At 33.6% G+C, this 72,089-nt stretch overlaps 1 protein-coding gene across 1 annotated transcript; it reads right to left on the reverse strand.

Annotated features, from left to right (window-relative positions):
* Nucleotides 1-19,481: 19,481 nt before the first annotated feature.
* Nucleotides 19,482-39,139, reverse strand: LOC143258007 (uncharacterized). Its single transcript, XM_076517050.1, has 3 exons — nucleotides 38,837-39,139; nucleotides 21,938-22,069; nucleotides 19,482-20,568 (listed from the first exon to the last, which is right to left on the reverse strand). The coding sequence occupies exons 1-3, from the start codon at nucleotides 38,886-38,888 to the stop codon at nucleotides 20,333-20,335; spliced, it is 420 nt and encodes a 139-aa protein (XP_076373165.1). The 5' UTR covers nucleotides 38,889-39,139; the 3' UTR covers nucleotides 19,482-20,332.
* Between the last annotated feature and the right edge of the window lie 32,950 nt (nucleotides 39,140-72,089).

A 72,089-nucleotide genomic window follows, 5' to 3' on the forward strand; every position in this document is an offset into this window, starting at 1 on the left:
TAAGGGGTTACTGCTACATTTATGAGTAGGAAGATAAGGCTTCGTCAGACATTATGTTGAAATTCCTTCTTAACAAACTGTTTGTGATCTTAAGCTTCTCCATTTAACTGCAAAGCCTAGTTATGCTTCTATTAATATTTTCATAAGTAAATAAATACATGAGCAGTGAGTTAGTATTATACAAAATAATTCCTTACAAATTATTATTGACAGGTGTTAAAAACAATATGCGTCCATATGTCAGGCTATTGAAATATAATAAAAATTATTGTATGATCACAGATAAGTTCATTTATTGTACAGAAACGAAGATGTTCCAGAATTATTCTAAATATAATTAAAATATTTTAGGTTTTACTTTTCTAGATTTTAATATACTTCAATTTGAAAATAGTGCAGCCAATAAAAATCAAATGATATATATATATATATATAGAGAGAGAGTTTGTTTGGTATTAAGCACAAAATTACACTTGACTATCTATGCACACCATTGGTATTGAAATTATGTCACTAGGAGGCTGTATAGGTTTGGTTTGAATTTTGCGTAAAGTTACACGAGGGATATCTGTGCTAGCCTTTTCTAATTTAGCAGAGTAAGACTAGAGTGAAGGCAGCTACTCATCACCACCCACCGCCAACTCTTGGGCTACTCTTTTACTAACGCCCCCACACCTGAAAGGGCGAACATGTTTGGTGTGACAGGGATTCGAACCCGCAATCCTCGAATTACGAATAGAGTGCCTTAAACACCTGGCCATGCCGGCCAGGACTATAGAGCCAGAGAGAAGTGGAGTCGGATAATTGTAGCAGTTATTTTATATTACATTACAACAATTAAACACGTTACTTATCCATCATTCACGTATATTCTACATATTCTAATTGATTTCGTAGTAGATTCTTACTAACAGAACTTCTCAATATAATAAAAAATCACTTAAGATAAAAATAAAAAAACCTAATAATTTTTTTAAGCACAATAATTAGTGTAGTATTTTATAAATACATTTTCAAGATGTCTCTGTTGTCAACAGACAAAATGTGGTTATAAACTCTTCACAACATCAGTGTAACAAGACTGATTAAACACGTCAAACCATAAGATTACATTAAGAAGACTGGGTTTGATCAAAAGTAATCTTGAAAAAATGGGTAGAATTACGCTGTCAAAACCTTCCTAGTTTGCAAAGACTTTCTTCGAGTTGAAATTCATTTTTAAAGATACAGTTGGCTTCAGTTGTTGTATCAGTAGATGTTATTTGATCGTTTATCACTGTTCTTCATCTGTAGTGCTGTCACTCTCGAATCGATAAGCTTTTAATTGAATGGTTTTGTCTCAGATAGCCTAAAGGACGTGGGATTTTATCTTTTCTGGAATATTTTTTACTTTGTTGAAACAAGTCAGAATCGTTTTTACATTTATCTTGTTCAACGTAGTCTCGATTGGCAAGCAGAAAACGAAGATAAAAGGAACAAAATCTTAATTTCACACACAAAAAAAAAACAATTGAAACTTAACTTAAAAATTTATTTATCAAACTTGAGGACACACGCCATTCAAAACATAATTTAATTTTTGTAATCTGTTTGTTTGAAAGTCCAACTGAAGTATAACAACAGTAGAAGGTCAGCGAAACATATAAAAGTAATTAAAGGTTGACTGTAGTACTCTAATTAAGGGTGATGATTAAAACTAATTTATATGACTTAAAAAAAAGGGTCTTCCGTCGTTTGTAAAACCTGCTATATGCGTGTTATAACATTAACAGTATTTGTCTTCTGGATAGTACCCTATATATCATTACTAAAGGGCTATTTCTTACCCTTAGGCCCTCTTTGCTGTAATTAAAAATGTATTATTATTGTAAGTATATATTATCCTGTGCCCTCTGCTTATAAAAGCGTGTTAATCTCGATTACTCTGTGGTTTAATATTTTTATTAGTAGAGGAATAGTTATTCCTTTAAAAGTTGACATCTGCGTATTATGGTTATAATGATTTTTTTTATGATAATTATTTCTATTTATGTATGATGAATACAGTGAGTGGTGTTCATAATTTGGATATTTTTGGATTGCCACTTTATAACTGAAATAATTTTCACATCCTCACAATATTTATTCGCTGGTCATCGTATACCTGTTTGATATAGTTTCACACAATTAATTCGCTAGACATTATCTACCTTGTATTATAGTCTCACACTATATATCATCTACATTGTGCTATAGTGCCAGGTAATGATTTACTGGACATAATCTACCTTGTGTTATAATCTCACACTATTATTTCACTGGACATAATCTACCTTGTGTTATAGTCCTACACTATTTATTCACTGGATGTATTCTACTTATGTGTTATAGTTCCACAATATTTATTCTATGGACATCATCTACCCGTGTGTTACAGTCTCACACTATTCATTCACTGAACGTCATCTATCTGGTGTTATCGTCAAATAATATTCATTCGCTGAACGTCATCTATCTGGTGTTATCGTCAAATAATATTCATTCGCTGAACGTCATCTATCTGGTGTTATCGTCAAATAATATTCATTCGCTGAACATCATTTATAGTTACAAACTATTAATTCGCTGGATATAATCTATCTTGTATTATAGTCCCACACTATACAATCAGTGGATGTAATATATCCGTGTGCTATAATTCCACATTATTTATACGCTGAGCATAATCTATCTGTGTGTTATACTCCCGCTCTATTCATTCATCGGACATTATCCATCTGGTGTTATAATCCCACACAGTTGATTTGCTGATTACGGTCTACTTGTGTGCTATAGTTCCAAGGTATTCATTCAGTGGATGTAATCTACATGTGTGTTATAGTTCCACACTATTTATTCTTTGGGTATCATCACCAGTGTGTTATAGTTCAATACTATTCATTTTCTGCAATCATCTGCCAGTGTGCTATGCTTAGTCACTATTAATTTACTGGACATCATCTGTTTTGTGTTGCAGCCATGCCGGCCCAGTCTTAATGTATCCACAACGTTTACCTTACATATGGATTGTCTTGCCTTCGTTAATGAGATTTTACGTCATTTAAGATTTTTTTCTAAATATATTATATTTGATACATCCACCTTAATGCAAGACCCAATTATTCTTCGTTCTCTTTAATTAAATATTTGATATGATCTTATATTTATCAAATTATTTCATATTCGTCCGTGCTGGGATAGGGGTAAGCTTATGGATTTACAATGCTGTCATTTTGGGTTTAAGAATCAAGTGCAGGTACCAATAAACCTGAAGTAGGCTAAATACAGTTAAATATAAGATGAAGTAAAATGGAACATTTTGAAATAGGTTAACCATCAGGTGTAATGCAACGAAAGAGATTTTAAATATTTAGCGTCCGCTGTAACATAAAGTAGGGTTTCTTAAAATTCCTCAGCATAATGCTATCTCAGGATATTCTACAACCTGACTGAGGCCCCAATGAATCTATAGACACGTAGTACCTTAACAGTACTGTGTAATTACTACATCTACCTGACACTTTATCGTGGCCCTCTCTTTTGCAGCTCCTGACCCAATAAAATATTACTTATTGTAAAATATAAAAATAAACTCACAAATGTAATTTCCTTATTTACTGCGCATCACGCATCTGTCTTGAACGTATCTAGAATGAAACAAAAACTAATTTATTTTGAGAAATTACATTATATGATATTACTTCAGGACATCGTCTAGAGTCAAGCTTCAACTCAGAAACCACATTACATGATATTACTTCAGGACATTGTCTACAATCAAACTTCATCTCGGAAACCACATTACATGATATTATTTCAGGACATTGTCTAGAGTCAAGCTTCAACTCAGAAACCACATTACATGATATTACTTCAGGACATTGTCTACAATCAAACTTCATCTCGGAAACTACATTACATCCAACAGATCATTTGTAATTTTTAAACTTTTGAGATATTCAGCTGATACAGTTTTATTTCCTTTGTCAGTTGATGTTATCTGAATGTTATTTATATAATTTTATAAAGCCATTTTTCTATGCTTCTTATGTTTAAGTTTGTTTCGTAAGGTCTATTTTTGCTTGTCGTTAGAACTATTAGAACTAATAGCTTTAAATGTAGCTAGTCAACAGTATCAAACGCTATCCCTTAAGCTAATTTTATATGATTATATAATTATCATTATAAAACACCTGCGGCTCACATGTGCGGATTGCAATTATACTTCTGCGACAACGAAATATGGCCCATGGACTATCGGATTCACAATCCAGCACGCCCGGCCCTTGATGAAATAGAAAATCATCACAGACCTTTGAGTATCTCGATGGCATAACTTGATGTATGGCTTAACATACCTGGCTGTGTCATTAACTTTCCCATTCAGAAAAACAACAACAATAAAAAAAACCTTTCTCTCTGATGATGAAACAACAACAGATGGTAACTAAAGGGCATGCTACATCCTGAGAGCATGATCTACGATTTTTACTTTTGTTGTTAGCAAACGTTAACTTTCGCAATGAGATCAAGATGTAATTGAAGCACATGATGAAAGAGAAACGCTGTTTTTTGATACCTTTTAATTACCATTAAATTTAATTACCATTAAATTTAATTACCATGACTATATATATATAAAATTACGGAAACGGTTTACCTTACAGACATAATCTTTCATTTTGCCTTATAGATCCAGGCAAATATATTATTATTATTTATCTAAAACACTTCTAAGCTCTCCAGGTGGTGTTAGTGATTGTCATCAGTAAGTGAAAATTACTATTTAATTAGTTAATGGTCGATTTCTCACTCAAAGCAGTATTTGGTTTATGTAATTGCTTCACAGTTTAGATTTCCGGGAACATAAACGTAAATCCCAAATTACAACTGAATTACTCAGAAAACGTATTGCACTAACTGGTCATAGATGGCAGCAGCTGCTTAAAATGATGGTCTTTTTTTATTTTCATTTTTTGTCCAATATTAGCATTTATGATTTTGTGAGCTTATTAAACAACTGTAACATTTTACTCTCCTTCATTATAGTGAGATTACTAGAAAATGTACAATCTGAATGGTTCTGTTTTATTTTTTCCATTTCACTCCTTTTTATCCTTATCATATTTTGCGTATTTCACAAAATATAACAACTGTAAGTGGTGCGAAAAACAGCATTATTATATGCATTTACTGATTAATTTGTATCTCTTATAGCAACTGCTAACGCTTTTGATGAATTTTGTGTGGCAAAATATATTTTTCTTATTGTATTAACATCACTTGTGGCCTGGCATGACCACGTGATTAATGCGGTCGAATCGTAATCTTAAGGTCGTGGGTTAGAATCCCGTTACCACCAAACATGCTCGCCTTTGTATGTTAATACTCATACCAGCCATTCTGAAATATATTTTTATTTCAAGTGAGTTTCTCGTCATCAAGAAGATTTGTAAACTGATGTTACTTCTATCTTATTTTCCTTTGAAGCTTTCAGTTTTATTTCCGCTCAAACTTGAGGTCATAGTACCAAGAATAGTAATTGTACAGTATTCCCTCGCTATTCGCGGGGGTTACGTTCTTTACCCCCCGCGAATAGCGAAAAACCGCGAATATTGGATGCAGTTTTAAAACTTCTATGTATGAGATTATATACGGTACTAAATGCTTCCCAGACACTTTCTAAAGACACTCTTACTCATTAATACAGTGATAATGTAGTAATATTGCATGCAGTCATGTATTTCACTAATGTAGTAATGATAATGTAAACACATTTTAATTTTGTACTGCAACAATATTTTAATCAAAAAGAAACGTACATAGTATAGTTACCCATACTGTATCACTGTACCGTAAAGTCATTTTCTATGCGTACAACACATGTATTAGAATTGACAGAAAGTGGAACAAATTTAAAGGCAAACTTAGACTGATAAATACAGTACGCACAGTTCAGGTAATAATAATACAGTACAGTACAATTCAGTAATAATTGTTCGATAAAGACGTCAATCGATAAAACTGCTTGAGAGAGTAAATACAGACATACCCTCGAAAAGCGCTTTTAGTCTCTATGACCTACAAAAACCCGGTTTACCGAGCATTCGTTTTTATGACGTTATGACGCTAGCCCGTATACCGGCATACGATGCGATAGGGTTAAGAGCCTAACCCGCGAATATGCGGGGCCGCGAATGGGGAGCTGCGAATATGTGAGGGTATACTGTATACTAATAATTCGCTGCACAACAACGTTTTTGCTTCTTGAACACTGTTGGGTGTTCCTTATAGATTTTTGGCTGCTGATCACGAAAATCACATCCGAATTTGCCCATCACGTACCGTTTTATCGAAATCTTCAGTTTCACCAGGACATTGCTACAGTGGAAAAACGATATCAAGGCAACTGGAATCCGTCAATGCTTGCTGACTACTGTTGGACACTGCAACGTGATGCATCTGACTTTGAATACAAATGAAAATCAGGAGCAAAACACTTTTAATTATGTTGAACTTAATAGCGTATTAGAAACATAAACGCAATTAAATACGTTATTGCCGGTAAACAGTTAACTGTCTATTTCTCAGAGTTCCTACGTGATGAAGCAAAATCAAAACCATATTTGTGTATACCCACCAGGTACCTGTCACAATGAGTAAAAACTTTTCAGGAAGCAAAACTTTACAAAACAATTGTTGAGCGGTGTAATACAAAACATTGAACTCGTTATTCTCGCAAATTTGTAAGTTTTAAGATCGATACTGTATCTGTGGAGATGGAAACTTACAGAAATATTTCAAATCGTTGATATTTAAATGTTTTAACAGTCTCTTGTTTATTTGTTGCTCCTTACTTTCTTTTTGTATATTTTTGAAGTTAAGTATAAATCTACAGAATGGGCTGTATGCTATCTGTCCGGTTTCAAGTTTTGTAAGCCTAAAATCATACTGCTGTTACTGACGGGGTAGGGGGTTATTGCGTAATATTTATAAGAAAACAAAACGGACTCTTATCCCACTTAAATACAGTTTTACTAAGAACCTCTTCGCGCAAATACAGCACGTGCGAATAATCATTCAAATTAAAATTAGGTAGAAGTCCAAAGGTCCTGTTAGTCACATAAGCTATTTTATTATCTCTCTGTCGCTGGTAGAACCCTTGACGTTGTCTTCTTATGAGTACATACCATTAATGGCTTAATTTCAATGTTCACATGCTTGACAAGTCTTTCTGGCAACCTTATAACATTTAGATCAATATTTATTCAAGTCCACTAAATATGTGTAAAGCCTGGAATGGCCAAAATAGTTGAGTGCGCTCGAATCGCATCTCACTAAACATACTTACACACTTAATCATAAGGTATAATAATGTTAGGAACATTTCCCACTAGTACCTTACTGATAAATTAGGGACGGCTAGCGCAGATACCCCTTGTATAGTTTTGTATGAAATTTGTACTAAATGCATGAAATAAACGTAAACAACTAACCAAAATAAGGGAAACTTTTATAAAATCGAAACAAAAAAATTTGTGGTTTTATTATCTCCGTAATGCTTCTGCCCTCTAGTGTCAACTTTTAAAACATGATTTTATACACTTAGCTTATGTTTGTTTGTTTGTTTTTGAATTTTGTGCAAAGCTACGCGAGGACTATCTGCGCTAGTCGTCCCTAATTTAGCAGTGTAAGACTACAGAGAAAGCAGCTAGTCACCATCACCTACGGCCAACTCTTAGGCTACTCTTTTACCAACGAATAGTGGGATTAACCGTAAAATTATAACGACCTCATGGCTGAAAGGACGAACATGTTTGGTGTGACAGGGATTCGAAACCATTGCATTATGAGTCGAATACTTAACCACTGGCCATGCCGGTCCAGTTCGTTTATGCACAAAATTTTAGTATAGATTCTGTAATTGATAACTAATTTATTACATGATTCACAGTAGCAATGCTCTTCTGTAGATATAAATGTGCACTGAGATAATGGCATGGTCATACAGACCTACATTTGTTATCTACTTCCGTCTGAGATGTATTCAAACATAAATGTAAATTTGTATAAATAACTACTGGATTAAAGAGATCTAAAGTAAAAATTGCAAGAATAGTTGATTTCACTTAACTACTTTTATTTTAATAACTTGTATTAGAAAACATTGTATATACCTCAAAATACACTTGAGCCAGGATATGTATTATCTAAGTAAAACAAAATTTATCCATTTATTTTTCCTGTCAGCCTTTTAAAATTTAAAAAAGTGGCGGCATCTACAGGCAAACTTAAGAAGTGATAATAATAATATAGTTGATCGTAATAAAACTAGTAGATGAAAATATATTATTTGTAATTAGGCGAATTCCTTTTCCTAAGTTAACATCGAAAATGTGAAATTATACCTGATATAAGTATACAGATATATGTGTGTGTGCCTCGAAATTAATTTGGTTTGATATTTTAAACACTCGATTTAGGTGTTAATCTGCAATTAGAATTATAATAATCAGGTTTTGTTTTTGAATCCTATTTTGGAGACTTAGTCATTAGTAATTTTATTTTTATTATTTCTATTTGCTGGTGTAGTTTAATTTGATAAAATAAAAAATATTTCTTATAATTGTATAAAACGTAAATAAAGTTGAATTCTCAGTACTCTCATTGTTTCTAATAAATACGTGGCAGTATTTTATTAAATAATTCGAAATAATTCGTCTAACGATATAAACTATTACAGCAGTATATTCACTCTTGAATTAAAAGCACTTAAAGCAAATTACTTGAGGCTTGACAAAAATAGTTCACGTTTAAAAAAGCAGAATTTAAACATTTTATCCTGTGTATAAGTTTAAATACGATCATTCAAAACCTTGCTCGTCGTCAAGAGATTATTTACGATTTACAAATGGAAATTATGCAGTGATGTATCATATCTTGATTCTGTTGAAAACCATGTTATAAACTTTTTAACGCTAATTATTTTACAAAAAGCGCCACCTGTTTCAAATCTTGAGAAAATGTATTTCAAAACTAAAAGTTTTTAATTATTATTATTTATGTCATAACTGTAAAATTGAAATAAAAGCTTTTTACTTAAAGAAACAAAAGACATTATTCGAGAAACGTAAATTTAAACATTTTATATATATTTATGTATCACGACTTATTTTAAAGGTAAAAATTAAATGTTGCCTTTCCATTAGTGTTGATCCGGTCAGGTGGTTAAGCCAGTCGACTCGTCATGGGAGGGGTGCGGGTTCGCATCCTCGTCGCTTGCCCTTTCAGTTTTGGCGGCGTTATAATATTTCACTCAATCCCACTATTCATTGGTTAAGGCAGGTAGTCTTCGTATAGATTTGCGCGAAATTAAAAAAAACACAATAAATTCCCTCGTGTTAAAGCTTTCATCCACTGTGTTTAACTTTCTAAATCCTTTCACACTTAGGATTAATATTGTTAAAAAACAAACACTTATTCTAGTGTTCTTTATGCTTTTTATGTTGCCGTACATAAAACTATCATATTATATTTGCTGTTTTAAATTGTAAACCATAAATGGTTTATTCATAATTTTGATTATTCTAGAATAAAACATTGTAGCTCTAGATATACTAAGTAAATAGTAACATATGATTTATTTGATGTCTTTTATTCCTCTACAAAATCAACGCATTTTATTGTTATAGTTACTTGTCCTTCCTGTTTCCAACAGTTTTCTTTCTTTTGTATTGTGATTACTTTCCTATATCGGCATATGCTTATTTTCTTACAATAGAAGTTTTTCATTCAATAGCAACTATGCGAATAAATGTATGTTCAGTGGAAAGCGCTCCAGTGGAATCTAATATTGTCATTCTACGTATAGTATTAACCTTTAAAACGACAGAACCGTCCCACAGTTCTTTACGTACTTACTGATAAAGGATAGTTTAAAATGTAGCAGTTGTTATTCCTGGTTGAAAGATACAAGGGAATACGAGGCAGAGAAAATGTTATATATTTTTCCAGGTCTTCATATGATACGTTGACTGATAAGGCGGTCAATGCTTGCTTATTATGTCTCTTAAAATCGATTTCTGTAAAGAATGGCACATCTCGGGGGTTTTCAAATATAGCCTTTCGTGTTCAGTCTTTCAATAACGTTATTGTTAGTATTTGAAGAATGAGTGGAATTATAGATAGGTGTGCAAGTGAAGAACAGTTCAATAGTATTTATTCAGAGAAGTTCTCTTCTTGCTGAAAAAGAAAATCCAGAACCATCACCGAGAACAAGTTGGACGTTTGCTCGTAAAAAATAACTATAGTAAAGGAATATTTTTGTTCACAGAATTTTTTTCTGGATTTTGTGAATATAAAATGAAAAAAAAACAACGTTTTCATGAAAGATATGTAGTAAATTGTGTAAATATCAGGGTTAAAGTACTATTATTCAGTTGATAAAAGTACATGAATTTATTGTTGTCGCAAAACGTTGTTGCGCAAATGAGTGTTCAGGAATTTCCCGTAACATCCAACTTTGGATAAACATAATTTTGACCTTTTTCAATAATGAACATGTGTAAAATTTCGAAAAAGGAAAAAAGATGAGAGCTTCAGTAACTTTTCAAAGAAAACATTGTGCAATAGTGAAGTAAATAAAACACAAAATTATCATACTGAAATCCAAATACATATAGTAAGAAAAAAATATATATACAACATGAAGGTTATATTAACTATTTATTCTACAAACAGGCACAAAACTGTATTAAAGGTACAATATTATAATAACTATTTATTCCACAAACAGGTACAAAATCGCATTAACTATTTATTCTACAAACAGGCACAAAATCGTATTAAAAATGTACAAAATTGTATTAACTATTTATCCCACAAACAGATACAAAATCGTATTAACTATTTATCTTACAAAAAGGCACAAAATGATATTAATTATTTATTCTACAAACGAGTACAAAATTGTATTGTTTGTTAGCAAGTATCAAGTGTAATAGTTTCGTTTTAATTAGAATACTAAATAAAATGCTGTTGTTGTTTTGAACTAAACACAAAGCTACGTAATGGGCTATCTGTGCTCTGCCCACCACGGGTATCAAAACCCGGTTTTGAGCGTTGTAAATCCACAGACATACCGCTGAGCCACTGGGTGATCGATAAAATGCCAATGCAGCTCTTCCCAAAGGTATGTAAAAAATCTTATTACTGTGAATGGCCATAAATACGGATGGACCTAAAAGAAAAAACTGAGAAAATATCTTTTATTTTCATTATATAATGAGAGTTTTAGTACCTCTGACCCTGTTTTTTATTAAAAATTATTTCGTTGTTCATAATTCTTTAAAATAATGTTAGTTTCATTAAAGTTTGCCGTAGGAAATGATACAGAGAATAACAGTTTGCATATTGACCCACATGGTTGTATTTAGCTCAGTTTATGATAAACGTAACAAAAATAAAAAATCGATTATTAAAGGTAATTATTTGTAATTAGTAATCTGTTATCAATACACTACAATATTTCAAATACATTAGCTGCGCTTTAGTCTGTCACCTGCATACTCGATCGACACCCCAGTGGCACAGCAGTATGTCTGCGAACTTATAACGTTAGCATTCTAGTTTTGATACACTTGGTGGGCAGAGCACCGATAGTCTATTGTGTAGCTTTGTGCTTCATTACAATAAAACAAACAATCCGTACTGGATCTAACCATTTTCCTTTATGACTTATATATCCTCTGCTTTCACTCTTTTCAATGTGTGAAATTATACAAACATTGATTCATGTTTTCTCACGTCTATACTATTCGTATTTAAGAAAACACTCAAATACAAAAAGGCAAACAAACATAATAAACTAAGTGTAATTAAATCAGACTGAAGTTTAACTCAGAATTTTAGCTGAATCATTAATATAGATTATATTACTGACTTACATATTCTGTATGAATTATTACAAATCACATAGTTCTCACATACATTTTGTTACTACGTGGTTCTTTGAGCTTTATAATAAATAAATCTTAAGATTTTTATCGTGTACATTTTCAGATGAAGTTATATTAAGATCTTTTGGACTTATTTTCTGAATAAACATTTTTACTTCAGAGAGACACATGAATCTGTTTTCTTTATTTTAATCCTTTAAAGGTGCCATGGTAACTCACAAACATCAGCTCTTTCTTGATCTTTGGCAAACGTTTGGTAAAACGTCCGAAATATGAGAACACCTTAGAAAAATACAGAGTCGCGTATAAATACATTATAAACTATCAGTTTCCTATCTGCAGATATTTAATCTTCTAAGCATTCAAATATTTATATATCAACATTACTTTGTGTGATCAGGAATTTGTGAATCTTTTCGTTCGCATATTACTAGAAATTGGGCTTCGATACACTTGGTGGGTAGAGAACAGATAACTTATTATATAGAGACAAAGGAACATCGAGATTGAGAAAATCAATAAGAGAGCTCCACGAAGAAAGTGACACATGATGATTCATAGTTTACTGTAAATGTGGATGTAGACATCCTTACTCAACTTGGAACTGATAAGTATATAAGGCTACTTTAAGACACGTTGGGTAAACATTTACTCTAATTTTAGTATTTTACTGTACAAACACAATAACAAAATTCTTAGAACTAGTGTAACTATGGAAAAGTTGTATACTGTACAGCACTGAAAGTTGAACTTCAGATTCTTGTATGAATGTACTTTATCAATGTACACTTGGAAATGTATATCATTGATGGGTGTGTAAGAAAATAAACTAAAATTATTGTTAAAGTAATATGGTCTTAAAACTACGTTCATATCCTATCTCAGGCTCTTTATCTATATCATGATTCCAATCTTCATTGTTATAGCTGTCTAAGTCTTTAACTCCATGGCTTATAAAAAAATAACTGATACGTAGTTTTCATAGAAAGCATGAAAAACACCACTATTTATTGAAATTATGCTTGTCTTTAAAAGGCCAAAATGAAAACAACAAAAATTATGAAAAAAAATGGTAGTCGATATACTTAATAAAACAGGAGGTTCCTGTGCCATTCATGTCCTGTATGATAGAAAATGTATGAACATGATATAAACTTTAGATAAGAACAAAGATAAAATTAACACTTGTGGATAAAGTGTAATAAAGTGTGAGTTTTACTACATTAGTTATGATGCTGTAAGATGAAAAGGAAGCAGTGATTTCCCGTCCTCAGCGCAGTTCTCTATTTTCGAAAATTCTTCAATCAACCAGAAACTAATGTAACATGGCATTTTATGATAAACAAAACAAACTATGCCAATACAAAGTGATTCGTAGTTAATATTAACGTCAAAATGTGGGATATAAAACAAACCTGTATGTCGATTTGAGTTGAGTAAATTCGTAACAAGTTTTCCTAATTAAGCCTAATGTTCTTCTTCAGCCGTCTAGATTCTATAAGGATCGAAAAGAATAAATTGTGTTGTATAGGTTACGCACTAATCACAGTTTTTAACTTTTCTTTTTATGTGGGCTGATCTGTCAATGCGTGATCTTTGTGACGCTCAAGTCACATTTGCTCATGTCCTGCTTCGTGCCGTATTTACAAATGGGAACGATGGCACCATTTTCCTTATGTTATTTTCTGAGAGTTTACCCCTAATGTTGGACAGCGTCACTGTCGATGGTGATACCGTCTAGATTAATCGTGTTTATAGCTGTTTACGAGTCAATGACTGTTTTAATTCTATTTAAATTTTTACTTGAATTTGGGACGTTGTTTTCTTTTTATACGTCATTATATTTAACTTCTAGAATAAAAATTCAACATGGCGCACAACGGTATGTTTGATAATTCACACCACTAAAAACCGGTTTTCGATACACAGATAACCCATTGTGTAGATTTGTCCTTAATTCCAAATAAAACACAAACTTAATAAATATTGTATAATAGAATTGTATGTTTTCTGACGTCTGTTCAAATGTTGTATTGTTATAGATATACATTCTATGTGTAACATGACTTTACAACATAAAGTAATAAGACTACCATAATTTAGCGAAAACCTACATTATTTAAAATATATCCTGCATGCTTACATTACAGTGTACGATTTTAAAATGTCTTGCTGAATATCTATTTGGCGATTCAAGTTTGTTTGGTAGTTAGAGCACTGAACTCACATGCAATATGAGGGTCGTGGACTCAACTCTCATTCTTGAATAGAGCTCGTCTATTTCCGCCGTGAGGACGTTATAATGTGACTGTCAATCCAACTATTTATTTGTAAAGAGTTGCCTAGAAATTACGGACAGATAGCCCTCTAGCATATTTGTGCAAAATTTAAAAAAGCAAACTTAACGATTCTAAGAACGTTAAGATTTTTCAACCAGTTGTTATTTTTTAGTTGATGTGGACCTTTAGCTGAAGTTAGACACATCTATCAACTAAACTGATGCCCACAGCCAAGGAAACAAATAAGCGCAGTTGTGACCTGTATGTTATAATGCTTTTCCAAACACATTTTTAATATTTCACGAACAAAATCGGAATAGTTATCCCACAAAGATATTGTCGAAAGTAATGTAGTATTGGATTATTTTTCATCAGTAAACTATTCACGCTATACTGACAAGTCCTTAAGATATGACTATCAAGTTATCGAACAAACACAGAACAGGTAATTCGTCATTGTTAATCTAAATAGTTTACACTGAACTTCGTAAATAATTAAAATAAATTTCGCAAATTGGTCCATATCGTCAAAGTCATTAATCCTTACAGCACAGATTGCACCAAACTGGAAAATGTGTTAACTGTTCCTAAAAATATATATTTTATTTTCGTTCCTGACAATTAAATGGGTGTAATGCAATTATTTTACAAATTCTTTGTTTATGACTGGCTAAACTCTATTTCAAGTGGTCTTTAAAAGTGACTGAATACAAAAACAAATAGTCAGTTGGTGATTTGGCTACGGTAGCACATTGTATCACAAAAACAAGGCCCCTAACGATGAAAAATCCTCCAATAAACATCGCGAAATGTTTAACACTTGTTAGTGTATTGAATTTGTAATAAAGTTTCTTCATTACTCATTCATGGCTCCGCACGACCAGGTGGTTAAGGCACTCGACTCGCAATCTGAGGGTCGAGGGTTCAAATCCCCGTCACATCAAACATGCTCTCCCTTTCGGCGGAAGGAACGTTATAATGTGATGATCAATCCCATTACGCGATGGTAACCCAAGAGTTGGCGGTGGGTGCTGACGACTAGCTACCTTCCCTCTCGTCTTACACTGTTAAATTATGGACGGCTAATGCCGATTAGCCTTTCGTGTAGCTTTGCGCGAAATTCAAAACAAACAAACAAAAAATACTTCATTCCGGCTCCACATTTCACATGATACAAAGTTCGTTAGTTATGACTTCACAATTGTAATATAATTAATTAAAATTAGTAATCAGATTGTGAATATAGTCGTTGACCGATTGATGGCTGGACCAGCTATAATTAATTAATAATACAAGTTCTGTATATATATTCATGTACATTCACGCAATGTTCTTCTAAGTTTCCATGCAGTTTGCATGTAGTGAGGGCAATACTGGCCAGATATCTACAAGTCGTCAACGAACACCAATCCTTGTGTAAAGGTAAAGGCCACACACTGCAACCTTTGTTCTGAAACCTTACGCTGGCATGCAAGCGTTTAGGTGCCGAATTCTCAAAAAGTAGCTTGTTCGAACAATTAGTATATAAACCGGTTCATTTGGTTAGCTTAAGTTTGCATTTAGATCATTAGGTGAAGTATGTAACCCGTGAACGTGTGGGACATACTCTTGGCATAGGATCGACAAATCCCCTGCCTTCCTCAAAATCCTTAAGTCTCATATCGGCGGTTGATTTTGTGATACCAGTCGTAGTTCTTTGCTTCAACTTAAAATTAACATTATTGTTGTTGTCAATTTCATTTCATTTTTGTTATTTTTATTATTTTTTTCTATATTAATTTTTGTACTCTTCATGTTACTTCTTAAAAATAAATTCACCAGGACATTCAAATCGCGAGTGGGATGAAAAGAAAAGTTTGAGCGTCCCCAGTTATATCTACCCCTAAGTTTCGACTTAGGGTCAAATAAATTCGAACGTAAATACCTGCAACGAGCGCTGCTCTGCTCTCTGATAGACATCTGATTAAATATACTGTTTAAATAATAATAAAAAAACACACAAAAACAACGTTTCACACAATATTGGTAAGACTTAACTTATCAACTTTATACAGGATATACAGAGTTCTGAGTCATAATGTGGTCTTATTTTGCAGCCTCAACCTTTGTAACATCAATGTGCAGTCAGTTAAAAAATTAACGTTTCAAAATACACTCGTATTTACTTGTTTCGACAACTGTCAGTGCATCACAGAATTATACTCGAATAAACTCGAAATTACATGGAAGTTTAAATCTACGTTAAGCTTGGACCAGTTATAAGAATGTAAGATTTGCTATTAAATGTATTAAGTGTTCCTGAAAATATATCTCCTTGTCGTTCGTGTAATTAAAGTGGTATAATGAAGCATTTTTATATCAGTAATTAACACATTATCTTTTATCTATTTAGTTGAAATATATGTTTTAAATAAATGAATATCATTTTTACCTTTTCTGATCGCACGCATTATAGTTTGGTGATTATTGGAACCTGTATATTGACCAATCATCTGACTCATCTAATAAACTGGTTTTAATTAAACAATTATTCTCATAGGAGATTTAGATATTTTTAATAGTTGAAAGTATCTATAATCAAATGCTAATTAGTTATGATGCTGCACTATTATTTGTTCAAGGGAACAGATGTTGTTTTACTCTTGTCTCTAATAAGGGCTAGAAGATAACTTAAGGTTAGCTTTTAATTTTTAACCAATCAGGACCTCATGCCATCTTGACACGAGTTAATTATATTCTCATCATTCTAATATTTGTACTTGTTTAATCAGAAAGCTGCATAATGGTTTGACTGTGGTTTGCCCACCGCAGATATCGAAACGCGATTTTTAGCCATCATAAGAGAAAAAAGAGAAGTCGATATTTCTTAACACGTTGGCTCCTAAACCTATTTTGTCGATAGTTTTACAGTTATTTTTGTTAGAGAAAATGCACATGTAGCTGTTATGTCCGAGCCAAAAAGAAAATAGAGCAAGACTTATTGGTGAGTCATGGTTTGGTTTTTGAATTTCGCGCAAAGCTACTCGAGGGTTATCTGCGCTAGCCGTCCCTAATTTAGGAGTTCAAAACTAGAGGGAAAGCAGCTACTCATCACTACCCACCGCCAACTTGTGAGTTACTCTTTTACCAACGAATAATGGGATTGACCGTAACATTATAACGCTCCTACGGCTGAAAGGGTGAGCATGTTTGGTGGGACGGGGATTCGAACCCGCGACCCTCAGATTACGAGTCGAACGCCTTAACCAACCTGATAATGCCGGGCCCATGGTGAGTCGTGTGGTAACCAACGTGTTAAAACATTAGAAATAGAAAAAAATATTTTTTTATGTAACCAGGATTAATATTATAGATTAAAATTGCTGCCCACCTTTGAATTGAATACAGTTACAATATTAACTATTTTCAAGGTTTCTTTCCACTTCTAGACATATGATAGGCACACGTGATATGTCTAGTGAATTAAATAACATTGATTGCTATTTTGTAACATCAGGCTTGTTGTTGATTTGTTTGTTTTTTTAAAAAACAATCGTAATGGGCTATATATTGTGTCCGCCTTAGGGAGTCGAGCTCCGGATTTGAGCATGCCATCAGAGACGATTTAGTATGATTTAACATATTTACCAAATAATTAAATTTTCTTCCTCTACGTATTTCACTTATTTTTAAAATTTACTCGCGTTTTCCCAATGATAAATAAACAAGTTTCTTTCATTCGTGATTGGCCTGACATGGCCAGATGGTTAAGTCACTCGACTCGTAATCCGAGGGTCGCGGGTTTGAATCCCCGTCACACCAAACATGCTCGCCCTTTCAGCCATGGGGGCGTTATAATGTGACGGTCAATCCCACTATTCGGTGGGTGGTGATGACTAGCTGCTTTCTCTCTAGTCTTACACTGCAAAATTAGGGACGACTAGCTCAGATAGCCCTGATGTAGTTTTGTGGGAAATTCAAAACAAACCAATCATTCGTGAAATTAATCATGTTATGTAGATCAACATTACATGCTTGATAAATTGATAAACAATAAAGAGATTGATGTACACCATTCTTTCGAAAACATTTGAAACTGTGGCAAGGAAACGTACATTTTGTCGGAATATGAGTTCTAGCACGTGACAAATTATTCCATGTTAAGGGGTTCATCCCTGAAGTTTGTTTGTTTTTAATTTTGCGTAAAGCTGCACTAGGGTTATCTGCATCAACCGTTTCTAATCTTGAAGTGATAGACTAGAAGGAGAGTAGTTCGTTTAAACATATTTCGAATAATATTGAACCTTTAATGATCGATAAACTGGTTAATTTGGAGATTCTATGGATACTGCAGCTTAGTCAAACATTTTAACTTTACAATAAAAAAATATGTTCCTGTTATGAACAAGCATTGTTGTTGGTAATGAAAAACCATTGTTGTTGGTAATTATTTTATGGCTATGATTAATTTTAATGCAGCGGTTATTCAAGACATTAAACAAGATAAACTGAAATAATTTTATTCAAATATCACAAACAGTAAACACTACATATCATAGAGCTATTGTCAAAATACTACAGAATAATATTCCACAAGTGTTCTGCGAGATTTAATACTGATAACCATAAATCATCTTGACGAAGAAAAACGGTTTTATTGTTTTAGCTCAACACGTTCAATGGCATTAAACACCGAGAAACTTATAAAGTAATTTTATTATTTTATTTAACAGATATATTACAAAAAATACACATATATATGTACGTTTAGTTCAATAATTGACTACGGAATGACAGCGTGTTATACAAGTGCTTAAATCCGTTCAAAAGGATATATATATATATAATTGAATTTAGTTGATCTATCTTTGAAGTTAAATAGATTTAGTTTCCTGTTATATAACACCTGAGTGGAGTTCACTGCATGATAACTTATTAAAAATAAGCGTTTAAAAGAATTACAGTACTAGGTAATGAATTCGGAGTTTTAAAATTACAAGCAAGATATTAAACAAAATAGTTATTTTATATAAAATGTCAAATTACTTAAATAAGAAATATAACAAAGTGATTTTAATAATGAATATAAGTGATTTTAATAAGGAATATAATAAGTGATTTTAAATAGGAATATAACAAAGTGATTTTAATAAGGAATATAATAAAGTGATTTTAATAAAGAATATAATAAAGTTATTTTAATGTCTTTCTGCTAGTGACTAATAAAAAGAAGTTATAAGTGATCAGCTGATGGAACAATATACTTTAGTCGATATAATATTTGTTTGCTCACATTACATTTACTGTTGCAGTTAGAGCGTAACATTAAATTGGTTATTGAGTTCATTTTTTTTTTTCTGTTCTATCCCATCTAAGTAGCTTGCTTTAAATAAAAGTTGTTAATATCTGTTTGATAACAAAACATGCAAAAGTAACCTAACTTACATTATATATTAGTTACTTTGTTTTTACAGTTTAATCTAGATGGATTCTTAAGTTACAGCATCTAATAGCATAAAAGCCTTGAACTAAGTCCACTAAAGGTTTAATTTTCTAAATGAAATGTGTTCTCTTGCGTCTGATGTTTTCTCATTATATTAAATTTTAAATGATTTCTGCATCAACTGGTCAAGAAACAAATGAACTTTAATAAAATTACTGTAAAATACAGCTCAATCCAATCCATGTCATCGTTAGTTTGTATGTGTATTTATGTGATAAGTCTAAACGCTTTTGTAGTTTTCTTATGTTGTTTTATACTTTAAAAGGTTTGAATTATAAACTTACGTGAATGCACGTGTTTCTAATGTAATTGCTTCCATTATAGTTTTTATGGAGTTTTACTTTTTTGCCTTTTTAATAGTTTGAAGTCTGAGAATGAGTAATAAATAGAATGTTCTGCGTATTAAATGTGTATTTTATATTACATTACATCTATATGAAAACAAAATAATTTAAATTGGACCATCTATTCCAGAGATTTTAAATTTTCATTTTCAATCCACATTCCATGAATGATTACTGAAACGTACTTTTCCATTGGTTCTTGGAGTTTGAAATTAACAATTGCTAAGTTTTTCTAAAGATAATTTAGCTCTGTTAAAAACTGAATTTTTTATTAACATCTAAATGCACCATATAGAGTGAGAGTAAGGTAAACACGAAGAGCGTTAGAGTAGTTCTGCTGCTAGAGGGTACTCCACGATTGCAACCGTCCGTGCCACATACTCGATGACAAACGTATATAGTCTGTCCTCCCTCAGCGATGCCATCATCACATTCTTCGGTAATGATGTCTCCAGGACTACAGGTTCTTGTTAAATGCAGAAGTTCGCCTCGAAAAGGATAATAAAAGGTAACATTATTAGTTTGAGAACGTGAGGATAGTCGGCGAAGTGCGTTTCCACAGTTCAACAGAATACAGCATAAAGTTTTGAAAGAGCTAACTGTGGGATAGTAAGTTTCAGTACACCGTTTTATCTCCAACAGATACATATGATGACATAGAAATACATTTAAATTACGAACACATCCAATCATTTGCATGTTGTACATGCTCATCTGTTCGCGACAAAACGTTGTACTAAAATAAATGTTATCCCACAAACAGACGTTTCAAAACCCATTTAATTATCAGGTACATGTTATCTCTTAAAAAGCAAGTAGTGAAACCCTCACGTTTTGTTACGAAAAGCCGGTTTTTATTTAAATAGCGTTGTTTTGCACTAATAAGCCATAAATAGTCAACCAACCAATTATATAAGAATAAATACATTCTAATCATCACATTTACTTTACTTACATAACTCTCCAGTTACATATTAATAATTGATCGTAGAAACACCTCTCACGGTAAATATACAAATAATATGTATACACATCCTTACTAATAATCTGAATACTTTACAGCAGGTACAAATGTACACGGTGGCAAATATTCTCAACATGCTTTTTGGGGGTTTTACCCCTAATTTTGAGCAGTGTCACTGGCGATGGTAACACCTTCCAGGCGTTTTTAGCTTTTTGCCGACCATTGGCCTTTTATATTCTATTCAAATTCTTTGCTTGATTTTTAGACATTTTTACCTTCAAGCTTGTTTTCTTTTGACATTTTATTATATTTTACTTGTAACGTTTTTATTTTTTTGCGCAGATAGCCTAGTTACTTTGCGTTAGTAAACACAAAATAATCAAACGAAACCTAAAATGCACGCACGCAACAATTTCTTAAGATCAAAATCTCGTCTAATAAAAGGTAAGCAAACCAAACCCTACTGGCATGTTTTTTTTATGATAATGATAGCGGACATCAAATTTCTTAGCAGACTGTTTATACATTACTGTTGATACCATATAGCAGCTGCAGCCACTTCCTGTAATAATAATTGAGAATGGCATCATAATGGAAAACTGGAAGCCATTCTTCACAAGAATGATAATAGTTGAAGTACAGCTAAAAATATTCCTGATACTTCTTGATGTCGCTGACAACTCCAAGTAAGTATATTAAAGTAATGACTTAAACAAACATTAAACGTTTTTGTTTATTTATTGCTAAGCGTAAAGTTGCACAGTAGTCTGAGTTCTACCCACCATGATTATCAAAACTCGGTTTTTAACGTTTTGAGCCCCTCAGATTTTCCCCAAGCCAACGAAGGACGTCATTAAAGCAGCAGAGTTAACATAATAAACTAATGAACCTACCACTAGGTGTTCTTTGTTCGATCACAATACAGTAAAGCATGTCTTTGCCGTGGCAAATCTTGGCTGGAGGAGGATTACTTATACACCCTGGATCCACGTCTGACAAACACTGTACACACCGAATCCCCGTCACTGCAAGTAGTTAGAAAGCATGATCAAATGTTAAAACATTATAATACACTAGAAAAATATCAGTGCATTTATTAATTTTAAAATATTTTAAATACGTTAAAGCCTCCACTTATGCACGTGCCCACCTATCACCCTCCTTTTTTGTAAAGTTTTATATTCTTTTAAAGAAGATTTTTGAGCGGTTTCTTAACATGTTGAAAAGTTTCACGTGGACAACTTATGCATTTTTTCTGATTATGAAAAATATTTCTTTGGGTTATGTGCCAAGTTTGACATCAGAGCTCAGAAGAAAATCCAAAAACATTGTCTCAAAAGCTCGGAGGAATACAGGAGTATTCCAAATGAAATCATTCAGAAATGAGCGTTAGCCATTTTGTTTTTTGTTTTTACAATGTACTGCTAGCAGTGCAATTTTGACCAAAGATTTATAGCGCAAATTAATGCACATATTTGTTTAGAGCAAAGCCATATTGGGCTAATTGTTGTGTCCACCACAGTTAATAAAACCTGGGGAAAACTAGATAAATATGACTTTTTTGAAAAGAAAAATTGGTTTAAAACTAATAACTTGTACTGCTACATGGAAACACACTATGTTAATACAACAATAAAACTAACAAGTACGATTTATAAGCACGATAAAAATATTTTACGTGTTTAAACAGAAGACAGATCAGTGGTGTATCGAAACAGCTGTGTCTGTCCCATATATGGACTACAGTCCTGTATTCGAGACTCGGTTTCGCACCAGTTGGTAGTCGACTTGATGTGACAAACATGATAAGATTTTTCACATCAAACCTTCTGTTACGACTGCGAACGATGGAACCATTTTAGAACCGTCTTTACAACGTGTTTACCCCTAACGTTGGACAATGCCATTAGCAATGATGACTTTGGCCAACTTAATTGTGTTTTTAACGAACTATTGTTTTCTTTAATTCTCTTTGAGTCTTTCATATGACATTGTTTAGTTTTAACGCAATTTATTTTTACCATTTACAGAAATTTTCTTTGACATTTTCACCGGTTGTTTGACTCAGGTAACCTGCCCCCAGTGGCTCAGCAGTATGTCTGCGGACTTACAACGCTAAAAACCGGGTTTTCATACCCGTGGTGGGCAGAGCACAGATAGCCCATTGAGTAGCTTTGTGTTTAATTCAAAACAATAACTCAGATAACCTACTTAATTTACCTCAGAAAACAATCAATAACCAAACGATTGAAATATGTTATATGCTCTCTACAGAATATATTGTTTGTCTGTTTTAAATTCCGCGCAAAGCTACTCGAGGGCTATTTGTGCTAGCCGTCCCTAATTTAGCAGTGTAAGACAAGAGGGAAGGCAGCTAATCATCGCCAACTTTGGGGCTACTCTTTTACCAACGAATAGTAGAATTGACAGCCACATTATAACACCCTCACGGCTGAAAGAGCGAGCATGGTTGTGCGATGGGGATTCGAACCCGCGACCCTCTGAGTACGAGTCGAGTGCTTTAACCATCTTGCCATGCCATACCCAGAATATATTTTCATTATGTTTTCAAATCGTTACCTGACAATTTTACCCCAATGATATATTATAACAACAAACTTTTTAAAGATGCAATCAAAATTAAAATAACTGATAGAAAAAAATTTGGAATCAAATTGTTTCTTTGAAGCGAGAATCTTCTGTATAAAGAAACTAAAAAGTGTTTACAGTACTTAAGTTTTCACCAGGGTTTACCAGTTGTGCATATTAACCTTGATGAAGCCTCAAAGGCAAAACGTTGGTTAAAATAAAAAAGACAACATTCTTATACATTTATCGAGTATAAAAATCGTTTTTTTCTGAACTTTTAAGAGAGTGTATTAAAACACACACTATGCACCACAAATTTTGGTTTGAATCTCACGGAAACCTACCCGAGAGCTACTGTGCTAGCTTAATTTAGCAGTGAAAGATTAGAGGAAAGGCAGCAACCGCCAACTCTTGAACTACTCTTTTACCAATGGATAGTAGGATTGAATGTAACATTATAACGCCCCTACGTTTGAAAGGACGAACACATTTGGTAGGACGAGGATTCGAACCCGCAACACACAGATTGAGAATTACACGACCCTAACCATCTGGCCACGCTAGGCCTTAAGTATGTGGTGCCATCTAAGGTTGTTTTCTCTATGCAAAATATTCAAATTGTTAAAATGTAATTTGATATATGTCATTCCACTAAAAAATTTATATCGACTGTGATTGATTTCCATATGAGTTTTTGATTTGCCTGTGTGTTCAGCGAGGGAAATCGAACGCCTGATTTTAGAGTTGTAAATTCGTAAAGTTGCCACTTTTCTAGTGGGGGACTTTTTTGAAAAAAACGAGTTTTTTTGCTATGTATCAAACCATTTTATATTTATAAATTTCAACAATTTTATTGATGAGAGATGTTTTTCTCAAAAACCCTAAAATAAATAATTATTTAAAAGAATGGGCGTAAAAGGTCTAAAACAACACTTGATTTAATTAATTCAAGGGCACATTATCACTGACTAAATAAGTACTTAGTACTATACCTCTGTATGTATTTCAATGTGTTTTGTAATATATTTACTGTTGTACATTTATTTTAATTGTTTCAGTGTGGTTTTCTTTTTAGAACGTGACGCATATTCTTGACAGTATTACGTAAGTCCTGCCTGTTCTCGAAATTTGTCGAGCGTTCTTGAGATCAAAAATCAACAATACGTGTTTGACGAAAGTGCGCTAGAACATTGTCGAAATTTCTACAAACTCGCATGATTCCTATAAAAAGCAGTTAGCCAAAAGACGGAAGGGAAAAAATATTATTGGTCAGCTACAGTTAGTGTGCTATAGGCCTCAGCAGTTGTAATTATGGTTAATACTTATTAATCAGAAAACCACAGAATTTGACCAAGAACATTTATAGATTTCGAACATTACAAACCATTCAACATCAGTGAATTACTTCGGACGTTAGAATTTCTACGAGAACACAAAATAAAATATCATCACCAATAAAAGTCAGTTGTGTAAAGCTAATCAAGCTAGCTAGCTTAAGTAAATTGCAACAATATCAACTCAGAATTAATTTACTTATCGTGAATTTGCAACATTGGTAAAATATCCAGTTCTAGACCGGATATAAAAATCAGCATTAAGGGTTTATCATTATTGTTGGGAAATGATTTGGCTGTAGGAAAAGTTATTGCTGAACCCTAAATTGTTAGCAGTATTATTTGTAAGTTTGTAAAACCCTTGTGTATAATCCATCATTAATAACTATTAGTTATAACCGTTATTATAAATTACATTGTGTTTTATGTTTGTATAGTAAAATACATTTGTGTTAAGAAAAAAAATTGTGTGTATGAATCATCTTGTTGGGAAATACAATAAAATTAAACATATAATTAACTTCCAAATTCAAATTTCCGGCTATGTAAAAAAGTTATACTCACTGTACGTAATATAATAAATCGGAGACTCGTCCAAAATATGTTATAATATGAAACATAATAAACTAGAGGCTTGTCTCGGATCTGAATAATAAACAAAATCCGAATAAATTCAAATTCAAATCGTAAGTCAATTTATATTTATCAGTTCTAACAACATTGGATCATGTCTAATTATCAAGGATTTTCTGAATCACCCTCCCTTAAACAACTAGAAAAATATAATAAAAGAGAATTATTTGAAACTGACAAAATTATAAAACTATAAGTTAAAAAATCAATGAGTAAAAATGAGTATTGTTGAAATATTAGTTGATAATGATTTGTTGTCTGTGGAAGCATTAGAGGAATACTCTAGTGTCTCCACTAATCAACCAAAGTTAAGTGATAAAAATAAGTTAGAAACCCAGTTAAAACTCAAACAAATCAAGCTCAAAGAAACACGTATCAAGGCTAAAAAGAAGAAAGGTCAAGCCCGTATATCGAAGTGGAGAGAAAAAATAAATATTTCGAAGCCGAACAAGCCAGTATCCAAGCCAGGAAAGAAATTAGGCTAAAATAAATGGAAATTAGACTAAACTCCGATCGACCAAGACAAAATGACAACTTTGAACTAAATTAATATTTAAAGTGCCACCATTTATATTATATTTGTTACATTCATCTGCATGTAAGATATAATTATTCTTTGTTCTGTTTGATTAAATACTTTGCAAAATCATATTTACCTATTTATTTCATATTTGTTCACGTTGGGGATGTGGTAAATTTATGGATTTACAATGCTGTCATTCTGGGTTCGATTCCTTGCCGTAGATAAAACTGTGGTATAAAATCTTCGTTATAATGTTACAACTTATTCCAGTGATGTTGTAGTGACACCCTATTATTTCATTGGACATAACTTTCCTCTGTGTGTTGTAACGTATATATCGTTATATGTCTATTATAATTTCTGTTTTTGCATGTGACATTATTGACTGTGTATTGCGTAAATCTTGCCTGTTCTCGAAATTTGTGGAACGTTCGTGTGCGTGAGAATCAACAAAGTACTAGGTGTATATGTAATACTAGTGATTGAGAGTGAGCTTTGGTGGAGATTCTAGAGACTCACATAATTCCTTTAAAAAGTAGCTAGCCAAGAAACAGAAGTATTATTATTATTCGTCAGCTTGCGTCAGTGTGCTATAAGCCTAGGAAGCTATAATTGTGATTAAGGCTAATTAGTCGAAAAACTACAGAACTGAACCAGGAACATTTATAGATTTGAACATTACAAACCATTCATCTTGAGTGAGTAACTTCGGACGTTAGTGTTTCTACAAGGACATTAAATATCTTCATCGGTCAGAAGTAAATTTGTGATCTAGTTAAGTGAGGTGCATTAATGTCAACTCTAAATTTTTTGTTCGTCGTGGACTTGAATCATTAATAACATATTCAGTTCTAGACTAGATATAAGAATCAGCATTGTTTGTAAGTCTTTAAACTCTTCTACATAAACTATCATTTGTAACAAAGAGGAATCGCGTATCGAAGGAGAAGGTAAAAGTCTTGAAGCCGAACAAGCGCGTATTGAAGTTGATAAGGAGATTAGGCTGAAAGAAATGGAAATTAGAATCAACTTCAATGAACCAAGGTGAATTGACAACTTTGAACTCAATCGATATATCAAGAGACCACAATTTAATGACAATGAAGTTGATAAATATTTTCAATATTTTGAGAAAGTTGCCCAAACCATTGAATTGCCCACCATAAAATGGTCATTACTATTACAGAGAGTTTTAACTAGTAGTATACAAGAAAATTATGCCCCTCTCTCTCTAGAACATTTTATCTTAAAATTAAAGCAAATATTCTTAAAGCATACGAGTCAGTTCCGGAGGCTTATCGCCAAAGATTTTAAGATTATTTGAAGCAAGATAACCAAACTTATATAGAATTCACCCACGAAAAAAGAGGTTTATTTCGATCGATGGTATAATTCTATGCATATTGGCAATAGTTTCGACAAATTAGGACAATTATGTCCAATTGAAGAATTTAAAAGCTGTACAATCGACGACCCCAAAACGTATTTGAATGAAAATAAAATTACAGGAAGCAACTGCTCTTTCTGATGATTACATATTAACACATACAACCACTTTTCATAAAGAAATTCATGTCATATTAGCAAAATCCATTATCTCTCCATTTTATTAACGGTGAGAATTATTCTCAGTAATACAGTTCTTTCAGTTCGAAATCTTCAGACAGTCTTCATAAAACTTTATCAAAACCACCAAAGCCTCTCTGCTATTTTTTTAAAACGCCTGATCAGGTGATGTCTGACTGTTCGTGTTTAAAAGGAAAAAAAAAAAAAGGAGTCAATACCCAGTGATTTTGTGTCCATCTATGGACAGAGTTTCACCAGATCACTTGATGTTATTTATTGACCACTGGTATAAAGGCTGATGTAGTTAGAAAGAAATTTAGATCTTTTGCTAATGACTTTGCTAATACCATACCAAATACCATACCAATACGTGTTTTACGTGATACTGAGGCGGCTAAATGATTGTTGTTACAAGGTATATTGCCTTGAAATTCGGGTTCTACCACTGATAAGTTTGTTATTACACAGGGTATTAAAGGTGTTTTCATTAATGTTCCTTTTTATAACATTTGTTTAACATGAGACTTAGTTTCGGAACCAGTTGTGGTTGTAGTAAGACCTACTCTGCCAATTAATGGTGTATCGTTATTGTTGGGAAACGATTTGGCTGGGGGAAAGCTGTTGCTAAACCCAAAATTGTTAGTAGTGTTGTTTGTAAGTTTGTAAAACTCTTGTATATAATTCATCATTAGTAACTATTAGTAACAATCGGTATTACGGCCCGGCATGACCAGGTGGTTAAGACACACGACTCATTATCCGAGGGTCGTGGTTTCGAATCCCCATCACACCAAAACATGCTCGCCCTTTCAGCCATGGGAGCGTTATAATGTGACGGTGTGACGGTCAATCCCATTATTCATTGGTAAAAGAGAGCCCAAGAGTTGGCGGTGGGTGGTGATGACTAACTGTCTTCCCTCCCGCCTTACACTGCTAAATTATGGACGGCTAGCGCAGATAGCCCTCGTGTAGTTTTGCGCAAAATTCAAAACAAACCAAATAAAGTCGTTATTAAAAATTGTATTGTATTTATATTAATATATATTTGTCTTAATAAAACGAAAATTGTTTGTATCAGTCTTGTTGGTAAATATTATAAATTTGATATATATTAACATTTAATTAACTTCTAAATTCAAATTCAAAATTCCGGCGTGTTGAAATAGTTATACCTAACGTACGTAATATAATAAATCGGAGACTAGTCCGAAATAAGTTATAATACGTAATAGTTATCACAGAAAGCGCATACGCGCTAAAGAACAGGATCACATGTCAAATCTATTTGCTTAAAATTAGGATATTTTATTAACGACTGGCTTTATGTTGGCTTTTGTCTATTTCCAAGACATGTTATTTTAACGTGCAACATGTAAATACTGTATGAAACATGTAATCCTAAGCAAAAAGTATAGAGAACAGGAAATGTTTAAGATTAATATGTTGGTAACTTTATATATACTAAAACTGCTTTTTACATGTTTCCTAATTACCTACTCATATCATCTTTAGTGTTATTATTTTTTTAAAGAAATAACAAAAGCCTTTCTCATGAAAATATGAGTTTTCCTTTCAAAATGCGTAATCGATTACATAATTTTTATTTAATTCTTATATGGTCGTAATTTACATTTTGCTTTTACGTTTTTAACTTTTCTGTTTTGTGCTGGATTTCTGGAAAAATCAAAACACAAAACAATTTACTTTTCGTTTAATACTAATGAGGGTAAAAAGGAAAGCTTTTATCAAGTCAATAACAAACCGTTTGTTTGCTTTCAGTCGGTTAAAACAGCAAGTAGGATAATAAGATTTAATTTTGTTTAATTATTTAACAATCACGTAAGAAAGCGAATAACGATCGAGATACGTGTACATGTTTTAAATCTACCTTTTGAAAGTAACGGTGCTCATTTCTTCACTCACACATCGCTTACTTTGTTCCATTATATGTGTTCGTATTGATAGTTTCGTGACAAACAGAACTATTTTAACAACGTCGAAATTAATTATCGACTGAAAAATCAATTAAATCACTAACTTTAAAACGCTGAACCGAATTATACTTGAATTAATTAATAACAACTTTTAAGTATTAGACGGTTGAATAATGAAAAAAACTATATAAATGTAGAAATATTCAACTTGCTTGGTAACGTAACAACTTTAAAATTGCGCGAAGACATAAACAACGTAACTTTTACTGCAATATTTCGAACATCGAATTAAAATTTATGAGAGGGGTGAGTTTCAGCTTTCCGTACCATTAATGAATATTCTTCTAGTTTATGTGTTATTAAATATTAAATCATCTATTTTGTTTAGTGTATTAAGTTATCTGGCATATAATTCGGCTTAAAATGTGTTGCGGATTAGGTACCAACTTATTTTACACAACTTGTATTTGAGACAAGTAAAGTTCTGATTATCTATCCTTATCATGGTCAGGAGTCCAAAATTATGGGTGGCTAAAAAAATTAACCATAATCACTTAGCCCAAGTACTAAATAGTGTGTGTGTTTGTGTATTTTCTCATAGCAAAGTCACATCTGGCTCTCTGCTAAGCCCACCGAGGGGAATCGAACCCCTGATTTTAGCGTTTTAAATCCACTGTACCAGCGAGGGTGTCAACGCTAGATAGAAGAGTAAAGTGAAGCCAGAAGATTGTTTTCAAGTGAACAGTTCTGTTAAACCTTTTATATATATCAATGTTATATTTTTAAATTACATTCTTCATTTGTAAAGAAATTTTCAAAAACATCTCTTCGAACTTTTTCCCCAGTGAATACCCGAATCTCCCATTTTGCTATTTACAAAGTCTTATATTTTTTTACGAAAATGAATTTCTTAGAAAAATATCCTTAACTTAAAGGCTAATCTATTATAAAATATGAGTCGTTAGTTTCCCATGTGAACAAGCTTTTAGTAATCGGCTTGAGTCTTAAGGTCATTATTTTGATGCAATATAAAAATGGAAAGCCAGTAGCAGTAACAAAACTGGAAATATCTTTGCCTTTTCCTGCGATTTGCCTGTAAAACATTGTATACACTAAAACTACTCGATTTGTGTGTAATACAGTTTATCATAGAAACAAGTATCTCTTCTGTTTAATATTTTTTACATGCATGTTTCAAGTTTGCGTAATCTGATTTATAGTTCATTCTTTCTAGCACGATAGCTTGTTCAAAAATGAGTTTACCATTTTATCGAGTAACCATAAACTTATTCACTTTTAAGAATTGCCCAAAAGTATTTAATAATTTGTTGTTATATGTTTGAAAAAAAAACATTTCATCCAATAAAAACGTAACATGCTCATTATACATAAGGTTACAAAATCAAAAAACAATATTATAAACAATCGGTAAATTTATTAAAGCTAAATATTTTAGTGTATTGTACGTATTTTTATATAGCTAAGCCACATCGGACTATCTGCTGAGCCCACCGATGGGAATCGAACCCCTGAGTTGAGCTTTGTAAATCCGTAAACTTACCGCTTCACTAGCGGAGGTCAATATTTTACTGCAAATGCAACCAGTTCTGGCTTATAAATTCAATAATTTAGAACAAACTGGCCCGGCATGGCTAGATGGGTCGATCTCAAGGTCACGAGTTTGAATCCCTGTCGCATCAAAAATGGTCGCCCTTTCAACAGTGGGGGTAACATTATGTAACGGTCAATTCCGCTATTCGTTGGTAAAAGGGTAGCATAGCGTCATGTAGCTTTGCGAGAAGTTCAGAATAAAGTTGTGTTTCAAACGTTAAAATTGTGATTTCTCAAGTATCAACATCAAACAGTAGAAAACAAGAAAAAAGAGAATAATTATTAATTACGTGCATTAAAATAGAAATAATAATGAAATTACGTTTTAACGTTCAATTAAATATGTTTAATAACAAACTTAAAGAAAGTGTCAAATACTGCGATAAGTGTGTGTGTGTGTGTTTTCTTATAGCAAAGCTGCACCGGGCTGTCTGGTAAGTCCACCGAGGGGAATCGAACCCCTGATTTTAGAGTCATAAGTCCATCGACTCACCGCTGTCCCAGCGGGGTACTTTTATTTTGGGAAAAAAAAATTTAATGCGACGTATCCAACCATTTTATATTTATAAATTTCAAATAATTTTAGAATGAAATGGTTGTTCGAAAGTATTAAAGACTAGTCTCACAGCAATAAAAATCTACATTGAATAACATTATTCATCTCAAGAAATCTTTCTTTTTCAAGTTTTCAGAATTTATTCAACATTTTTATTGATAAACGACGTTTTTTCAGAAAACGTAAAACAAATCATTATTTAAAGGAATGGGCCTAAACGTTCTAAAACAACACTTTATGTAATTAATTCAAGTGCACATTATCACCAACTGGGGGCACTGCGATAAGACAAAATCAATTTATAATTTAATTTCTTTTTAACTACGAAAATTATACTTTATTTATTAAGGTCGTTTGAGCGTCATTAAAATGTTATATATAAACAACATCGAGTTTAGATCTACATATTTTAACGACAGCATATAATCTCATTTATATGTTCAAACAAAAGCGTATATTATCAAAGTGTTCTGATATTAACGTATAATATCTGAAATATGTTCTAACAATAGCATATAATACCACCCAAGTGCTCTAACAACAGCAGAAAAAACAACAATAATAATTTGGAATAGTAAAAAATAAGACCTCCTGCGGATTGTTTGATGGCAAAATTATTTATTAAAACGCCCTGTCTGTTTCAGACTTAGTGGAAAACTGAAACAACTGTGGCTAGTGAAAGCATTGTTCCATTGTCATACAATACCTCTCATGTAAACAACATTATTACGTTCAATGTAGCTACGAGGTATTTTAATATCATCTTCAGCCGGCGTTTACGTTAATTATACTTACACTGCAGTGCTTCAACTATTTATTTCACTCATCATCGTATTAGCATCATTAGAATTTTCGATTAATTCGTTTGCTTTAAGAGACTGTACTGTAACAATTAAAAGTCTGTAAAGCAATGAAAGTGAAGACGTTTCACGTCATTAGTTTTCGAACAATGAATGTATATTAAACATATTTAGTAATAATGAAATTATTACCAGCTATGAATGATAAACAATGATAAGAGAAGGTATTGAATTCAAACAAATAATCAATATTTATATTATATACAATTGGCTTCTCTTGTATGACGTTTTCCTTTATTGATTCTCTGTCTCACCAAACATGTCGCAAAGCTACACGAGGGCTACCTTCGCTAGCCGTTTCTAATTTAGCAGTGCAAGACTAGAGGGGAAGCAGCTAGTCATCACTACCCACCAACAACGTTTAGGCTACTCTTTTATTAACGAATAGTAGGATTGACTGTCACATTATAATGCTCCCACGGTTGAACGAGCAAACATGTTTGTTGTGATGTTAATTCGAACCCGCGACCCTCAGATTACGAGTCGAGAGCCTTAACCATCTGGCCATGCCGGGCAGCACTGAAGAGAGTTATGCATGAAAACACCTCTGTAATTATTATTTTATTTCAAAACTTGTAATATAAACTTTATTAGATAAAGTCGTTATTATAGGTTATTATTATTGTTTGAAAGCAATAATATAGAGCATTCTTGTTTTAGGGTTTTCGCGAAAAATTATACAAACGACTATCAAATCATCTTTAATTTTGAGCAGATAAACTACACGGAAGATAGTTATATTAACAGAATCCACCGATAATCCATAGGCTACTCTTATATGATGTAAGATTTAAATGTGACTGCCATTCTTATAATTTAATCACAGCCAAAGTGCGGAGCACGTTTTAACCACGAAATTCTTGGATTCAGAGTCCGGACATGCTAACTGTGTGTGTGTTCGTGCCATCTACTGAGTCTACCGAGGGGAATCGAACCTCTGATTTTAGCGTTGTAAGATTAACTGCTAGGTCACATTCGAACTATACGATATACGGATCTTACCGAATTAAATGCGTTACCAAGCTTTCCATGAAGTAACAGTGGAAAATGCACACGAATAACAATATCCGGCGTTACATGAACTACTTTGGCTAAGTCTTCATCAGAGTAATTGTGGTTTGTTACTAATACAAAAGATGTCTGTATCTTATCCGTTGAAATTCAATTTCTATCTTACTTTTCAATTATGCTTGCTTATTTTTTACAGCAAACAAACTCTTAGTTTTTGCAAAATCCGTTCAACATTTTTTCCGTATTTTTTTTTAAGAAGACTTTATTTTCAGATTTCGAGCCAATCACACAAAAAAACAAGTTTTTGGGTTTAATCCAGGAACACAACTAGATGGATTTTACTTGTACATATGTCAAAAGCACTTACAAATATGGAACCATTACGTTTTCTCCTGATTAATTTTATATTTCTAAGTATTCTTGATGGACAAGGCTGTTTAAAGTTTTCCTATGTTGTACAAGATTAAGCTATTAAACTTTTCGTTCATTTATGAAAGTAAAAATACTAGTTAAAACATAATTACAACAACTAGTGTTCTTAAATGCCTAAATGATACACTTGATGAGCACGTAGTTGATACACAAGCGTTATACAATGGCTCTTTCTAATAGGTTTAGCTTGGTTTGATGAAAACCAGTATAAAGTATAAGGATTGTGCGTTTCGTGACTGTTGGGAGGAGGAAAAATTTGGAAGTAACGTCCAATAGTGATCAAAAGTAAAGCAAAACTTTTCGGTTGAATTTCGCGTAAAGCTACACAAGAGCTATCTGCGCTAGCCGTCCCTAATTTTAGAGTATAAGACTAGAGTGAAAGCAGCTAGTCTAGTCATATTTACCCACCGCCAACTCTTGAGCTACTCTTTTACCAACGAATAATTTATCGTCACATTATAACGCCCTCGCGGCTGAAAGGGTGAGCATGTTTGGTGTGATGGGGATTCGAGCCCACGACCCTAAGATTACGAGTCAAGTGCTTTATTCACCTGGCCATGCAGGGCCAATTATTTAATTGAAGTAGAATATTTATTGTTAATTATAAATGTAACTTTTATTTCCTTACTTGTTCCACTATAAGATTATCTTAGTTTTGACTTCACATAATTTTCAGGCAGGTTCAAGTTATTTATAATTTAACGAAATTACTTACAAAAACAAACATCATAAATATTTTGTCTCATCACTAAAATTTATATACATCAGAAAAATGTTAACTCCAAACTATTATATTATATATATTAATTTATCAGTAGAAGCGGCCCGGCATGGCCAAGTGTGTTAAGGCGTTCGACTCGTAATCCCAGGGTCGTGGATTCGAATCCCGGTCGCGCCAAACGTGCTCGCCCTTTGAGCCGTGGGGCGTTATAATGTTTCGGTCAATCCCACTATTCGTTCGTAAAAGAATAGCCCAAGAGTTGGCGGTGATGACTAGCTGCCTTCCCTCTAGTCTTACACTGCTAAATTAGGGTCGGCTAGCACAGATAGCCCTCAAGTAGTTTTGTGCGAAATTAAACAAAAAACAAAACAAACAAACAGTAGAAAGTGGTGGGCGCAGCGCAGATAGCTCATTGGGAAGCTTTGTGTTTAACTTTAAAGCAACTATACTTTCACGTTAAATACCTGTTTTAGTGAATGATTAAGAGAAAACTTTGTATTACTAAATTAATAAAAATATTTGTCGTGAAACTCTTTTTTTATTTGTATTTGTTTGTTTAAAATTCATTTATATTCAGTCTAAAAAATGATGATTGTTTACTTGGCGAAGTGGTTACAAGAGTTACTGGTGAAGTCCATATCCAACTAGAATTTTAAACATTTTTCTAAACAACTTTGTCTTCTAGTGGTTCAGTGGCAACTCTGATGGTCTGTAATGATACTCTTGGTGGAAACAGCACAGAAAGCACATTGTGTAGTTATGTGCTTAACGACAAACACAACAAAAAACCCAAACTATCTTGTTCCAAGTCGCTTTTGGACTATCATTTTATTAGGTATAGAGTTACTAATAATACACGAATCACACACACTTAAAAATATATACACACACACATACACAAAACATATCAATATCGAAAGGCGAACATTCAACAGCAAACGCAACACGTCTTCGCCAACATGGCCAATTTTGGACTTACAAAGAAATATTTTTGTACCAAATCCAATTGTTGTTTAGCATTTAATGGCGCAAAGCAGCTAAGATATCTGCGCTAAACAACCGGTAAAAAAGGTAAAAAGAAAAGTATTATAAAAAGTAAAAAAATCATATTAAAACAAAACATTGTCGAAAATTTAGATAAAAGATCTAAATAGAATTGAAAAGGTCAATGCCCCATAAAAAATTTAAAATACAAGGAAGTTGGACAGTGTCACCTTCGCCAATGACACTTGTCTAACGTCAGGGCTAAATCCGTAGAAAAGACGAGGCGAAAATGGTGTTGTCACTCACAGTCGTGACAACAGTGAAACATGGGCTATTGTGACGAATGCGTAGCTTAGTTAGGATAACTTCGTCCTCCCGATCCTTTGAGAAACAAAACTGTCAAAGACTAACAGAAGGTTTAATCTGAAAGCTTGTTACTATGTTGCTCACTCCAAGTTGACAGCCAACTGGCGCGAAGCCGAGTCTTCAATACAGCGTCATGGTCTGCACACGGGATAAGCACGGCTGTAATGACACCAGAACAGTCAGACTTAGCGCCAGTGTCAGTGAAGTCAACTCATTAATGAAGATGTCGACGTTGCAAGATATCCAAACAAATCATATAGAAACTGAAGATAAAGAAAAATACGCCAGACATTAAAAATATCGACAAACAGGGTGAGAACCAACGCTAATCAATTCTAGGGTCAATATAAAATTAAGAGAATCAGCTTAAATAGTACAATTGCTGTACTGCATAGCCTCATAGGGAATGAGAAATAGCATACAACCCGACACTGAACACAGAAACTACAGAGGCGATCCTGTGAGCAACCATGAAGTCACAACAAACCATGGCAAGTCCCACAGAGTCACCTGATTTCGAACCATTAAAATCTCCCAGGGTTAAAGGAAAAGACGGCAACTGTTTAATTAAAACATCAAGGTCTCATTGATCATAAGTCTCTACAGGAGACAAGTAGAGAGAACAAACAGTGATGGTACAACCCATAGAAACACGGGTGTCAACAACCGCCACGGCTGTATCGAATGGCAAAGACAGGGTAGACGATCAGCAGTATCACCCCTTCATGCATTAGTCCATCACACAACCTGCCATTCTGGTACAAAGAAAACTTTGATTTACAACCACGTTATTTCTCTTTATTAGCAGGAAGTCTGTCGACCTCAATGGATTCTGTCCTGGAAAGAGGGAGCAGTTCTTTGTTAATAGATGTAGATTCTGACGACGGAAGACATAAATGAATAATCATTCTACATCAAGAGACCAAAGAAGGTGGACACAAGCAAACGCCAAAAGCCAAGGCCAAAGAAAGTGGACTCGGGCAGTCACTGAGACAAGAGTAGATGTTGGCTTTTCAAATCGGTTATCCAAAGACGGCAAAAGGCTCCTCACATGGTTTGAAAACGATTCTGTTGGAGGCATGAAAAGATCTCTCTGCATTCCCACTGTAGCAGTGTAACATAGCGCAGCAGCACATGTTCATTTTGAAGTGAGGGACAATAACTTCCAAGCCTCGGTGAAAGAAACCTTTTTAATAATTTTCAAATGCTGCACCTCTTTCTCCTCCATTCACCTAAGGTAATAATGTTGGTAACAGGAGTGAAAGTCACTCTAATTAATAAAGTGGGGACACAGTTCACGCTCATATGCATCAAGGTATTTGCCACAACAACGAGCACACGTCAAAAAGACACAACCAAACCAAACCGTTAACTGGAAAGATCTGAGAGGGTTGGGAATATACAGACATACCTACAATTCAGATAACCTGCCTGGCAGCAGAGAGTGGACGTGGAGTTGTAAACATCAAAATTAAAGCACTGGAATGCAACGTAATTCCGTTTTTACGATTGGGAACACGCATCTTAAATGTTTTGAACAATTTTTTAAATGAAACAGTAGTTGATAGACTGTATGAAATAATCACCGATTGGTATTAATAGTATAATCTACAAACTAATAGGTATTTTACAAGTCGAATCACAAAATCCTGGAATCTACATCATATATTTACATAATAAATGACCAAGGTGTTAATTTAGAAAAAAAATGTATTAATACTTTACTTGTATAATATGCTTTCAGCTTTTCTACTGCAATTGTTTTCAAGCTGAAGTGACCAGTTAACTTGAAACGCGTTAAAGAACGATCTTTGAGTTGTACAGGAAATATTAATGCGTTAATATGTTGTTAAATGTCAAGAAAAATAAGAGGATATTTTCAGGAATCTTCATGTCATATGTTCCTAAGAACTTCCGATCGCTCTCTCAAATAATAAAATTTATTTTACTTTTTAATGAAAATGTGTTTCAAAAAGAACCTCAGGAAATTCTCAATATCCGCAATACTTGAAATTATTTTAAGCAGGGTTAGAGTAAATTAATCTATGAGACCTTTGTTTATCTTTTTATTAGCTATATTTTATGCGCCAACAATACCAAGCATGAAGCGTTTATATACCCAACTTAATTGTTATTGCTCATCAGGATCTCTATCAGTCTACCCTGAAACTGAAATTATTATAGGCAGAATTAAAGTATTTAGTGCAGGAGACCCTGGGCGTGGCCAAATACATTAATAGAAAGGGTTTGACCTTCTGAGTCCTAAACTGCAATTTAGTCTCAAATCGGTCAAGAGATGACGGAGGTATGAGCTAAGAGTCTGTGCATGAGAAAAAACAACAAACAACTCATAACCGTTATCTATGAGCCACTCAGCCGCGGCTAAAAAGTAAAAATTCTTGTAAACCTAGCACAATTTATATCGACAATTGTCCCTGTGTTACAGTTCCGGACTTGGAATCTGAAGAACCGAGTTCGTGCTACACTACAAAGCATTCTCCTTACTGTAAGTTGTGGGTGCCTTATAAAAGTGGGTGGTAGGGTACTGCTAACTGGCTGTCTTCCCAATGATCAATAGCTCAAAATGAGAAACGATGTCAGATAATCTTAATAATTTTACCATAATTAAAAAATACATATATGAATATTCATAAAAATTTATAATTACCTACCTTGGTGAATATGAAGAAAACAGTTTAAAAATAAAATCAACACACGCGCCATTTTGTGGATTCTCTATAAATTTTGAAAGTGACGAAAGTTCCTAAATGATGGTTGATTTCTGAAGAAACAACACCCAGAACGAACTTCTCAGTTATGAAAAGACGTTATCTTCTTGTAGATTTATAAGTCTGAGAAGAAGACAAAGAATACAAAAAATAGAAGTAACTTCGACTTCACAACCAGTCCACGAAAATCTCAAGTTTTATTGTCTCAAAGCTTAGAATAATAGACTTCTTTTATCATCTAAGCGCGGTGCCTTGTCACCTTACAGTCTGTTGCTAAGGTCTGCTCACTGAGTGCACATTTATGCCTTTCTGAAAGAGATGCGATGGTGCTATATTTATACCTGTTGGTAAGTACAGTATATTAAACAATGAAAAAAGTCCCATGGTTATTGCTTAAAGACAATTTCCTTTTCGACTTTGCTGCCATCTGTTGGAACAATATAAACAATTCAAATATACGGTTTCGGAAAAGTAAGCACATATGCACGTTTTATGATTATAATCATCGTTGAAATGGCTTTATGTAAAACATCATAACTACCAATTAGTTTATGAGTTAAAATGTCTAACATAAACATTTAACAGGTATGTCAACATGAAAGTTAGCTTATTGTGTATACCGCATATTTTAATTATGTATTTAATAGAAGCAGTTTTTCATATTTTAATGATACTAAAAAATTACGAAATAATAAAAGAGGGTACAGCCAGCACACTAGTACTCTGATTGAACATATTATTTTACATTCAGGTATTTAGACGTGGTACTCTATCAGTACTTTTACTCGAGTGTTTTCCCATCATGTGTTGTCAACTTTATCATACTCTTTTGTAAATCTAACTATTACCAGCATCCTCGTAAGCTTGTATTCAACTTTATCATACTCTTTTGTAAATCTAACTATTACCAGCACCCTCGTAAACTTGTATCTATAATCTATTGTACTAATTCTTCTAACATTCTAATAAGGTTCCTTAAAAATATTTATTTCTTCTGTTAAGAGATTTGGGAACATCCTATAAACAAATTCTGATTCATTTCTGAACACCATAGTTATATATGAACTTAATTAAAGAATTTACATGTACAATTTTTAAATTAAATTTCATATATGTCCCTTTGTGGGGCCAAAGTAATTTGGCCCGGCATGACCAGGTGGATAAGGCACTCGACTCGTAATCCGAGTGTTACGAATTCGAATCCCCGTCACACCAAACATGCTTGCCCTTTCAGCCGTGCAGGCGTTATAATGTGACGGTCAATCCCACTGTTCGTTGGTAAAAGAGTAGCCCAAGAGTTGGCGGTAGGTGGTGATGTATAACTGCTTCCCTCTAGTCTAACACTGCTAAATTATGGACGGCTAGCACAGACAGCCCTTGTGTAGTTTTGCGCGAAAGTGAAAAAACAAAACAAACAAGTTTGTACGAAATATGTTTAACACATAGAGAACGAAAACAAAACTACATGATACAGTGACTGAGAGGGGTGAAGGGGTCCTGCATGAAAATCGTATTTAAAGAATTGCTTTTTATATTCGTTATCAGGATTAACAGACATAAAAGAAAACCCTAAGTAGCCTTTATGTACACAGCAATAAGTCATAAAATTGCGATCCTATTAGATTAACTCCTCGTGACGAGTCATCGTATTCTTTCATAATCACTATGTCGCAATGGGATTTATAATAATAATGCTCAATTTTGTCTGTTCTGAAATGCGCGCTCACTTTGCTATCTAAATACGCATGCGTGCGCAATTTCATTTCAACGGATGTGAAGAAAAGCCAAATGTAAACATATTTTAGAAGACATTTTGTACAGCAACATATTAAAATATTTGCAAAGTTTTCAAAGTGCTTAACTTTATATCATAGAACAACATTATAATTTTATTTATTAATTAAGTATGATAAAATTTAACCCTAACTAAAAGAAAATAAAGCAAAAAAAAAAAACGTACATAAGTTACAGTGTTAATTTATATCTTTATCAAATACAGGCCGTACTTATAAAAAAGGCTTAACTACTATTAGCCCAAAGACAATTCGACTTACAGATTTTATTATATGTGATTAGAAGTTTTGTTTGTTTGTTTTGAATTTCGCGCAAAGCTACTCGAGGGCTATCTGCGCTAGCCGTCCCTAATTTAGCAGTGTAAGACAAGAGGGAAGGCAACTAGTCATCACCACTCACCGCCAACTTTTAGGCTACTCTTTTACCAACGAATAGTGAAATTGACCGTCACATTATAACGCCCCCACGGCTGAAAGGGCGAGCATGTTTGGTGCGACCGGGATTTGAACCCCGACCCTCGGATTACAGATTAGAAGTCTTTCGTATTGTTCTGGAAATTCAGTATTTAAAGACGAAATGTTGCAATAAAGATACTAATTTGAACGACAATATTTTGCAGGTCTCTGATTCTGTTAAATACCCTGTTTATACGGATATCAAAGGAAAGACCTCAAGATAAACAACAACTCCAAAACATCAGAAACATATATACTTATCACAGAAGAAGCAATATTCAACCGTAAATTCTCATACATTTACATATGAGTATCATAAAGCTAATATGGCTTCAGATTTAAGAGTAGCACATGATTATTTAACTAACACTCAATCAGTGTTTTGTTTTAACCCTCAGGAACATACTATTTAACCTACAATCAGCAGTGTTTTATAACACTTAGTCTATGAAGAATCGAGTCCTTATTTTGAATCGTATATTATCACTAACTGACAACTTCTTTTAACGATTAAAAAATATGTCCTGTACAAAAGAGGGATTCTTACAACAATATTAGTAGATTTCGCACTTTTACATTTACAAAATTTACGACGTGAATTCGTACGTTTAAAAGAAATACCTCTTGGCGATATTGGGAACAAGTCTCTTGAAATTAGAAGCTTCCAGCACAACGTCAACTCCTTCCAATACAAACAGCTTTGGCTCTGATCACAATTGCCAAAATTTTACTTTTATGCTGTCGTTTTGAATGTTAGCAGTGGCGCCATTTTAGACATGTATTATCTCTGATATTGAACTACGTCATTGGTGAGAGTGGTACTGCTCAAATTAATCGTGTTTTTAGTTTTTTATGGGTCATTTTCCTTTTAACGTCTATTGAGATTTATTCCTAATTTTTGGGCATTGTCTCATTTATAACTTGTTTTCATTTTACACTTTATTCTATTCAACTTACAGCTTATTTATGTTTTATTGTATTCAACTTACAGCTTCTTTACACTTTATTCTATTCATCTTACAGCTTCTTTACACTTTATTCTATTCAACTTACAGCTTATTTACACTTTATTCTATTCAACTTACAGCTTCTTTACACTTTATTCTATTCAACTTACAGCTTATTTACACTTTATTCTATTCAACTTACAGCTTATTTATGTTTTATTCTATTCAACTTACAGCTTATTTACACTTTATTCTATTCAACTTACAGCTTATTTATGTTTTATTGTATTCAACTTACAGCTTCTTTACATTTTATTGTATTCAACTTATAGCTTATTTATGTTTTATTGTATTCAACTTACAGCTTCTTTACATTTTATTTGGCACACATAGCCCAATTGTTTTGTATCATGAAACAAACCAGTCAAGCAATTTAACAGATGTGGATTAATTATTTCGCAATTCAATCAGTTAATAACGATATTTTTCGTATTAAACGCCTTTAATACATTGACTATAGCTGATTGATTTGTTGGAAGTAGTGTATCAGAAATCTATAGCACATTTGTACACATTGGTTAAGTGTATTACAACCTGAACCTTGTATCCACATTTGAATCAAACAGTTTTCAGCTTTATCAATAGTATTCTTGTTATTGGAGTCACTTGAATCAACCCAGAAATATTCCATATGATGTCTTGGATCAGCTTTAAATAAAGATTCTTTACTTTCATATTTGCTTATAAAATCACAATTATTCAAAACGTAATTCGCTGAAAGCACTTGGCAGATATTAAGCCTTGTTTTTTAAGGCAGTTTATAGAGAGACTTATATCATGTAGCGTTACTAAAACTGGCTTACATCCGTAGTACCTGAAGATCGTACTTACCAAAAACATTTCAAAAGAATACGAATGTAGCCAATACATTAGTGTTATTCAACGGGGCAACAGTTATTCAGGACTACATGAAGAACATGTGAAATCAATTAAATATCTACCTCTTCAGCATCTATATCTACTTTCTGCATTGGCGGAACACTTTCTTGCAACAAACAGCATTAAAGGCGTGGTTCTCCTGCCATTACATTAAGAGTGAACTGCAGCTCAGAAAATTTTATGGGAGCATTTCTGATAATCCAGTTTCGCAATAGCTTTAGAAGACTGTCCACCTTGTTTGAGCCGAAAGACCAAAAATAATTCATGACTACTGACAATAATGTATTGTCAATTACTTTGACTGGATCTCGGAACTCTGAGGTCTGAAGAAATTTTCGCTGATCCATCCAAGTAGGTGTCCGTAACCAGATCAGTAAATATAGTTCCTTTTGCTGAACTCGCAACAAACTTGGAGTCTCTCATCAGGGTCAGAACTATATTTTACTGGGCTTGAACATATGCTAACATTCAAAGAGTATGTGTTTAAACATTATGTGGATATAAATAATGAGGTTTAACCAGAAAACATTTAGTGTTTGAAAACGCCACATGGAAAGCATAATGGACTATAATATATTTTGATTGTAATCAATATATGGCATGAATTACTCAAATAATTAGACTTTAATCATATTGGTGTATTTTATTTGATATTTTAAGGTGACGTAATAATTAGGAGGGCTTTTGAATGACCCATTACCGGGAATTATTAAAGTCGCATTTTCTTACTTATTGACATGGAACGAAAAAGCCATTCTCGATTTATATATATATAGATATTTTATATCTATTGGTCTTAATTATGAAACAAAAAAGTAATTTTCTATATTTTTTATAAGATTCCCATCAGCCACGGGAATAATTACGTTTTAGTGGATCATTACAAAGTGATTTCGGCGAGTCAAAATTTTTGTTTACGTTTTTACGCATTCAGAATTATAATACAAGTTAAATTAGCGTCATAAGCTTGCTGACTTATCACTCTGCCAATGGGAGGTTAGAAGTTGGAATTAGCTGCATGCTCTTGTTTCAAAGTGTAATAAATAAATTTAAGAAATCAGACACAAATCCGCCCAGGCATGGGCGAACTGTTAACATGGAAAATTGAGAGTCCAAGGGTTAATCAATCTCGATACACTCCCAAAAATTGCGGTCTGAACTTTGGGTAATTAGACGAGAGTAGCACAAAAGGTGTTGGTAGGCGTCGTTGACTAACTGCCCTCCTTCTATTCTAAGTTTGAAAAATAGAGACGTTTTCGTGTAGATAGTCTTGTATATTTCTAAGCAGTCTCCCAGTAGCACCGAGGGATTTCTGCGGACTTACAAAGCTAGAGACCGAGTTTCTGTGCCTGTGGTAACCATAAAATAGAGAACCAGCTGTGTAGCTTTCTGTGTAAGTTCAAAACATACAAACAAAATTCTGAGGATAATTCTCAAACGTGTACTTAGAGCTACATTAAGGGAGGTTTTAATTGCTTTCTGTAAATATACAACTTTTTTCATTCAATATTCAGGAAAAACTACACAAAGGTATAATACAGTAATACCAAAGCTCCAAACAGCTACGACAATAGTCTCGATTAATCTCTGTAAAAGCAGGTATCAGGCGTGTATGTGTGTTTAAATAAAATAATAAATGAAATTAACTTGACAGTTATAAGAATATTGTGTTAAAAAGTGTTTCTTGGCAATGTCGTAAAGATAGCTCATAAAGAAATTAAAATAACTTATTATGCCTGTAACTTTATATGTGAAACTGGAGGGAAATTAAAACATCAATTGTAGTTAAGCACAGAGTTGTACAATAGGATATCTGTAGTCTGCCAACACAAGTATCAAAACCCGGTTTCTATCGTTATAAGTCCGCAAAGATATCTCTGTGCTACTGGGGGCAATTAAAATATATAACAGATAACAAAAGATACAAAAGTAGCTAATATAAAGTATGGAGAGATAATGATATGTATATCACAGTTTTAAAGGTATATAAGTAATTCAAACACAGGATGATTTTACCAGCTTCTCAGTTTCTACCAGATTTTTGGACATTGTTTAGCTTTTAACTTGTTTTCTGCTTACATTTTATAGTATTTTATTTCTTCCGTGTTTACTAAGTCTTTGACATAGATATTCTAGTTGCTTTTCCCCAAAACATTCCATACAACAGCAACAACTTCCATCAGTTTGTCAAATATTCTAATATTAAAAAATGTTGATGTCGTACACATGGTTAATTTATTATTAAAGCGAACTACCTAAAAAGATAATAACTAAACTTTAAGCTGGTGACACTATACCACCTGAATTAGAAGTATGCAAAAGCTTTTGATAATTAGAATACACTGATTTTTCAGTTGGATATCTTCGCTTTGCCTTCGAAGCTGGTTAGTTGGTTGTTTGGAATCACAGGGCTATACAATGGGCTATCTGTACTTTTCCCACCACGTGTATCAAAATTTCTAAAGATGTGAGTTCGCAGACGTTCCACTGTGTCACTGAGGGCTCCTATCGAGGTAGATTCCTGAACGTAATGAGAGGACCTTTCAGGGAAGGTTCTGTATTTTCCGTTTATTTCCACTGGAATCTGAACATTCGCTCATGTGTTTGAGATGCGTAGCGACAAATAAAATAGAAGAAAGAATCCTGGTGGTTGAATAGTATCTGTCGCACCGCAATACACCACTGTGACCTTGAATTCCTGTTGATAAGGGGCCTGTGGGACAGGGTTAACTGCATACTAGTTCTCAAAGGGTATTGTGGACATTGCGTTTGATGTTGACTATTGGGTATGGTGTTTATTAAGCCTTGACTTTGCTGCATTGTCTTTGTTTGACACTGAAGTGCGTCCACTCGTAGGATTCCATGGTGGGTGAGGTTATTGGGCACTGAATCATTATCCATTAATTATCCCCCAATCTTCCAAAAAAATAAAATAGTAAAGAAAAACAGCTTACAGGTTAATGAGAACGCATAGAGACTCTGTTATACAGTCACCACCAAAGTCAGATATTATACCTCAGTTTATAATACTTCATTCCCAAGAAATAATGTCTCCCTGATTCATTCAGAAGACATCAGAGGGGCGTGCTGGCTCTCACAAGTCAATCAAGAAGCTGTGCTCTGTAAACACCTACATAAACACACAGAGAACTTCTCCTGAGGTCAAAGACCATTGGAAATATATCCATTGAAGTTACTCCCCATTCTACTCTGAATTACCCCCCTCCAGACGATTGATCGTTGAGAAGGATTTGAAGATACTTGCTGTTGTGCGTCATACCTTCACTTGCAAGGACGGAATTATGCTACTGACAAATGAATTACTTTTGATGTTTACATCGCCACATCTGCCTTCCTCTGTCAAGGCAGCTTATCTTAACTGTAAGGTGTAGCCATAGATTCATAATTCTCTAAGATGTTTCCAGTGTCAATGGTTTGGACATTTTAAGAGATCTTTTTGTGGTTCTTTGTCTTGTGAGCGTTGTAGTGAAAAAGACCATAATACGTATGAGTGTCAACTGGACCCTCACTGCATCATTTGTGATGGTTTCCACCTCTCTTACTATCAATTTACTCTGACTTGTTAGAGAAGAAAAAGGTACAAAGTTCACATACTGTCCATAACATTTGTTTTCCCTCGAGGCTCGAAAGTTATTGTATCCAATGCATCTCGTGCATATGCTGCTGCACTATGTTCCATTGCTACAGTGGATATACAGACTAATATTTCTATGCCTCCATTACAGTCATTCTCAAATAATGAAACGAGATTTTTACCTTGAATGAATAAACGAGCTCGCAAATCCACGTCTACTCCTATATTTGCCCCCACTATTCCTTTCAGTGATTTTTTGGGTTCACTACCCATTTGACTTAGGGCAAGATTCATAGAAGTCGACAGACTATATTTTAGTGAAGGAAAATGGTTTGGTCGTAAACCATAGGGTTCTCCGCCCAGATATCCTCCACCTAAGTAATAATAACAACTGTGAAACAGTGTAACTGTCAATATTTTCGTTCTAACGTTAAATAAAGAAGCTATATCAGAGACAGTCTGGACTTTCTATCTAAACTCCCAACTACTCTTGAAAATGATTCACTCTTAGTTACCTTTGATGTATGTAGCTTATACGCTAACATTCTCCCTGACCTAGGGAAAATAGCAATAGAGTATTGGATTGAAACCTGTTCAGAAGACCGGGAAAGTAGATTTGATCATAAGTTTATATTAGATGACATGGTGTTTATTATGCAACACAACACCTTTCAATTTGACAATGATTACTTTATCCAAATGAAAGTGACGGCCATGGGAACTTTGTGGTCCTGACGTATGCCATCCTTACAATGGGGTACATCATAATGTTTATTATGCAACACAACACCTTTCAATTTGACAATGATTACTTTATCCAAATGAAAGGGACGGCCATGGGAACTTAAGTGGTCCTGACGTATGCCATCCTTACAATGGGGTACATCATAATGTTTATTATGCAACACAACACCTTTCAATTTGACAATGATTACTTTATCCAAATGAAAGGGACGGCCATGGGAACTTAAGTGGTCCTGACGTATGCCATCCTTACAATGGGGTACATCATAATGTTTATTATGCAACACAACACCTTTCAATTTGACAATGATTACTTTATCCAAATGAAACGGACAGCCATGGAAACTTAAGTGGCCCTGACGTATGCTACCCTTACAATGGGGTACATCGAAGAAGTCCTTTTGTATCCAAAAATAGCAGAAAGGTATGGAGCAGAGGGCGCGATCTATATTCAAGACAACTGGTGGAGATTTATGGATGAACGTTTCATCATCTGAAAGCAAGACCTGGAGAATATTTCAGGCTTCCACCAGGTATAAAACAACATCAGTGATCATATCAAATTTACAATGGAGACCAGTCAACATGCGATACCTTTCCTGGACATTAAAACATACAAAGAAGGCCACAAATTGCAAACAGATATTTATCACAAGGATACAGATTTATTTCAATATTTGGACTTTACATCTTGTCATCCAAGACACACAAAGACTAACATTCCTTTCAACATGGCCCAGCGCACATGTATCATAGTCTCAGACCCCAGAATAAGAGAACAAAGATTGCAAGAATTGTCAGTCCGCCTTCAACAAAGAAACTACTAAATAACTTTAATTGAGACGGGAACAGATCAGGCCAAAAATATACCAGCGGAAACCCTAAGGAAAGCCAAACAAAGAGAGAACGATGACAAAAAAATTACATTTGTACAAACACACAATCCAAATAATCGAGATATTTACAAGATAATCCAAGCATCAAAGGAAATACTCCACGGATAAGAAAAAGAAAGTTTACAAAATCTGGCTAACGCAACTTGGGTGAGAAGCCAGAGACAATCCCCTAATTTGAAAAGAAGTCTTACAAATTCGGAGTTTAAGCAGTCAATCAAGGTAAACGGGGTCAAACGATGCGGTCACCCACGTTGCAAAACATGTGGAGTCATTCAGGAAAGCAAAGATTTCAAATTCAGAAGTTCGGTAGCAACTTTTCATATCAACACAGAGATGGATTGTACATCAAAAAAATCTGATAGATTGTGTAAAATGTGCAGGTTGTGGACTGAAAAACACCCGAAATTCAGTGTAATACCATTCTATAAGGTTGGAAAAGACTGTGAGCAAACCAGAAAAACTATGGAGAAACATTTTATCCATAAACATAAGCCGTAATTAAATAAATTTCATCTAAAATCGTGGTATGAATAATTCTAGGAAAGAAAACTTTACAAATCACGTGACTCTGATGACGTTCTCATCAACAATCGAACATAGTAATGTTCTGTATTTTTCCGCCATTTTATAATGCAGTGTGTATATACATATATATATATATACGTCATTAGAAGTGATAATTATAGTTTTATAAAATTCAAATCATTATAAAAAGTACTAAAATATCAATGTATTTCGATTTTATTTTATGCTAATTTAAATGTGTTTCATCTGTCCTACATTTTCACATACGTAGTCAGGTAAATCCTGATCACTCTGTTATGTGTGAAAATGAGTGAGAAACTTAAAACTTGTTACTTTTGCAAAGTTGTAAGTGAAATCAAAATGAGCAACTTTCTAGCTCTGGAGAGCAGAAAGAATCTGATATTTTTAACGTTTTCAAGCAGGATTAATTCTTCAACATATAAAATAATTCGATCAAAGTCAGTAGATTGATGCGATTAATGTTTTAGGTTTCTATAATCTGGAAGACTGACACTTCTTCACTTTCTTACAGATAATATCTTCTGCAACTTTAATCTCCAGCAGTCAGATTTTGTTAAAGTGATTTTATAATCTGGAAGCTAATTTAGTTTTGTACCGTAAGTTAAGAGCGAACAACAATCAAATTAATAAATATTTCTCTTTCTGTAAATACCTTAAGACATAAACAAGCTGCTAACACTAACGTAACAACTATTGTGAGTAATATATCATCAGATTAATGTTTACGAGCTAACGAGATTTTGCTATACACCATTTTTATTAAAGTGACTTTGTACAGAGTTCCTCTGGAGAGTTTCTGACTGTAACAATAAATCCTGCCTATTTGTACTTTTTCAACCCCAAATTCTGTTAATTGAATCGGTTTAGAATGACAATGAGATATTCCTTAAGTACCTTGAAAATTGATGTTTTTTCCTTAACGTCTTCTTATATACTTACATTATGACCTTCGAGAAACTGTAGTAGATACACCCATTTCTTTACGAAAGTTTCGACTAAAGCACTTCCGATTAACATTAATATATACATCAACTAAGTGAATGTTCAAAATCCAAAAGTGGTATAATAAAAATGGGTAAGATAAACAAGAATTGCTCCATCTAAACTGCTTGTTAGAGTTAAGTGCTCGCAGATGCAATCAATTTTATCAGTTTTTTCCTGAAAAACTACATTAATGTAATCAGACAATAAGAAGTGTAAGCCAGCATAACGATCCAGAATGGCTTTGTGACGTTAGAAGCGTCATTATGAATTTTAATAAGCCCTTATGTAACATTTTCTATATTCGTTGTAAGTATGTAGAAATTACTTTTTACCTTTAAGTATTTCATTACAAAAATATAAATATCAGTTACATTCTAAATAAATTATAAACAATGGTTATTTTAAATAATATTAAAGCCATTCTCATTTATGAACTTCCACTGGCACAGCGGTAAGGCTGTAGGCTTATAACGCTAAAAACAGGGTTTTCGATATTTGTTGCGAGGTTTGTCATGATCAATTGTGATTAAAGGGTTTTTTACAGGATCCTCTCTACAGTTTTGTGTTCACTGCTAAGCTTTATGCCATTTTACTTGCATACAGAAGCTAAGCAGTACACTAACTATACTATTTACATCGACTCTCTTAGTTCTCTAAGGAGCCTTGAAACCGTTTAATGTGAGTTTTCTTCCTGTTCTCCTAAACATTCATAAAGGTCTGGCTAAATTTTCCCTGTCATTCATTTCTATCCATTTTTTTCTGGACACCTCTTCTAATAAACGAGCTTGCCAACATCGCAACTATGTCTATGGACTTTGGCGTTGTCACAGCCCTATGTGGACTATAGTTGTGGAATTAAGGCATGGGTTAGCATCAGTTGACAGTCGACCTGGAGTAAACACGTCCGTAATAAGCTTTTCCAAATCAAACATTATGCTGTTGTTTAGCTGTCTAGTTTCTGTAAAAATCAAAGAAAGGAGTTGTCCGGTCTTGGCGACTGCTTGGTCGTTTCGTCACTCATCTTTTTCTCTATCTGAGATTGGTGCGCCAATGTATGGTCTGTATAACACTTAAGTTACAAATGTCCATATCTTGCTTTCGTGTTGTTTTTACGACTGCGAACGATGGCACCATTTTAGATATGTCAGGAATTATCACTGACGTTAGAGAGTACCATTAATGATAGGAACTCTGTCTAGCTTAATATCTAACTTTTAAAGAACTATTGTCCTTTTCGCTCTTTTAAATTTCATTACATGACGTATGGACACTATTTATCTTTAACTTGTCTTCTTTTTTTACATTTTATAGTATATTACTTCTGACATATTTACCGGTTGTTTGGCGCAGATACCCTAGTTGCTTTGCGCCAAACAAACAACCGCTCGATACTGCTGGTAGGCAAAGCTCAAATAGCCAATTGTGTAGCTTTGTACCCGTGGTGTGCAGAGCAAAAATAACCATCCGTGTAGTTCTGTGCTTAACAACAAAAATAATATATTGATGAAGAATATTCAAGTTTTACACAGATTGTTGTTATACTTATGGTGATCATACTGCATGAATCTATAGTTTAATCCCGGTATTAGTTATAAGCAATATTTGATGTACCTCCTCAATAGCTGTACCTTTGATAATTGTCCATTTGTTTGTTAAAAGTTTTGCCTAAAACTTTAAACAAACAACAGCTTTAAGTAGCTTAGAAAAGAAACTTATTGTCCAACTTCATACGAGTAAACATTTCTCCTAAATTCAGCTCCTTGTTAATTACTATTATCATTTAGCTTCTGACCCGGCATGGCCAGATGGGTTAAGGCGTTCGATTCGTAATCTGAGGGTGGTGGGCTCGAATCCCCAGTCGCACCAAACATACTCTCCCTTTTAGCCGTGGAAGCGTTATAATGTAACGGTCAATCCCACTATTAGTTGGTAAAAGAGTAGCTAAAGAGTCAGAGGTGGGTAGTGATGATTAGCTGCTTTTCCTCTAGTCTTATACTGCTTAATTAGGGACGGCTAGCATAGATAGCCCTCGTGTAGCTTTGCGCAACATTAAAAAGCAAACAAACCAACGTTCAAATTAAAATGTTTATACATAATATCTTTATTTATGAACATATAACATTTCTATATATTTCATAACAACCACACTTATTAATATCTACAAATCTGGCTACTACTTTACAACACACAAATTAAAAATTGAATAGAGTCAATATTAATTTAGTGACGACAGAGCTAAATCACTTTATAAAATAATTTCAAACAGCCCTTGAACACACGCTTAAGTCAACCAGGAATCCATTGATCCTGTAGGTGATGTGAAGTGTAAATGATTAGTTACCTAATCTATGGTTGGAAAAGTTTGTTTCTTTTTTCTTGAATTTTGCGCAATCTGTTCGAGGGTTATTTATGCTAGCCACCTATAATTTAGAAGGGATACACCAGAGGAAATTCTGCTAATCATCATCACTCATCGCCTACTCTTGGACTACTCTTTTACTATCAAATAGTGAGATTGAATGTCACGTTATAACATCCTCACGTCGATAGGGTATGGATTCGAACCCGTGACCCTCAGATGGCGAGTCATGCGCCCTAACAACCCGGCCATTCCGGACCAAAAACCAACAAATGAATGACATCCGCTCAGCACCAGAACTCATTAACTGGGGTTGATTTATAATATTTATAAACAATTCGAGAAGTAATGCGCGACGTAAAACGCCTAAGGTATGGAAGCAAGGAGACTTTTAACCACAAAAACATGTTGATCTCCAAACGTTTCCTTCAAATTCGTTTTATTAATTTTTACGGAGCTTCAAAAAGATAAAAAGATTTATTGAAATAAGTTTAAACGTAAAAATTATTTGACTTTTCTAAGCTACTTATTAACAAAATTGTTTGTAAGTGTACGAAGTTTATGGTAATAGACACTAAAATTACATATTACATACAACTAATTTTGCTAATTACTGTTGGTGCCCCTATGTATTTTGCACAAGCATTGCGTTGTTTCACCAGCTTTTATGACCTTTTATAGTTAGTACTCTAGGCCCGGTATGGCCAGGTGATTAAGGCATTTGACTCGTAACCTGAAGGTTACGGGTTTGAAACCCATCACACCAAACGTGTTCGCCCTTTCATCCATGGGAGCCGTTATAATCTTTCCATCTCACTATTTATTAGTAAAACTGTAGCGGTGGGTTGGGATGACGACCTGCCTTCCCTCTAGTCTTACACTGCTAAATTAGGGACAGCTAGCACAGATAGTCCTCGTGTAGCTTTGCGCGAAATTCAACAACAAACCAAACTTAGTATTGTAACAGGAAAAAAAAAATCATTCTATATAAATCAACATGTGGAGGCCCCATCAGTAATGAGTGATATAAAAGGAGGTAGTAACTTTAGGGTTAAGAAAAATATATTTATGAATGTGTGTTTTTGTTTTTGTTTCATTTTTTGACATTCTCTGTACTCTAATGAGAAAGCTAATGATAAACTGTTACCTGAATAATTAAAGAAACAAACTTAATAAATTGGACATTAGGTTTGTTACAGCGCAACAAAAAATTATAAGAGATAAACGCTTGCTCGACAACACTGTATTCAACTCCAAGTTTTTACTTGAACATATATTTAACGAAATATCTGAAAAAAAACATTATATTTGGGTCATCAAATTAACAATACATTGCTATATATAAAGTACAAATATACTGTTTTTTTTATAATAATTCTAGTCCAGTGACATGAAGTATAGTTTATCATTGACACCAGAAAGTAAGAAAGAGAACTCTACTTGAGATTTTTCTTCAGAATTAACTTTTACTAATTTACACCAATAAGAGGCGAATATATTATGTTGCATTCATGATTTAAGAAAGGTGGGCCTTTAGAAAGTGCTTGGGTTATAAGGATCTTAATTCATTTATCTGTTATACTACAATTAATCGAAAGCCTATGTAGAGTACTATCCCTTTATCACTGATATTTTCTTGCATGGCATACATGTAACTAACTTATCCAGTTGGAAGTTCTATGTTTTCATGAATAATTTTTCAATATTTGGTAAAGCTAATATTTAGGAATGCATACAAGCCAATCATAGTTTCCACACGTAAAACTAATATTTTAGAATGCATACATGCAAGTCATAGTACCCATGGAAATATAAATCCAGAAAAAGTAAAAATGGATTGCTACTGATAAACAACACATACAGATAGATAGCTAATCATCAAATTTATCAGTACTCTTCAGAGAAATGTTCAGTGACATTTAGTATTCTTGATGTCATAACAATATAATCTGTATTATCTAGAGTATACATTATGTGAATTTATATAATTTAGGGTTATTCTATAGATGTTGTTATTTGTATTGTTCCTTATGATAGAAATACTTCACATGGAAATTGAATATTGTATATTATAGTTAAAAAATATGGTTTTGTACTAATTCTTATTCCAAGTTCTCTTAGTCAAGTATACTAAACATAAATGAAGTAAAAATAAAATCTTGACTTATTTTCTGATGTTTTAGTCATCGAATATACCAACATTTTGAGACTGGACTTCTAACATATATTCAAAGCACTTGAAATGAAACAAATTAGCGGAAAGTACATTGTTCATAAACTTGTATATAAACTATTACAAATTGTTCATGTTATATATCTATAATAAAAAGGACATGTTGTTTTCTGCGTGTGAATTTAGAATTCTTGTATAAAATATTTTCTTTTCTATGTCACGTATCTATAATAAAAAGACATGCCTGTTTGTCAGTAGGTCTGTGTTTGTGTGTGTGTGATCATCGCAGCTCCAAGAGGGAAGAACTTAGAAACCCAAAACTTTACACACATACTAAATGGACGCTGAGGGTATACATCTGAGTATTATTACGTATCTTATTCGCGTGTGTGCACGCATTTGCCTCATTTAATGAGGCAAGCTAATGAAAAGCCAAATAGAAAAGACGTGCTTCTTTATACACGCTTGTTCGTGCGCATCTTTATACTGAGGCAAGGTAGCGAAAAACCACATAGAAAATAAGTAGTTAGAGAATACACATACTGATGTAGTCTTCTAGAATATATCACCTTAATAACTCGAGCAAAGCCGAGTACTTTTGCTAGTATTTAATTACATATGAGAAAATGCCAACTTTATCAACATAGTGAAATCACCGCGATTTTTAATATCGGTTTCATTTTGCATATAACGTTAACATTACCACCTCTACGGCTGAGTCGTTATTAAAAATGTCTCATTCTTCATGTGGTCAGGTCAAGTATTATGAGGCAAGTTGCAGCTACAATGTCTAATTAGTAGTGTACCACTGGAAAATAACATGATTATATACAAACATAAAAAAGACCAGTTGCCAAGAGTTCTATAAAACTGCACTTCTGGCAAATAACAAACAATTACAATTACATAAAACGTGACAAAAATTCCGTATCTTATTTACAACTATGATTTCAAAATGTATTTAATTCTTAACTATGTAATAAGGTGTTTTATAAAAAACCATTTCCTGGGTTTCTCACTAATTTTCGAACTAATAAAATTTCTATAATACAGTAAATATTATATGAACTGAAAAACAAACGAGCTCTGTAAATTTCGCTTACAAAAACTGAAACTTTTATACAGCGAATTTGTTTTTTGACAATTTCAATAGTGACTTTGGATTATCACCATGCTTGATAAGATTAAAGTGTAACAAGTATTATGAAGCATAACGCTGACTCGCGATTATTTAAAGTAAATACATTATAGTATATAAACGAATATTACTCCTTAATTAAGTTATAGATGTGATCTCATAATGATTTCTATACTAACTGTATTTGTTATTATTTTGTTCTTAAACTTACACCTACAAGTGACAAAAAATGAAAGCTTTTTGCCTATAAAAGTAACAAATACAAGAATGTTTCAGAGGATTTGGTGCTTTCCACAGTGATACACCAACACTAGTTCGGAGTACAAACGCATTCATTACTTCCAGCTTTGAATGATGGCAGATATACTGAATAATATTATCACACCAGTTTAACACAGTGAATTTGATTTTCTTATTATGCCAGTGTTAACTCAGTTAAAAAGGCTTCAAAGAACCGATCCGACCACAAAAGTGAAATTAGGTCAAGAGAGAGCATCAGAGGTGTTTTGCTTGAAACTGAAATAAATTCACATAATATCGTATGGTGCATACTGAAATACATCTACCTTTTAACTGTTATCTTTGATACGCGTGCAATGTTTTCTTATGCAAAAGTACTTACGTATATGTGTTATGTTGAAATTTGGAAATATCAAATGTCAAATGTATCCATTTAACTGAATCAGACAATCAGTGAGTAACGGGCCCGGCATGGCCAGGTGAGTTAAGGCGTTTTACTCGTACCCCGAGGGTCGTGGGTTCGAATTCCCGTCACACTAAACATGTTCGCTCTTTCAGCCGTAAAGGCGTTATAATGTGACAGTCAATCCCACTATTCGTTGGTAAAAGAGTAGCCCAAGAGTTGGCGGTAGGTAGTGATGACTAGCTGCCTTCACTCTAGTCTTACACTGCAAAATTAGGGACTGCTAGTGTAGATAGCGCTAGCGTAGATAGCGCGAAATTAAAAAAAAACAAAAAACAAAACTGTAAGTTACTCTTAGTTTTAATTTATCTATTCTAACACATTCACTATTTCAGGAAGTCTCAGAGCAGATCGATTTAGTAACATTGTGTTCGTATTGTTTAGCAATTGATGTACAAACGTAAGAACCATATTATACAAATTTTGCTTTTACGGTGTTGTTTTTATTTGTTTTGTTTTTGAATTTTGTGCAAAGCTACATGAGGGTTATCTGCGCTAGCCGTCCCTATTTTAGCAGTGTGAGACCAGAGGGAAGGCAGCTAGCCATCACCACCCATCGTTAACTGTTGGGCTACTCTTTAAGTAATGAATAGTGGGACTGACCGTCACTTTATTATGCCCCCGCGGCTGAAAGGGCGAGCATGTTTGGTGCGACCGGGATTTACAGTATTATAATCTTGATCTTGCAACGACACAAAATTTGTGACTTTGTTAGCTTTATATAAAATCTCAGTAATTGATATATGCTCCAGAAGAGAAGTATTTTCGTTGTCCTACTTAAATAAGTGACAAATAATAGTCCTTAATACTCTTCACAATATGTCTATTTTGTATTTCGTAAGTCGCTAGAACTGAATTAAAATTAATGAAGTAAGAGGTATACACACAAAACACCTCAGCGAAAATAGATAGTTTACAAAGTATATATACATATGTATCACAACTAAATGCAACACAACCTATAAAGTCCACAGGTGGATTACGTCATATTAAAATGAGTTTTGAGCCTCACTACATTATTTCCAGTCGTACTCTACTTGATCCCGCTAATCGTGTAGCTTAGTTTCCATTATGAAATGCTTTTTTGTATGAATGCCAAGTTTAAAGCATATCACTCCTATCTACATATTTTCAATAATCCTTAAAGTGTTAAAAAAAGTTTTACAGTGTGGAGAAATTTCTGTACTTCAGAAAACATAGCATATTAACTAATGAAACATATGACATCGCTCTTTGCTATACTTTGTACAAAGACGTACAATAAATAACCTGTGCCGTATAGAATGCTATACTGTAGAATGTCTTCTGATTTCCACAACTCTTTACCAATACTATCTACTCTCTCATGGAGCAACCTTTTCACAATTTCTCCCTTCTTAAATTTTGATTTGGTCTGTGGACGATCATGTAATCCATGGAAAGCGCAGCGCCATCTTGCGATTTGAAAGTGACTTTATAACAACTGAAATAGAGTTCTAAGATCTCGAGTAATGTACATTTATTTTGTCAAACCAAAGTTGTTACCAAATATTACTTTTATGATGTGTTAAAATGTAACTTTAACAGTAATGTTTTTAATTGCAAGAACCAAATGTGTCTACCTTTTCAAGAGAAGGCAATGATAATTTAAACAATTTTTTATGTCATCAGAATCCAATTTTGAAACAACGTTAGCCGCCATTAGGGACACATACTAGATGTTTTAGTATCTTATGTAAATGAATTTAACAAAGTGTTATGGTGTGGAGAAAGGTATTAGATAATTTTGCCATCAAACGTATTTGCATACTATGGTTTCTTAAATTATACAAAACTATTTTCGATATGTTTTCTAACATTAAAATTTAACTTTTAACATTTAAATGTGAACATTTTTACAAATTTATAAAACCTCAAATACTTCAATCACAATATACAATATTGTGAATAAATGTTTCTTAAAGTTGCAATTGTTATATATTGTAATGATTTGATGTTTCAAAAATTATTGTACATAACATATAAACAGTTATTTACATTAGTATTTCAGTTTCCAGAAATGCTTACTAGTTAGGGGAAAACTGATTACTCAGAAGATTCAAACACCTACATTTAAATGTACAAATTGGTAAAAGTACCATAAGACTGGCAACTTCATGACTAGCAAACGAACATACTTAAATGGGATATTCACTTCACTTTTCTACTAACAAATTGCTCCTATCAAACAAAGAATTTGTTTTAGAGCAAAGAAACACTGAGCTTTCTATTCAGTCCACTAGGTGATATAAAACCTTGGTTTTTAGCGTAAAAAGTCCGTAAACTTTCCGCTGTCCCACCGGTAGAATAAATCGTCTTTGTTATATCTCTTCAAAACAATAGCAACCTGGCTTTAATATTTTGTAATAAACACTTAGTTATTTATTATTAAATACCGCCTGCATTAGAACACTAACCTTTCAAATGATTTCTCGAGAAACCTCATACATGCCTCGGCATTTTATACTTATTAAATGTTAAATACAAACTAAAACAGAATAATTTGTAAAAACAAATGTTGCTTTATTTTAAAATAAACCACGTATTTTGTTTTACCAGGTTTAATAAAGAATAATGTAAAACTATATATATTATTCATAAACCAATTTTTTGAGAATCAGTTAATATGGTGTATTTTCAGTAATTTTATAGCAGTCATGATGCAATCATTGTTATGGCTAGTTGTTTAAATAATCACTTTTCTTACTTATATTACTTACTAACTATTATTATTATTAATTTACTAGCATACTAATCCGTGCTTGTTAATTTGTTGTCAAATGCAATAAAGTCCTGAAAAGGACTGTTTTTTTTTTTCTCTGTTAGAGCCAAGATTTAAACTTAGATTATTTGGTTGGAAATAAATAAGATATTACTTCATGAAACACACAACATTGTTATTTAATATTTTGTTTTCCTCACGGGAATCGAACTTCCAGTTCTACCGTTAAAAATCCGTAGACTTACGGCTGGTACAAGGGAATTACATTAGTAGATGGATAATTTGTTAGCTCGTTAGTCATTGTAAAATATGAGGACATCTGTAACGAAACTTGCCGATTATTTTATATAATATATTTTACTTACATGTAGAGTAGTACAGTAAAAAAGAAACTGTAAAAAATATTAATAAAATGATGAATACCTTAATGATGGGGTCGTTTATATCCAGGAAATTTCTGAATTGGAAAAGTATTTAGATGCTATGCAATGAAATGTCTGTTTTTTATTCTTTCAAAAGAAAGAAAGAATCCAAAAAATTGCTATTTTTAATGTCCGTTAATATTAACTTCCAATCATAGCATACTACCTATTTAAAAATAAAAATTAGTATTAGTTCAAAAATGACTATAGCAAATTACATATATATATTTTTACATTATTATTTATAAAGAAAAGAATGAACTGTTTCTTCAATTAAATACCCTCGCTGTTAACGATAGTTTTGGCTGTAAACCCAATGATACGACCTGGTATGGACAGTTGATTAGGGCGCTTAACTCGCAATCTGCGGGTCGCGAGTTCAATTCTCAGTCTCACCAAACATGTTCGCCCTTTCAGCAGTGAAGGCGCTATAATGTAACGGTCAGCCTCACTATTCGTTGGTAAAAATAGTAGCTCAAGAGTTGAAGTGGGTGGTGATGACTTACTGTCTTCTCTCTAATCTTTCAATGCTAAATTAGTGAAGAAAATCATGTGCACTATCATATCAATGTGTTATAGGAAATGTTAGATAAAAGAATTAATTGGTTAAAAAATTTTGAAGGACAACGAGTTACGTTGACTTCCAATAACGGCATAAATACGTTATAGGAGACGTGGGGTTGTATGACAACAGTTCTGGTTTGTTTTGAGTTTCACACGAAGCTACACAAGGGCTAACTTCGCTACCTGTCCCTAATTTAGTAGTGTAAGGCCAAAGGGAAAGCAGCTGGTCAGCACTACCCAGCACAAACTCTCAGGCTACTATTTTACCAACGAATGGTGGGATTAATCACACATTATAATACCCACATGGTTGAAAGTGAGAGCATGTTTGATACGACGCGGATTTGAACCCGCGTCCCTCATTTACGATTAAGCACTTTAACTATATGGCCATGCTGAGCCACAACAGTTCTGTAATAACGTGAGATATGTTTAATGTAAAGTGATAGTAGTTCTGCTGTAAAGACCATTCAACAAGTCATGCATGCCGTACAGAGCGACAAAACAACTTTATTAAAGGTGTTCTTTATTTTACAGTTTTCCACGAAATAAGAAAGTTGGTATTAGATTTCTGTAGATGTCAATAATATATCAGGCTCCACATTTACATATTACGTCATTGTGGAGTGAGTTAATTAACCAAAGTATAATTATGGACTTAGCAGTACTTATCATTTCTACTTTCTGAAATGAAAGATGTAATAATATTTTCAACAGGTGGCACAGGAACTCCCTAAGTAAAGCTTAATAAAACAAATAAGAAACTTATCTAGTTTTCTAGCTTTTGTTCGAACATACAGAAACAACTAGCCGAGTGTTAGAAACTTTGATATGTTAGAATCAAGAGCAGCTAAAACTCAGAACTCAAAGTAGCTCTAAGTTCTGTAGTTTTCCGATCAGGTGGGCAAAATGGGTTTTCACTATATATTAATACAAATAAAATATATATTATTTTATTTATATTTTTGCAGTAGTAGCGTGCCAGGTACATTATTTTTAAATAAATCATAATTTACAGTGAGTTTTATTTACTACATTACATTAAAAAGTATTTAATTAATACATTACTCACCCACAAAAGAAAATTGAACGTGGAGATAAACAATTCATGAAAACACAAACATCTGAATGTTTGTACATAAACACAGAAAATTAATAGTAGTAACTATAAATACCACTAGATGGCACTAGTATAATACGTTTGTGATTAAGCGCAAAGTTACATACGCAAAGGACTTTGCATGTTCTGCCTACAGTGGATATCGAAGCTAGATTTCTGGCGTCATAAGCCCTCAAACTTAGCTCTGAGCCATCGAAGGCTCATATTGATAAGGCAGGATATAAAACGAATTAGAAAAAAACTATTATTTTTTCATATCTAAACACTAGATATTCCCAAATTGTGAAGTTTTTTAAAAAACAGTAACGTGCTTTAGGTTACCTATTTAATTGTTACTTTTAAGCAATTTGCAATCAATTTGTTTATTATGGTTTACTGTAAAACTAGAAATTAAACATTTATCTTATATAGAATTATTAAATTTAAGGATGCACTTTCCATTGTTTAGGTAAATTAAAAATTTGTTTATGTTACAAAACGATAAAGCACTTTGGTAACTGGTGGGAACCATGTCATAAAGTTTTACAACGTAAATGTACTACAGCATATCGAATTATACCTAGAAAAACATATTAGTGACATTTTATGGCATGGTAGTAACAGAATATTATTCGTCTTTAGAGAATATCCCGGGTTCGATTCCTTGATGTGGACTAATCACAGATACCCTAATATGTAGTTTTGTACTAAAAAACAAACAAACAAGCCTTTGAAGATTCTATTGTCATAATCCTATTACAAAAACGATATAAATTAGAAGATGTTATGTTGACAGACGATTTCCCTGGAGGAGAAAGACTGATGTATTCAGTCTCATCTTTTCATTATATACGAATGAAAAGTATGGCTACGAACTTATGATATTGGACTAGTAATATCAAGTGACATTCAAACCATGGATCGTTAACAGCATAAACTGCAAGGATTTTTCTACTTTTGTTTCTAATACTGGCTTCCCCAGGAATTTACATGAATTCTAACTTGAAAAACTTCACTACATATACAAGTGTAAGCGCACACACAAAATAAAAAATAAAGTAATAGTTCCTTCAAAAGAAAAGAGGAAAGTATGGACTTAAAGAATACTTCATTAGGCTGAATACAAGTTCTAATTGATTCTCCGGATGTCGTTTACGTAAATTGTTTTGATAAATATCATTTATTCTGGATCATTTGTTGACCTTTGTTTTTTTTGTGTGGAAGATACTTGGTGATCTCCCCCCCCCCTATAAAAAAACAACAACAACTAGTAAAATATTCCAAGACCAGAAAAATTCGGTAGATTTTGAAAATGAAATAAGAGCAATATATGGATGTAGAGAAGTAATCCTAATTAGCATAAAGTTCTTGAACGTGCTGTAAAGAAGGCCTTCAATCTAAACAGTATTAACTACTAGTTCATTTTACAGTTAAGAACTTTATCACTCTTTTAATTTTTCATACAGATGCATCGTGGTTAATATGTATTTAGTTCATAATGGGATAGGCTAGAGAGAAAAAAAATTAAGACAGTTTCTTGGTCATGCATGGCCAGGTGGGTTAAGGCGTGCGACTCGTAATCTGAGGGTCACGGATTTGAATCTCCGTCGTACCAAACATGCTCGCCCTTTGAGCTGTGGGGGCGTTATAATGTGATGGTCAATCCCACTATTCATTACTAAAAGAGTAGCCCAAGAGTTGGCCGTGGGTAGTGATGATTAGCTGCCTTCCCTCTAGTCTTACACTGCAAAATTAGGGACGGCATATAGCCCTAATTCTTGGTCATTGCATACCTTTAAGATTTTTTGTTGTGTTGAAAAGAGAGATGACCACTTGTATAAATATTTAACCATATCCATCTCTATTTACTCGTGAGTGAATCATCGTTTGTTATTTTTCAGAAAGACTAATGCGTGTGTTGATGAAAATGCAGATCTGAATTTAAAAAAAAAAAGCATGTAACAAGGTGCTACATAAAATACTTGTTGAAAACAAAAACTTGTAGATGGAAAAGGAGAGGGTTGCTACAAACTGTTTTCTGCCAAACTGAATTAATGTTAGAATCTTAGGTCTCAGTGTTGGGACCAATTGACCTCTTTTGAGCAAAAGCATTAGTGGCGTGGAATCCATGAATCAGTGGAAGTTTTTAAACGTTGCTAGTATTTATATGTATATACTTTCCTTTGCTGACGTTTTAGCTGTGCAGTAATGAGCTATTTATATGGCCAGTATTTCTTTTAAGTGGAGATGCATATTAAAGCAATTATAAAACTGATTAATGAAGTAACTATCACGACTAGTTCATAAGATAAATAAAAATAGAAAAGGTGATCAGAGAAGCAAGAGTTATTAAGAAGGAGTATTAACAATTGTGAAAAAGGTATTTGGAGAAGCAGATAAAATTGAAGTAAACGGTGGGATGCACAACAGGTCAACCAATATCCTCCTGCCATTCATTATTGCTATCAACGTCTTGAGTAGAGAGTTCTACATGGGGCCCATGAATACCTTGCCCTGACAACTCAAAATGAGAAGGAGATAGAAATGCAAGTTAAAGTGTGGCAGATAGGTTGTAAAGAAAATGTCTGAACGTGAATGACCAAAAAGCGGAAATTATGGTAGAAAGAAAAGGACAAAATCTTAGACGTAAACGTGGAGGTTGCCTGAGCAGTAGAAGAATTTAAGTACTTGGTAAGAAAAATCCAAAGGGAAGCAGGAAGTGAAAAACTGTAGGAAACAAATCCATGCAGATTGAGAGAAATTGAAGGAAATAGCCCCAATCATCTGAAACAAGAGGTTACCAACAGCTACGAAAGTCAGTGTATATAAGACCGTGATTAGCTTGATGCTCCTCTTTGGAGTCGTGATTGGACCTGAAGAAGAAAGCTTGTTGATAAGAGACCCCCGCTGGTACAGCGGTATGTCTCCGTATTTACAACGCTAAAATCAGGGGTTCGATTCCCCTCGGTGGGCTGAGCAGATAGCCCTATGTGGCTTTGCTGTAAGAAAAACACACACACACAACACACACTTGTTGATAAGAAAAGAAATAAGAATACTGAGATGGCTGTTAGGGGTGTAACCGCTGAAAGAGAAGAAAACAAATAAGGAAATGGCAGAACTGTGTGGAATCGAGAAAAAGATAAGAGGAACGAGGCTACCGAATATCAGTAGCAGACAAATAGCCCAGAAGAAGGTCGAAACGTTGTTCGCTCCTCTACGTAAAATAAATTTCTCAACCCATAAAAGCTATTTTTACATATATATTTTTTCTACAAGTGGGTTTTCTCGACATCACTAATAATCAGATCTCTATCTGTTCGATCATTATTTTCTAATTATTCAACATAATAATGAGAGCAGCCTCAACAGTTATATCCCTAATAAACTTTGTTTATTTTCATGTAATCGGGACGTTTCAACCAAGATATTTACAGATCGTAATTGTAAACTACCTTTAAAAGATCAAAACGTCTCTCTAGTCCCTCTTGGGTGAAAAAATGGGTATGTTTCACCATGATATTTTTCTGACTATGAATGTTAACTCAAAAATGAGGTACAGCAAGGCTTAAATATCGTAACTGTAATTCTCTCTTCGTGATCATTTTCCGATGATTGTTTTTCATCAGCTATTGTTATTATTTGAGGTATTTATAAAACAGAATAAATATTCAGTATCCATTGATCTCATCTGCCATGTAGTTCAAAAAGGGAGGCCCGGCATGGCCAAGCGCATTAAGGCGTGCGACTCGTAATCTGAGGGTCGCGGGTTCGCATCCCGATCGCGCCAAACATGCTCGCCCTCCCAGCCGTGGGGGCGTTATAATGTGACGGTCAATCCCACTATTCGTTGGTAAAAGAGTAGCCCAAGAGTTGGCGGTGGGTGGTGATGACTAGCTGCCTTCCCTCTAGTCTTACACTGCTCAATTAGGGACGGCTAGCACAGATAGCTCTCGAGTAACTTTGTGCGAAATTCAAAACAAACAAACAAACAAACAATCAAAAAGGGAACGCTTTAAACTGTGAAACTGGGAAAGTGTAGCATCGTCAGAGTTTTGTGGGCATTGGATATAATATCCACACAAAAAAAAACTGTTAAGGACTTCTAACCCTAGGCACAAAGGACAAATCATTTGACTCTGGGTATCCACCTGTTTACAGGAATTCAAGACCACAGTGGTGAGTTTCAGTTTCACAGACACTACTTAACCGTGGGGTTCTCTCCTTGTGGGGTTCTCTCCTCTTTATCACAGATAGTCATGATAGCCTCAGGGGCTGATTACACTGCACAACAAAGTTTTTGCTTCTTAAACACTGTTGGGTGTTCTTTATAGATTTCTGGCTGCTGATCACGAGAATCACATCCAAATTTGCCCATCATGTACCGTTTTATCGAAATCTTTAGTTTTGCTACAACGGAAAAACGATATCGGGACAACTGGAATCCGTCAGTGCTTGCTGACTACTGTTGGACACTGCAACGTGATGCACCGGACATTGAATATAAACGGAAATCAGGAGCAAAACACTTTTAATTATGTTGAACTTAATCGCGTATTAGAAACATAAACGCAATTAAATGCATTATTGCCGGTAAACAGTTAATTGTCTATTTCTCAGAGCTCCTACGTGATGAAGCAAAACCAAAACTATATTTGTGCATATTCACCAGGTACCTGTCACAATGTGTAAAAAGTTTTCAGGAAGCAAAATTAAAAAAAAAAACTGTTGTGCAATGTATTTGAATTTAAGAGAAGGTAAATTACATTGGCAGAATCTTCCCTAAGAGGTCCTCTCCTCACATGTAAGAATCTATATTTGGGGACTATTCGTAAATAAAAGCATAGACTTTATAGAATCCTTGAATCAGCAGAAGTTTACAAAAGTTGTAAGCATTTGTACGCATATACTCTCCTTTGTTGGCATTTTAGCTAAGCAGCAATTAACTATTTTTGAAGCGCTAAATATGGCCAGTATTTCTTCTAATGTCATTATTTGTACTTCATATTCAACTTACACAACTAGATACGTTAATTGTCTTTATGTTGTATTCAGTTCACTTACTCAAGTGGGTGTATTAGTTGTTTTTGTACTACATTTGTTTTACAAAAATCAATACAGTGGTCGCAACCATCTCATATTTCGCTATAATGTAATAATTAATGTCCTAAGCACAGCTGTAAGCACTTTGATTATCTGCACGTCATATTCCACTCACACAAAATGGCACATAAATTGTGCACGTCTTATTATCTACATAGACCGTATTTTACAGTGATCGCACTAACGACATACGCTACTGTTTGTCAAAGCTGAGTAAATGTGAGTTGCTTCAGTAACAGGTGCCTTTAATTAGAAGTCTTGATTCTGAGTTGAACACCACCAGCATGCACTTTAGTGCAACTCCTGTTTTGTTCAATTAAATGGTATTGGTCAATTTTTCTGAAGGGGCATTTGTCATTTTATAATAAAAAGAGTTTTCTCTAATTGTTTTGATGACAAAGTGTGCATGAGAGTTAGGTTAGATTTTATGGAGTATCCATCGGCTTTTTCCCTTTTCACCAAAACGTGCAGATACTCGCTCGTGCATCTGACGAATACATAGCTATGCGCATGCTCGCTTATCGAGTACTTCTGCCATTATATCGATTTTATAAATTCCGTAACTACATAGGAGGATACTGCGGTTCAACATTTTCTTTCTTTCCAAAGAAAACATGTTAACTCGAAGCATATAAGACTCACGTAGCGTAATGAAGGAAGAACAGAATTCTTCATATTTTAAATTATCCTTTATTTTGTTACTTCTTCCAGTTAATTTTAGCTTGTAAAAATAATACAAAAATAAAAAAAAAAAAACTATTAGAGAAAAACTGCCAGAAAACCTTTGTCGATTGTTTAGGCCTGGCATGGCCAAGCGTGTTAAGGCGTGCGACTCGTAATCTGAGGGTCGCGGGTTCGCATCCCCGTCGCGCCAAACATACTCGCCCTTTCAGCCGTGGGGACGTTATAATGTGACAGTCAATTTCACTCTTCGCTGGTAAAAGAGTAGCCCAAGAGTTGGCGGTGGGTGGTGATGACTAGCTGCCTTCCCTCTAGTCTTACACTGCTAAATTAGGGACGACTAGCACAGATAGCCCTCGAGTAGTTTTGTGCGAAATTCAAAACAAACAGTTTGATTGTTCAGAAAAAAGACGAAATGCTTTAGAATAAACTTCAACAGAATGTTTAAAGCGTGATATTTTAACCAAAATTTGTTTTGCTAGAGAAGTTCTAAGACCAATATTTATTTTGGCTTGTATTTATCTATAAGTAAAATTAACATAACTACCGCCTCTGTTTCATTTACCATTCAAGATGGTATCACTGATATCATAATGTTTCAACGGTTCTAAATAATATAATTAAGAAACCAAAAGATAATTTACTTAGCCTATGGTGGTGTATATAATCTTATTTATTTCACAAAGGCTTTAAAAAGTTACTGGACTTTAAATAATATTTTCTTTTATTCATAGCTCACAACTATTTTAAGCACCTCCAAACAGCATTGTTAATGTTTTTCAGTCATATGATATTTATTGTTTCTTATAACGAACACTGAAGAAGACTCTACTACAGCTTTAATTTATCCAGTTATGTGTAGTTACTCCAGATGAATTTGCCAACTTTAACAGCTTATGCAACAACAGCTTATTCTACTTATACCAAAGTTACTCAGTCGCCGAATAATATTCTATCTAATATCTGAAAGGTAGTTACTTTTTAATATTCTAAAAGAAATTTTATATTTTATAGGCCATTCAAAACTATTTTATTGATTAAGCAGCTTCGAAAATAAAATAACATTGAATGACTTAGAAAATAGAAAGCTTCATTTAGAATAATAAACGACAACTGCCTTTTATGAACAAACTTACAGAGTTGCAACTCTAAAATCCGGGAATCGATACAGATAGCTCATTGCGTAGCTTTACGCTAAGGAAACAACAGCAACTACAATAAAGGTTGCTATGATACGGTTAAATTTGTTCTTCAGTAATTATTTTAGCTATAAATTATAAAAGGTTGCCAGATAATGATTACAGTTATTAGTTAATTCAATGACTTGTTAAGTTAGACAAACATTTAGCTGTAGCTAATTTAAATCTAAATTAATATTCCAAGTATATTAGATAATTCAAATGAATTTTATTTTGGCTATTAACAGAAACTCCTCTTGCGAATCCAGGCAGATTTATTCGGTTACCCAATAATGTATCTATTTAGTTATGAACAAAATATACAGTAGTTAGATACTACAGACAAAACAGAAATCAGTGGTTGGCTCTTTCGAATTAAGCTCAAAGCTACACAATGGGCTATCTGAGCTCTGCCCATCACGGGAGGACAAAAAGCAGTGTCGAATTTAGAGGGTTGGCTAGCTACACCGGACACCACCTGTAAATCCAACTCTGAAAAGCCAGATTTATTCACTCTCCGAAAATAATCACTATTTCTTTATGACATGCACTTAACCTCATCTTCGTTTGATCATATACCTGATGAGTGTTAAACATTCTGCTTTTGGAAATAGATTGATCGTAATATGTCTTCTGTCTAGAGTAGGATTTGTAGGGGTTGAGTGCCAGGTAATTAAACATTCGATTCCGGTGTTACCTCATTTTCAAAGTATTTCAAAAAGCGTACTTAAAAATATTTACAGTTGTTAATTTTGGTTACGTGATTTAATTTGTTGTAACTATTTGAATACTCAAAAACCAAGTGTTTCAAGGGAAAGCCATTGATCTTAAGACTTATGTTTATAAAATGTATATCCTTGTGCACGCGTGTGCATATAATCCTGTGTTTCCTAGCTAGTAATTCTGTTACTTTTCTTGTCTTTTGTGTTATTATTTGTCAATGACTTCTGTTAACTGATATTTAAGTTCATGGACCGTTCATTCGTGCTACGCGAGGCACTAAACGTCACTTTCGTTTGAGGTCGACTTTATATATTTTGTCACGGATTTACTGGTCTATTTGAGCTGCAGTTTGCAAAATTAAAACAATATTATTTAAATGGCTGCCAAACTCTAACAGTTCGTATGACTGTTTATTGATTTAAACTCAATCGTCAAACCTTCTGGTACATAAATATCTTGACTTATTTATAAATAAACGCCCTGGCATGGCCAGGTGAGTTAAGGCGTTCGACTCGTAATCTTAAGGTCATGGGTCAGAATCAGAGGTCAGAGGTGTAAAAAACGGATTTATTTAGCAATTAGTAGTTGGAGATTTGGATTTTTTTTGTCTATAACAATTCATTTGTGTATCTTTATGGTCACAGTGGAACACATAATTTAATATATATATATATATTTTGAATGTCGTTTGGTAAGCACGTATTCTCTTATGTCAAAATATATGAAAAAATGTGGTAATTTTCAAAAGTTTTATTTATAACTTTCAGTTTTTCTGCGGTGATATTTTGTGATCTTAAATGTACAAAGTCAGTGAACTTGGGGAATATGCAAATGCCTAGTATTTATATCAAATATAATTGAATTACTTAAACCTCTAAGAACATTGATTAGCCTATGTAACCGGTGTATTTAAGAATTTATCAAATAGATAATTTACTGGAAAGAGTTGTTGAATATTCTTGAACCTATTTGTGACATATTCATGAGATCTGTGAATAACAACAATGGAAACTATGCACAACGTTTACAACGTCGACTTATTATGGTTGATTGTTTCGTCTACGTGTATATCATATTAAAACAGATTTATTGTATCATACTTCCGGGGCATAAATTGTTCTCAATACAAAGAAACGTAAATATCGTGAAAAGCGTAGCAGATTACGATGTGAGCAAATGATGTCATTGAAATATATATCACTGTTAACATAACTCATAAAACCCGAAACTTTGACACTTTCTACAGTCCCTAAAACTTTTCAAAGAATTAGAATACGAAAATTTTATAAATAACCTACCAGTATAGGAAAAATTGTTTTATTTCACGATATTCTAATGCCTGAGAAACTTTACAGCTTTCAGGTTATGGATTCTAACCAACCTAAATAAATTGATTAAGATCTTCTTATTAAACATGAGCCATGTAGTATCAATCTGTGTGGACGTAATAATAAAGCGACAATCTCTTGATCTCTGTAATTTGTAATTTTATTTATGTTTTAGGTTTTTTCTTCACATATTTGTTTCCCTACACAGGAAGACTCTGTTATTACATTAAATTACAGTAAAATCTACACTAACTTCAACGTTGTTTTATAATATGATATACAGTGATAACGACTAAAAACATAAACTTATCATTTATGCTTCGACATAAAAACAGTTACTTTATATGAATTATTCTTACTCAAAATATTACGCGTGGTGATTGAAAGCGAACATGGGAATGCTTTCAAATAAGCACATAGAATCTAGCAAAATACCATATCCACTCTGCAAAATATGCTCGTGGAAAATGCAGAGACGTTTGTATAGTACAATAATCACTACTGTGCAAAAGTATTAGAACAAAATAATATTTTATCAATGTTTCCATTCCATTACAGAATGTAAATTTCAGCATAATGATAATGTTTGGTTGATCCCTGTTGACAACTGAATGGGCCATGATGAAAATACTTTTCATTATCTAGAATTTCCATATATTTATACCGAGGGTATATCGTAATTACACTGCTTGAATGAACGTACTGATCATATTTATGGTCTGAAATAACTGTCATTGTACCCCATGCAATGTCTTAACTATATACAAGGAAGCTAGCAAGGAGCTAGCGTATGGTACCGGTGTATGCTAGAACAAACCAATTTAATAACACTTAAATAAACCTTCATAAAAGCAGTGTTTAACGCTATTTGTTAAGCCTTCTTATCATGTCATGGCTCAAAAAGCGTAGAGAATTGTCAGTAGGACAGAAAGTTTGTATAAAAGCTTTATGTGACGCTTTTTGGAATGTTTCTCGAACTGCATCCCAGATCGTGAGTCTGAGACAGGTAAATTTTAAATTAGGAAATAAAGAGGCAGAACACCTAAACAGAATGATACTGATGTTAAGTATCTTCGTTTGTACAGCCTTCGGGACAAAAGGAAGAGTACCACTGATCTCAAGCATGAGATAAACATCCATGTACGAAATGATAGAAAAGTGTCCAAATCTGTAGTATCAAGACAGAGAACAGAATATTTGGACTTGGAGCAGTTAATAGATATTTACTTCATTTCCAGGTATCGTCAGTAGACTGAAATTTGTTAAAAGTATAAAAAAATGGAATGTTAATGATTAGTGTTATGGACGGACAAGTCCAAATCTGAAATGTTTTATTCATAGTGTAGGATATACGTTCGGTGAAAGAAAAGTAAAAGATACTTACCTCAATGTGTAACACCTACTATGATGCATTGGGAAGGCACTATGATGGTTTGGGAAGGCACTATGATGGTTTGGAGCTGTTTTTCTGCTGATGTGATTGGAGATATTCGTAAAATAGATGGAATAATGGACAAGCACAAATTCCATCAGATATTGATCCATCGTAGCCAATGGTTTGCGTATCACTGGTAAAGGATTGTACTACTAAGAAGATAATGAACCCAAACACTCATTCAACCTATAAAAAATTACTTAGCTAAGAAAAAAGCTACTGGAGTCATTCAAATGATGCAATGGTCATCACAGAACCCAGACCTCAACCCAGTTGAATGGATCTGGAATTTGATAGATCAAAAATTTGACAAATCCAAAAAGAAAAACTTTATGTGAGTGTATTATAGACTATTGGAGTAAAAATTCCAAAAGACACTTTGATTAAATATATTGCAACAATGCCTGAAAGACTGACTGTAGTTATAAAAGTGAAAGGAGGTCACACCAAATATTAACTCTTTGAAACATTTCCACCAAGTTTCTGTTGTAATAAATATGAAGATTAATAACAATTTGATGTCTCGTCTGTGATTTACTTTCCATTATTCTTTGAAAGTAGCCTAAAATCTAGTTTTTTTATATTTGTTCTAATACTTTTGTACAACATTGTATCTATCAAGTACTGATGTAGAATTATTTATGGTATAT

The sequence above is a fragment of the Tachypleus tridentatus genome, chromosome 7, assembly GCF_004210375.1.
Source record: "Tachypleus tridentatus isolate NWPU-2018 chromosome 7, ASM421037v1, whole genome shotgun sequence".
NCBI classification, from domain to species: Eukaryota; Metazoa; Arthropoda; class Merostomata; order Xiphosura; family Limulidae; genus Tachypleus; species Tachypleus tridentatus.

Coding starts and splice junctions, on each gene's coding strand:
- LOC143258007 (XM_076517050.1), bottom strand. CDS start 38,888: ATGGCGCGTGTGTTGATTTTATTTTTAAACTGTTTTCTTCATATTCAC. Junction 22,070..38,836: donor TTTTCTTCATATTCACCAAG/GTAGGTAATTAT, acceptor AACTACTTGCAG/TGACGGGGATTCGGTGTGTA. Junction 20,569..21,937: donor CGAACAAAGAACACCTAGTG/GTAGGTTCATTA, acceptor ATCCTTTTCGAG/GCGAACTTCTGCATTTAACA.